This window comes from Malus sylvestris, chromosome 16 (genome assembly GCF_916048215.2).
Source record: "Malus sylvestris chromosome 16, drMalSylv7.2, whole genome shotgun sequence".
Taxonomy (NCBI): domain Eukaryota; kingdom Viridiplantae; phylum Streptophyta; class Magnoliopsida; order Rosales; family Rosaceae; genus Malus; species Malus sylvestris.
Genome location: NC_062275.1, coordinates 28032977 through 28105065, shown reverse-complemented (window position 1 = coordinate 28105065; position 72089 = coordinate 28032977). Strand labels below are relative to the sequence as shown.

The window sequence follows — 72089 nt, the reverse complement described above, 5'->3', positions numbered from 1 at the left end:
AGATGGGGCAGAAGTAGATAGTACTATGGAGATGGATGTAGGTATTTCAGGAGGAGGTTTGGTTCCGGAACCTTATATGGGGGAGAAATAATAGATTAGGGTTTAGAGTTTTTATAGGCATTTTTTAAATATTTTAAGCTTAAAGTTTGGCAACACATTGGGTTTAGCACATTTTAACTTACAAATTGGGTTTAGAAAATAATACCCAAAATAAATAATTAAATAAAAAATTAATTTAATTAATTCGGTTCGGTTCGGTTCGGTTTCTAGATCACTAAAACCGAACCAAACTAAAAGAATTCGGTTCGGTTTTTTCGTTCAGTTCGGTTTTTTCAGTTTCGGTTCGGTTTGGTTTTCGGTTTTTTTTGGTTTTCGATTTTTTGAACCCACCCCTAGGGTGAACCACGTACATCTTGTGTTTGTTTCCCTGTCCCTATCCATTTACATACTTATTTACACTAGTGACCGGAGCAATCTAGTGAAGGTCACAAACTTAACATTTTTTGTTGTACCAAAGTCCTCACTGATTTTGTGGATCAACAAATGTCATATCAAATCATAATATATTTATTAATCAAGAATTAATGATTAAATACTATATAATATGTCCATCTTGTGAGCAAATAAGAGACTCAAAAGGTCTTTATCCCACTAATCTTTTTGGGATGTGTATCTGTTTTTATCCCACTAATCGTTTAATCATTGATATGTATAAAAATAGATGGACGAGATCGACTTGAACATAGAGAGATCAAGTGCGAACTTGAAGCCAGAAAGCTCTAATTTCAAATGTGTATCTCAACTCATTTAAATTTAATCAAAATTAAAGAAACATTTCTTAAAACAATTTCAAAAGTTCAAATCTGCAATGGCCCAATAAGTTTAGCAAAATTTCCGTAGTGAACTAATAAATATAGTCGATGCTCATAAATTTTCCGATATCTCTTCCATATCGTGTGAAATTGAATTTCACAACCTTCTCTATATTGATCCTTGATTGTTTGGATATTTAGACAAAAATATTGACATTTTCGTCGATATTTTAAGCACTGCTTGTTGGTTCAGAAAAGGAAAACTAGTCACAAAAACTAATTCCAAGTTATTATTAATATATATTGGTTATATTATATATAAATTACACAAACAAACAAAAAAATCTACATGTTGGGTAATACCGTAGGGTAAAAAGAATCACCGAACCGACTTGCTATAATCACAACACGAACCAATGTTCTTCCAAGGCTGTCAAGGGAAGGCGTCCGAAAAATCCCTCACGTAATGTGTTTATCCCCAACTGATCCTCGGCAGATAAATAACTTGTAGGGATATTACTGTAGCTTCCCTTCTCTGTGTACTCTGTATCGGAAGGGAAGGGTAGATAGAGGAGGAACTATTACCAAACGTCGCGCAGATACCTTCCGTTCATTTGCAGATTTTTCACCAGGCTCTCTGCTTTGGAGCTGCCCATACATCCCTGAAATCAAATAAACAATCACTGTCTTAGCATTCAAGATCGGAATAGATTTTACCGGCAGGAATAGGCATCCAGGTATTGCGTAAAATTAGAGTCCTGTATCCGCCTGGTTGGCGGTCTTAGTTTGTGTCACATTCATATTTAGTAAGTGACAACTGCATACCTGCTCCTGCACGATTGTGTGAAGGGTCCGGTGGACATCCCTGGCCATGCCCTTAGCATCACCACAGACGTAAATATAACCACCCTGAGATATCATGTTCCAGACGTCTGAGGCCTATACACAAACCAAACGGTGTCATTAAGATCTCAAATTAACCAAAAGAAAAACGTTGAGCTGTGAAAGTATGTAGGCAAGAGAAGGTGCCAAACCTTCTGAATCATTTTGTGCTGCACATATTCCTTGGTAGGTCCCTGACGTGAGAATGCAACCACCAGCTCAGACAGTGCACCGGTTTCTAAAAAGTTGTTAAGCTCATCTTCATAAATGTAATCCTGCAATATTAGGAGTATATCAATTATCATATAGTACAATTAAATTAGGCAAGCAACCCAGCACGCACCAACGCTCACCCACCCGGAACCATAAATAGATCTTTCTAGAGCATACTTACCATTTTACTATTTCTACATCCAAAGAATAATGTGGAGGGTCCTAGTTCTGCTCCATCTTCTTTAAGAGCCAATCTTTCCTGAAATGGTGAATCCATAATAACTTATAGTTTGCTCGGATACTGTAACTTATAACGAGGGATAAGCATGGTGAGTGGAAATGTAGTTAGCAAATCAATACCTGCAGGAAACCCCTGAATGGAGCAAATCCGGTTCCAGGACCAATCATGATAATAGGTACTTTAGTATCGGCAGGAAGTTTGAAGTTGGACTGCCGAACAAAAATTGGAGCCCAGCTACAGTCATCACTCTTCTCCAAAGGAACGGAATTCTACAAAGGGTTAAAGAAAAAAATTGGCATCATTCGGAATAATAAGATACATACAAAGGGAACAAAAGTCACACAACTAAGTTAACATCAACGAACAGTGACAAACAGGAACATTGGCTATAAAATAAGCATACATAAACCCCCAGAAAGAAGACGCATGTTTCTAAATTAAAGACTACTCAAAAACAAAAACAAGTCCACCACAATTGTCAAGCTCTTCTTAATAAACGAGAATGCAAAAGGAAAACACGTAAATTACCTTCATCCAGGTTGAACACACTCCTTTGTGTATCCTCCCTGCTGGTGTTTTCTCATATACTAATGCACAAGTAACGTGAATTCTAGAAGATGCCATCCTGTTGAATATATTTGTAATAAGTACTTGATCACAAATATGTTAAATAGGATAAAAACAAAAATTCAACCCACAGAAAGTGATAAAGAAAGGTTAGCATTTCCTCCATTTCAATAGATATTTACCTTTTGTTGTAAGGAAACACCCTTGGTATCTTAAATTGAATTACAAATGCGGAAAAGAGACAATGTGAGAGGAGAGAAGCAAGAAGAAAGAAACATTTACCTTGAGGATGACGAGATTGAATAGTATCTAGGCTGCAATCTTGGTGCAACTGCTGCAAAAAAGACACCAAGTGGAGGCTTGGCCGATGGAAATTCAGCCATGACCTCAAGGAGGCTTCTCTGACTTGCAACCACCCATTGTGCATATTCATCCTGCACATGTTTACAACATAAAGTTACATACGGACAAACATCTAATAATTAGATATTGGTGAAGTAATATTAAGAAAAGATACTTAGTAGGTGGTTAGTAGCAAAGTACAAATTATACCACCTTCCCAGCTGGTGATGCAAGATGTCTTAATCGATCAGCTTCGGTTGGGTCAGATGCATGTGCTGCTAAAGCGAGCAAGGCAGACTTTTTCGGAGAAGTTAAAACATCAGCGTATCGAGTTAGTGCTGTTTTTAATGTGCATGGTGGGAAGGGAGGTGTCAAGGAGCTTCCACTTAGTGGTGTGCCATCCTCTTTATCAGTGTGTATCGAGAAGTATATTTCTGGGGACAAGCCCAACAAACTTAGTGCCTCTTCCACAATTTCAGGAAGATTCTCACAGTAAACACCAACATGATCCCCAGTTTCGTATCTGAGAAGGACAAAACACACAGGTATGCATTAGTCATCAGAGGTAAGCAATGGGCATTTCACTTTCCACATTATTTGAAGCGTAAGATAGCTTCAATTCGCAGAAACAAGAGGATAATAAGCCTCAGAAAAGCAACTTACGTAAGTCCAGTGCCAGAAATATCAAACTCAAGATGGGTGCAAGAACGATCAGATGCAGGAGTATGAAGTTCCCTTCTCACAGCCACATTAGCTCTAGAAGCAGTAAATCGCCAATCAATTAACAGATACCAGAAGGTAGTAGAACAAGTTGCGATCTTAGAACCTTTATAGGTGTGTCTTCTTTGTTACCTGCATGGATGTTGGGCATCGATGACAGCATGACCATTTGCATTATTCCAGCTCTTACTATCTACTGATGCATCTGCAGCATCTTTAATTACAACTCGATACTCCAACACAGCAGCAGTGTAAGGTGTAGAAACAGGTGACATTACATCATCCTCATCTCGAAGCAACTGATCCAACTCAGGCCACAGCAACTCTCGCCTAGAAGAGCATCAGTCAATGTAGAAATGTATGAGATTTTAATAAATAACAAATGAAACCTTACGATCAAAAGCTAATAACTCAAATGGCCATCAAACTTCTCAATACCATGCAGAGAAGTCATCCTCAATGCACTGATCATCATCTCCAAGACCCACTTTAACAAGTCGCTTCCCACCTGAAAATGGTAACATTCCTGTTAGTTAACAAGAAACTGGAGAATGAATAAGTAAACAACTATAAGCTAGAGTGCAAAAACCAAATCTGATCGAGAATAAAGTAACATCATAGAAATGTGAATCGTCTCAGAATGCAATGGTCCCACTCCAATGCGATTTCATCAGAAAGGAACAAACTAAGTACCCAAAATAACATGAAAGCAAAAAAAATGCAATGAAGGCATACCCTGTGCAGCGAGGATCTCATCCACAACCACGGCAACCTGATTAACACCAATAAAAATAAGATCAAACACAATGCAACAGAAAACAGAATAATGCACAATTAGAATTCAAGCTTTGGATAGAAGAGTGACATAAATATTGACTTCACATTTCATTGCAAACCTTATTGAAATGCTCATACTGTCTGTTTCCAAGGCCAAACACCCCGTAGTTAAGATTCTTAAGCCACTCCCCTCTTTCTTCACCCTATAACAATCGCCGCAATTTGCAAATTATAACAAAACATTCAAATTTCGATCTGAAATCGAATTTCACAACAATATACCTGAAAATTTTCATTAATTACATTTCAGAATCAAAATTACCTCTGTAAACCACTTGTAAAACCTCGCAGCATTGTCGGTTGGCTCACCATCACCATATCTGCATCCACCACCAGTAAAACATGTCATTTACGAAACCCTAAAATCAAACTAAATCATCTTTTGTTTTAATTATAAAAAATCTAGTTCAAATCGGAACTTACGTGGCCAGGAAGAAAAATGCCAAGCTCTCATTCTTCAACTTCTCCTCATATGCTTCGTCATCGGCAGCGTAATCGTCCTAACATGTACACACAACTCCATTCAATCTCATGATCTCCAGCACAACTGAACAAAAAATACACCAAAAATTCGACATATTTGCGAAGCATACCAAATCAACAACTTTGAAGGTGACCTTCTCGTATCGAGCTTTTGCTTCCTCGGCCAAAGCCTGCATTTTTTTGAACCAAAAGAAACATTGAGGCAATGAATCGAACAAGTAAAATCGAAGCAACGAAGCGAGCTAAACAGCAAATATATTTGATTGAAATTTGTAATTGAAATAGTGTTGTTGTAAAAGTTGACCTTGGCGAAACCTTCGGCGGTGCCAGTCTGAGTGCCGAAGAAGATGGTGACCTTCTTGCTGCCGTTGTCAGCCTCCACCGGCTCCGGCTCCTCCACGATCAGGGGCCTAGGCGGCTGGATGACGCCGGGGTGCTTCTGGGCACTGGATCGCCGCAAGACCAAAACGACGACGCAGCCGATGAGGACAGCAATGGAGGTGGTCAAGATCATGACGAACTCGCGGTTCTCGAGAATGACTGAGGTGACTTGGGCACCGGAGAAGTCGGCGGGGTCCATCTTGCCCTTGATAATCGCCGCCATCAGATCCAACGGCGAGATTTTCATCGAGTTAGAAGAGGACTCCATCTGCAAAGAAACTGATTGTAGCTGCTAAGGAGGTTTTGGTGCCCGGAATCCGGTGGCGGAAATGGAGGTGTGAGAAACGGAGTTGCCCGATTCCGGTGACAGCAGAGTAAGTTTATCAGGAAGTTTTGGTGGTTGGGGTAGTTGGGGAGAGGGGCGAAGGAGTTCTGAATGCGGGGAAGGAGGGAAAGGGGGGGTTTATAAACCAGAGTGGTGCGCGTGCGGGTGTGTGTTGGGTGCGAGGGTATGACTGAACCAAACGCCTGCCAAACCAGACTGGTCAAACCCACCAAACACTAACAATGGTTAAGTAAATACCTTCTCTTTCTTTTTTCTTTTCTTTTTTTCTGATGAATTTGGATCGTGTTCGGATCTTTTTTGTGAGGATTAGAAATCCTCATATCTTATCTGTTTATTGTACATCATGTAATCAAAATTTTTTTTTATTTAAATAAATATAAACAGTACTTAACAAAAGCAGACTACATAATTTATAATAAACGAATAGAATGTGAGATTGAGGATCCTTATCCTCTGCTGACGATAGGATGATAGTACAAAATATATATATATATATATATATATGAGCTTTGAGAGCCGGATGTGTATTTGGTGCCAAATACATGTAAATGATTCAAATTTGAGTGCAAAGATAACTGCTTTGATTAAATTGGCCAAGTTCAAATATGTTTTCTTTCCAACTTCTTTTAATCGAGTAATTTATTATAATACTCAAAACACATACATGGAGTGATGATTTGGCTAAACTTATATATGATTTCATTTTTTTTTCTTCGATCGAGTAATTTTTTTATAATATTAAAAACACTATCATATAATATTATTATACCATTCATCTTTATTATAACACGTAACATAATAAAATCAAGTGACGACTTGGCTAAACTCTAATTTGCTTTCCTATATTTTATTTCCAATCGGGTAACTATTTATATTACTCGAAACACTGATATTGAGTGATGACCTGACTAAGTTCATATTTGCTCTCATTTTCCATCTTTCGATCTAGTAATATTTTAAGATATTTAAATACTGTCACGTGATGTTATAATGTCGTCGACCTCTGTTGTAATACGCAACGTAAAAACATTGAGTGAGGACTTCTTACAAATGAATTTTTCTCATTTGATATTAATGAATTCGTAGACTCAACATATTAATATAATATGATAATAATAAATAGAAACGAGTGGAGAGATTTTGAACAACAATAATTATGGTATGGTGTGGTTAGATGGTGGTGGTTTTGTTTTGTACAACTGCAACATGCTCCTTCCTGTCACTTTCTAAATTTCTATGGGTGGAGGAAATAATACATAATTGTAATATGCCCCTGTGAGTTTTGTGCGTTTGATAGATTCTTTAGTCTTTTTCTCTTTCCTTTGCGCATGGTATAACTTCAATCGTACAAAATTAGCATCTCAAAGTTGATCATCGAGATCACCAAAACAAAAGGAAAAAGTTTAACTCTTTGGAATAGTGTCAACTACCAGGATGTGTTTAATATTTTGATTACGATAATGCTAGGGAAATCATTTTTTTAGATTGAATTTTGTAAATTATGACATTGTTATTGATGATTGGATTATTATTTAAATGTTGATTAACATGCTTATTTCTTATTGGTGACATATCATATGCAGTGGTGAAGCCACATGAGGGCGAGGAGTGGCGGCCGCCTCCCCTCACCAGAAAACACACCTGGAGCAAAGGTTCAGCCCCTCCCCTCACCGAAAAACTACACTAGTTCAGCCCCTCACCGTTCCAGTGCACTGGTTCTGCTGCAGCGCAGCAAAGGTGATTCCCTTTTTTTGCATCCGGCCTTTTTGCCATGTGCTATCAACAGAAACTGGACCTCAAAATTTTCAAAGAACCCAAACTTTCCCAAAACAGAAACCTTAGCTCTAAAGGCCCATTTTGTAGATATCAGGTCAACCCGACTCGATTGTGATCCGAATTTTGACAACATATCTCCCTCATCCAGCTATCTGTTTGTGTTCCTTTCAAGTGCAAATATAAGGATAGTATAATGGCACAAGTAAGGGTGTCGAACCACAAGGACTAATTAAAACTCTACAAATTACTAGCTTTATGAGAATCCTAACTAAACAATGAAACTAACAAATTGAGTTTGGATTTTGATTTGAGAAGTAAAGTAACTTAAAATGCAAGAGAATGTAAATATGAATAATAGAATGATTTAGAAACAATGGGAATGGAACTAGGGACACCGATTTCACCATTACAAGCCAATTCCAATCATCCATTTGATGTGTGGTTGTGATCAAGTACTCCTCATATGCAACCTAGTTGTGATGTTGAACTTAGATTAGCAAGTAAGAATCCATTAAGAATAAGAAAACTTCAAAGAACCAAATAAATCACATGGAAAGATGTATGCATAGCAGTTTCTTCATTCATTCACATGTCTACCAAGATTAAGCATGATGTGTACTATAATCTTGTTCAAATAATTTGTAAGAAACCCTAATGGTGATGAAACATTAAGATAAACAAACAAATTAAACTATAAAATCAGTGAATGAAACAAGAAAACAGATTGATAAATCAAATACTTTAACTTAATAACATAGAATAGTTTTGCAAGGCTACATCGAAATCCCCACCTATGAACTTAATTACACAACACGATTACAGAATATATAAATATCAAAAACAACATGAGTGAAATTAAATTCATAGAAGAAACCCCCTTGAAGCAATTCTGATGTTGAACTTCTCCAAGAATAGCGCGGCTGCGTAGTTTCTTTGGTGGCACCGAATGGCGAAGGGAAATAGGGTTTTGTTTTTGGAAGAAAGGTTAAAGAAAGAGAAGAGAGATAGCTCTAGGCGACCCCAAGGGGGGCTTGTGAAAAAGTGATCTAAAACCCTAGTATTTATATGCTAAATGGGCTGCAAGATATTCCAAATTGATCCCAGCAACTTAACCTTTATTTTACACGTTTTTGCCTTATTTGGCACCTCCAAATTAGGCTAGATATCCCAATTCCTTTTTCATTCTGTTCCTGGTCTTCTAAGAGGCCAGATTCATCTTGTATTCTTTATTTGGGCTTCAAAACAGGCCATTAAACTTCTTTCCACGTTTGAATAAGGGTCAACCCCAAAAATGGCATGTTTTCACTTCTTTTGCCTTTAAATTGATCCTAAAGTACATGTAATTGCACACTAACACAAAATAAGGTAAAATGCAACCAATTTAACTCAAAAACATCAAAAAAAGGCTAGAAATGGATGGTATAAATGTATGAAATATATGAGTTATCAAATACCCCCAAACCTGGTTTTTGCGAGTCCTCGAGCAAAACTATAAATAAAAACACACAAAAACAATAAAATCTAACTATACCACTTTCACTGGCTAAACCATTACACTGAGCATATGAAACAAGCCTTTAAACCTCTAGGTGTCCCTAGTCGGAGGAGTTGTGTCTCCTGAAGGCTTATAGTGATGACACCCACAAACATCTACAGACTCTGCAAACAAATTGGTTAAAGAATACTTGAAACAAACTAATAAGAACCAATGAAACATTAGTCATACATCCAAACCAAAAGTCTGCCCCTTCAAAGAATCATATCATGTGTAAAGTGTAAAGATATTACTCCATGATTCATGACTTCAAAGACACCATACTCAAATGCCAAAGATAGAATTCGCCTCAACTCTATTCCTCACATATATCACTCAAATTTTCATTCAATTCCTAAGGTGTAGTCTCTCCTCAAATACGTGTGAGTGAAATTATGTAAAAGGGATTCAAAAATTCTCACATATGAAATATGAAATAACAGCACAATTTTTGAACATATCTCATGAAATGAATCAAATACTATGAATATGGATAGAACATGTACTTACTAGCACCTAGGAATACATCCCCAAAGATCAGCTAGGTCTTTCACAAGGTTGTAATGTAAGGCTTAGGCTATGGGCTATGAAAGAAATGATAGGAAATAATAGAGCTTGGGACATACCAAAGTGTCTTCCTTGTGAAACCAGTGAGCTCTCCTCTTCAATTGACCTTACTTGTTTGTTCTTGATGTCCAGGACCTATGTGTGATAGTGAAAGGATTTGGAAATTGCATTTTCTTTGATCATGTTTTTTTTCTTTTCTTTTCATCTCTTTTTTTTTTTTGCAATTCCAGCACATGTTACCTCAGTACACGCCACATTCTTGATCTAAAGCTCAATCTATCTTTGTCATCATCACTTTGGTATTTCCCAAACTATAAGGTATGGCTGTAATGGGCTAAAATTGATAGAGTTTGGTATGGGTGATGAAAGAACTACGCTAAAAGTGTTTGGCTGCAACAAGGGTAAATGGAGCACACAATGAGATGGGAATTAGGCTTTTTAGTGGTTAAGTCTCAATGAGTTCATTCATAGGTGATAATAAACACATGGTATCTGCAATGTATGATTATTCTTAGCATTCAATCAAAGAGAAATAATAAGATCATTTAAAGTGAAATTGAAAGAAAAAGATAGGAGCAGAAACACTTCAAACCCTCTAAAAAAAACAAACAGGCTCAAAAGAACTCACCAGGGTAGTCTCCACTATTCTTCTTCTAGAATTTGCGCATGGTACTTTAACCATTATAATTCCAAGAGTAACAACTTTGTAAAAGAAAATAAGATATGAAACTTTTTCATGACTACACTGTAGTTTTGTTAGTAAGCAAAAGTAAACTTAACCAAAACTAAAAGAATATGAAAATTTTCAATCCCACACCCACAAACCTAAACTAAGCATTGTCCTCGATGCTTAAAAATGAATGGAATGCATGCAGTGTAAATAGGCAGAGTGTATGGAATGAAAATAAAATAAAACTAGAAGACACAAATAAAAGGAAAGAACACAAACTCAGCTAGGTTGCCTCCTAGCAAGTGCTTTATTTAATGTCTAAGCAAGACGCGGAGGGTATGATGGATGAACGCCTAGGGTGGCAGGAAGTCAAGGTACCTCCGAACCTTGGTCAGAAGAAGTGGTTTCTTTTGAGGGACTTTGAATATGGTGTGTTGAACTTCCACAAGGACTTGATTGTGGTGGGATTTTTGTCTCACCTTGTGAATAAAATGTGAGACCATATCCTCTTCCTTTGTTTGAGATGGCAACAAGGTCTCGTTATCCAACTTCAATTCTTGTTCATCTTGAATTGGCAGCAAATCATCTTCTAAAGGCTTTAAATATGGCACTTGAAAAGATGTAAAACAACATGGAGAATCCAGCAAAAATTTTGAAAAACGTTCAATTAAATTAGAGGATAGAGGAAGAGCTTCAAACACTATGTGCAACACAGTTTCTCCAAGCACATCTATGGGTGACTAATCATGTTTTTATTTGACAAATTTCCCTGGAAAAGGAATTGGTGGAATATATGGCTTGGGATGAATGAAAGGATCTTCATCTTCGTAAAGCTCAGGAACCTTATGAAAATACGCACAACAAGCTTCCTTTGGTTGTTCATTCTTCTCTTCTTGATCATCACCACCGGATTGATGTTCATTCTACGCTTAGACAATCTACCCCAATTGAATTTCCAATTTGGTAAGTGAAATGGAGTGTTCTTAAATCATGCTACTCGTTGATTGTTGAAATTGTTAAGTGCTTTAAGCAAGTAGCTTCAAAGTGTCCTCCAAAGTAGTGTCAAAGGATTCCCACTATGATGGAGGTGCAAATGCTTGATTTGGAGCTTCTATATTGTTCCAAGAGCCATGATTAGAGTTCGTCCAAGCAGGGCTATATGTGTTTGACAATGGTTGCAATGGCTCTTGATTAGAGAAACACATGCGGTGTGAGTGGTCTCGGACAAACGTAGGAAACTCATCCCTCCTTGGGCAGAACTGAAAAGGATGACCAGTCTTGGCACATAATGGACATACACCATATATCTTTTTATACCACCTGAAACCAAAACAAACTAAATTGTAAATGAAAAATCCAAACTAAGAAAATAAAAATAGATAAGGATAGTATAATGGCATAAGTAAGGGTGTCGAACCATAGGGACTGATTAGAACTCTACATATTACTAGCTTTATGAGAATCCTAACTAAACAATGAAACTAACAAATTGAGTTTGGATTTTGATTTGAGAAGTAAAGTAACTTAAAATGCAAGAGAATGTAAATATGAATAATAAAATGATTATGAAATAATGGGAATGGAACTAAGGATATCGGTTTCACCATTACAAGCCAATTCCATAAAAATTAAGTCAAAACGCATTCAACTCTCTAATCTGCAACTAGGGTTCGTTTTACTTATTTATGATCATCCATTTGATGTGTGGTTGTGATCAAGTACTCCTAATATGCAACCTAGTTGTGATGTTGAACTTAAATTAGCAAGTATGAATCCATTAAGAACCAAAGAAATCACATGGCAGGATGTATGCATAACAGTTTCTTCATTCATTCACATGTCTACCAAGATTAAGCATGATGTACAATCTTGATCAAATAATCTGTAAGAAACCCTAATGGTGATCAAACATTAAGATAAACAAACAAATTAAACTATAAAATCAGTGAATGAAACAAGAAAATAGATTGATGAATCGAATACTTTAACTTAATAACATAAAATAGTTTTGCAAGGCTACACCGAAATCCTCAGCTATGAACTTAATTACACAACATGATTACATAATATATAAATATCAAGAACAACATGAGTGAAATTAAATTCATAGAAGAAACCTCCTTGAAGCAATTATGATGTTGAACTTCTCCAAGAACAGCGCGGCTGCGCAGTTTCTTTAGTGGCATCGGATGGCGAAGGGAAATAGGGTTTTGTTTCTGGATGAAAGGTTAAAGAAAAAGTAGAGAGAGAGAGCTCTAGGCAACCCCAAGGGGGCCTTGTGAAAAAAGTGATTTGAAACCCTAATATTTATATGATAAATGGGTTGCAAGATATTCCAAAGTGATCCCAGCAACTTAGCCTTTATTTTACACGTTTTTGCCTTATTTGACACCTCCAAATCAGGCTAGATATCCCAATTCCTTTTCCATTATGTTCCTGGTCTTTTAACAGGCTAGATTCGTGTTATATTCTTTATTTGGGCTTCAAAATAGGTGATGCGAAATATATAAGAACACAAATTAAACCCTCTTTTTATCAATTGTAGCAAAGTATGTAAGTAGGGATCGTTCTAGACCGGGGATTAGGAGGGATTGCTAAATCACTTGAAAACTGACTCAAATACGTAAAAACAAGTTTAAAACACTAAACTAGACTCAAAGAATGCAAAACTAAATTTTAAAACACCAAAACAAACCAAAAGACTCAAAACAGCAAACAAACACTCAAAATTGCCTTAAAAACACTTTCTGGGCAGTTTTGACACCTAACACTAAATTGGACGAAATTGGGTTATAACTTGACTCAAGACCCTTAAAAACACAAACTAAATTAATTTCTACTTAATCTAACACTTTAAAATAAATGGGGAATTGGTTTTGACGAAAATTAAAAACAAAAACAAAACTTGTAAATTGAATAGATTCTAAAACGAATTTGAGAAAAGTGAATGGATGGAAAGCTAGCTAAGGGGTTCTTCTCCACACATGTCACACTTGCATACAAAACAATTTCCAATTGCTTTTCGATAAACCATTAATTCCCAACACCCCAGATTAACCGTGAATTGCACTAATTAACCCTCAGATTTTCCTTAAGTTATTGAATTGGATGAATTGCATACGGCAACCCAAAGCATTCCCCACAAGTTCCCTACATGAATTGCATAATAGAGATACAAGCAAGAATCATTAAGTTCTATGAAAATCATAAGCATTGGTGAAGCACTCGTTACTATGAATTGCATGAAACTCATGCCAAGAATTTACTTAACACGATTGTGATCAACAACCTTTACTACTTGTGAATATAAGTTCATAACGATTAGGTGAAACTCCCTTATATCCTAGCATCAAACTTATGCATGAAAATTAAGCGTGCACTCTCAACCAACATACACAAATCAGTTTTAATTCATGTAGATAAGTAAATTGAATTCACAACTTATGAAACGCAATTAGAAGTAATCAAATCATATAGCAAGCATAAACATGGTTTCGAATTCCTCCCTAGCCAAGGGGGGTTTAGTTCCTCATACTCACAAAGCAAAGATACATAAATTTAGACATTAAAATCCAAAGAAAGAAAACACCTAGATGATCCAACTTGGACAGCAGGTGCATCCACAAGTCTTCTTTCCTCCTTGCTGCGGCACTTGGTCTAAAGTCAGGTTCTAGGGTGGTATTTGTATGGGAGAATGGGTAAGGAATGGTATGGAAGGGTTTAGGATTGATGGGGGGTACGACTAGGGTAAAAAGAATCAGAAAAATATGGAAGAATGGTGAAGGAAGGCTGCGGCAAAGAGAGGGAATGATTTCTGGCGAAAATTCTGAATATGGAGGGGTGGTTGATGTGTTTTTGATGTAGTGTAATGTGTAGTGTTCTTCCCTTCACTCCCTATTTATAGAAGCTCCAAAGCAAAGAATCACTCAAGTGGCTTCAATAAACAATACAAATAAAGACCAAAATGATGCAAAAACAGCTAGTTTACATGCTCTTTTATCATTGTGTCTTGCCTTTAACAAAAGGCAATCATTCCTCTTTTACTAATTCAACTCCTTTGTAGCTGTCCATGTGCCTTCATTCTTCCATTTCTGATGCATTTGCCTTGTATTCCATCCCTTTTCCACATGTACTAGCTGTTAGACAACTTTCACACACATGTATTGCATCATTTCATTTTGCAAACATCAACTTTTGGCCACTTTACACCTCTACACACATGCTATGCATCATTTCAGCTTGCAATTATGTTTGTAGTTGCTGAAAATGTGAATACATCCACAAATGGCATCTTTCACTTCTTTTCCTTTCAAATTGTTCCTTAAGTGTATGTATCTGCACACTTCCACACTTCAACTTCATTATTTAGATTTTTGCATGTGTTGAAACCCTTTTTAAAACACCAAAAACGTCCATCCCACTTGCTCCATATGCATGCAATCCATTTTGGCCCAAAATTGCTCCAAATTGCACCAAAATGCACTTTCTTTCCAACTTTGTTATTAGGACCTACAAACACACGAAAATAGCTTAAAACACTCTTATAAGCAATAACTAACTAAGTAAAGGCAAGAAAACATGTTAACTAAGTCGCATAAATATGCTCCTATCAATAGGCCATTAAATTTCTTTCCATGTTTGAATAAGGGTCAACCCAAAAAATGGCATGTTTTCACTTCTTTTGCCTTCAAACTGATCCTAAAGTACATGTAACTACACACTTCCTGTACCCTCCTGTTTGTGTGGTCACAGTTAAGTCGCGTCAACATTTTATATTACTATTCATTTTTGTCTTATTATCTCTATAAAAAATAATATAAAATATTGACGTGACTTAACCATGACCACACAAAACAGGAGGGCATGGGAGGGCACGGGAAGTGGGAGGGTAGAGTATCTGCCTCCGATCTATATAGGCCCTCTCATGCTATTTAATACGGTAGTTGTCATATATATTCACCCTCATGCTATTTAAATAGTTCACATGTTATATCAAATTTGGTATATGTGATTAGTTGGTACCATATTATATTGGGTCTCGTTACTTGGGCTTCCAGACATTGAGCCCATGATCTATGTTAAAGGGGAGGAGCCATTAGTCTATAAAAAGGACTCCTCACCCTCACAATCAAGAGGCTTCACATCCCCAAACAGAGGGCTCACATCCAGCAACCCTCTCACAAACAGAGAAACACTCTCAAACTCTCTCTTTCTCTGGAGGACTCCCCCTCACACTTGTAATCCATACATTCATACAAAGAAATACAATCAACATCAGTGTGGACGTAGCCCAAATATTGAGGTGAACCACGATACATCTTGTGTTCTTTACTTTCTTGCAGATTCACGGTCGGATTTACGTTGTTCCAAGACCTCCGGTTTTATGCATCAACATTTGGCGCCGTCTGTGGGAAACGACACGAAAAGCTATGTCGATTCTCTCTCAATTTTCACCTCCACCGTGAATCTATAGAAACCAAGAACCAAATCGACAAACCCACCTCAGAAAACCAAGATATATCAACTGGTGTGTTTTATTGTTCTCAAATTTTGAAGGAAAATCAAAATTATCATCCATGGAAATGGAAGTAGCAGAACATGAAAAAGAAAGTCTTCGCCCTGAGTCAGAGAACCAAAATTAGAAAACTCCAGTAAAGGGTGTCCGAGATTTGCTATGGACACCCATAAATTGGTCCAAAATGCTGAGCAACGAGTTGCATTAAAGCTTTGTGGTGGGTGTGCTGATTGTGTATGGCATCAGTCAAGGTCTAAGCATGGCGAGTCGGAGCGAGGATCGGTTCGAAATAGCCTTCTTTGATGTGGAGACGATGGTGCCGACCCGACCCGGACAGGGCTTCACCATCTTGGAATTCGGACAGAACTACCTTCGACCTAGGGACTCTTTCGTCCTCCTCCACGTGCGACCCACCAGCGTCCTCTACATATTGTCCCGACTGGGGCTCTGTTGATCCCAACAACGCCATCTCATCCTCCTCCGAGTTACAGCAGAGATTGGAGGACAACTTTGACGCCTCCACCACTTCCAAGAACTGAAGCTCTTCACTGCACAAGTAGCGACCTGCACCTCACAGACATTCAAAAACAAAAAAATGACAATGACAGTCTTTCTATCTCTCTAGTTCCTCTTTTCAGCTAGCTTTTACTTTTTCTTCATTACCCAATAATCTGTAATGGCTCTTTTCTGCTCCTAATGTGTTGTTTCGTGCTTAACTATTATGTGCCTAGTTCTTGTTTAATCCCACTCTGCCATAATATACAGCATGAGGAACCACCACCACAACTTCCACCCTCACAGAACAAGCTATCTGCGTAGCTACTCCCGCTCGAAACTCTTGGCAGAGACACTTGTCAGTCAAAGCTCTGGTCAACACTTCGGTCTTTGAGCATAGCAGTCGTGGTGGACTCAGCCACATGGTTATCATATCATCATCATGATGATGACGACGACGAGGCAGCAGCAACTCGCGACGCTACTCCAAATCGCCAACACCACCGAGAGATCTCATCTGAGCGAGAGAGCGCGGACACAAGGAGAAGGAAGAAAAAGAAGCGGAGAGAGGGCAAGATGATGTCCGGAAATTCTCCGCCGCAATAGAATGTGCAAAGCTATAATTTTTTCAACAGGTCCGAAAAGTCCCCAACGACTTCGTCTTAGGACCGGCGGCTTCTGATTGCCTGTGCTCTACTCCGCCTCTCGCAAATCGAAGAGAACAAAGTCGCTGTTCGTCGACACTCGGTTGCCTCACTATAAAGGCCTCTCGGTGGTTGAATTCACCCTATAATTGATCCATGGTGTGGGCCTTGCCGTATGATCCACCCCATAATTGATGAACTGGCAAAGCAACATCCTGTAAACCTGCAATGCAGTAGAAAAAGAAAAAGAAAGAGAAAAGAAGAAGCAAAAGCAGAAAGCAAAAGTAGAAAAAAGGGAAGAAGATAAAAAGAAGGAAAAAGCAGAGATAATTGCAGTGGTGAAATGACGTGATTGCAGAGAAGGGAATTATGAGCGTGACCCATTGAGCAGGCCCTGCCCCACGCAATTGCCAGCTGCACATGTTATCCCACTATCCAACCATTTATCATACCCTCATTTTAGTGCCATAAAAAAAATAAAAATAAATGTCGGCAAGCCCAAAATAGTGGGCTGGAATGTTATGTGGAGGGCGAAGGCCCATATGCCCAAAAAAGCCAAGCCCTATGACTTGAAACTCCAACCTCCATCCCTCCACTTAAGGTTCACCCTCTATTATCACCAATCAGATGATCAAAAGTACGTCCAGTACTCCAAAATTATTCAACAGCCTACCGCTATTATCACCAACCAGGTGATCAAAAGTACGTCCAGTACTCCAAAATTATTCGACAACCTGCCGCTATTATCACCAACTAGGTGATCAAAAGTACGTCCAGTACTCCAAAATTATACATAAGCATCACTCATGTCAATCATACATAAAAATTCATAAGCATCACTCATGTCAATCATACATAAACATTCATGAACATCACTCATGTCAACATTCATGAGCATCATCATGTCAACATCCATGAGCATCACTCATGTCAATCAACATAAACATTCATGAGCATCACGCATGTCAATCAGCTTCAAAAGCTTCATTTATAGAGCTCCAGCTTCGAAAGCTTTATTTATAGAGCTCCAGCTTTGAAAGTTTCATTTACAGAGCTCTAGCTTCGAAAGCTTCATTTACAGAGTTCTAGCTTCGAAAGCTTCATTTACAAAGCTCCGACTTCAAAGCTTCATTTACAAAAGCTCCAGCTTCAAAGCTTCACCTACAAAGCTTCAGTGCATGGTATACAAAGACCGCATCCGAACAACTGCCACTTCGGCCCATACATGGATTGAATTTGAAGTCTCCAGCCAACAGACTCTATTGACTGAAGACTTGGAGGACTACACTATGTACCATATATTTTGGGCTTCCACAACTGGGCCTCATGAAAAATAGTTGGGGGACTTAGCCCATCATTTATGTACTGAGGAGCGAACCCTTATTCTATAAAAGGGACTCCCTCACTTTCATTAGAGAGCACCCATTATTCATGTATTGAGGAGCGAACCCTTATTTTATAAAAGGGACTCCCTCATCTTCATTAGAGAGAGACTCTTAGCCCATCACTTATGTATTGAGCAGCGAACCCTTATTCTATAAAAGGGACTCCCTCACCTTCATTAGAGATCATCGCCACCAGCTGAGCAACCACCTCGCCACGAGCATCACTCCTAGCCCATCACTTATGTATTGAGAAGCGAACCCTTATTCTATAAAAGAGACTTTCTCACCTTCATTAGAGAGCATCGCCGCCAGCTAAGCAACCGCCTCGCCGTGAGCATCACTCCTAACCCATCACTTATGTATTAAGGAGCGAGCCCTTATTCTATAAAATGGACTCTCTCACCATCATTAGAGAGCATCGCCGCCTGCTGAGCAATCGCCTCGCCGCGAGCATCAACTCTAGCCCATCATTTATGTATTGAGGAATGAGCCCTTATTCTATAAAAGGGACTCCCTCATCTTCAACGCCACAAGCCGAGCCAACCAAGGCAACATAAGCCACAAAGCCGAGCAGCCTCGCAACATGTGCTACTTCTAGTTGAGCATCATTTCACATTAAGCACCGACTCATATCGAGTATCAGTTCTAGACGACATCTAGTTACTTCGGCCCACACATGGACTGAATTTCAAGTTTCCAGCCAAAAGACTCTCTTGACTGAAGACTTGGGGGACTACTGTTGGTACCATATTATATTCGGCCTCGTTACTTGGGCTTCCAGACATTGAGCCCATGATTTATGTAAAAGGGGATGAGCCCTTAGTCTATAAAAGGGACTCCTCACACTCACAATTAGGAGGCTTCACATCTCCAAACAGAGGGCTCACATCCAGCAACCCTCTCACAAACAGATAAACACTCTCAAACTCCCTCACACTTGTAATCCATACATTCATACAGAGAAATACAATCAACATCAGTGTAGACGTAGCCCAAACATTGAGGTGAACCATGATAGATCTTGTGTTCTTTACTTTCTTGTAGATTCACGGTCGGATTTACGTTGTTCCAAGACCTCCGGTTTTGTGCATCAACATGACTCATGTTTAAAAATATATACGTCGAAGTTAATAGTTTAGGATACATAAAGCCGTTTTACAATATAAGTAGGGAATTGTTATTAGCACTCTAAACATCTCATTCTTCACTTCAAACTTTCTATATTATGAAAGAAAAATACACTTGTGAGGAGTGTAGAATGAGATTTTTGGAGCGCCAATAACACTTCCCTATGAGTAACTTGTAATTTATTGCAAGGGCAAAGCTAAAAAGCGAGTTCACCATGGGCACAATTAAGTGAAGGAAAAATTTGTGAAAACAAGTTTATTTGAGCAACATTTATGCATGGAATTAACAATTAAAGGCGGAATCATGCTTGTATGCGCTAAAAAAACAAAACTTTACCCATGAAATCAAGGCCTAGTAGTTGTGGTGAACCAAGACTCAACTCAAATCTTAAAGAAAAGAGTTGAGAAACTTTTATACCTTTGAAGCACCTGTTTGCTTAGCAAATGATATTCACCGATGTGAGGGCCTTCTTTCTTTAGTCTCCTTGCTCCTTTGCTCCATGGATGTGGATGAAGGAACTTTACTTCTTGGTTCCATGACTTCTTAGATATGGATGAAGGAATGGATTCTCCAAGTTCCCAAGAAAGGGAACCTCTAAGTTTCCACACTAAGGAGAGCATTAAGGAAGAGATAGTGACCTAGGAAGAAATGGATGCTAGTCCATTCTTCCTAGGGTGGCCGGCCTCTTAAGTGAAGAAAGAGCTTTTGTGTTTTTCTCTTTTCTCTCTAGAAAACCCTTATGAGGGAATGGATTATAATTTCCTTTCTATAGCCACTTACATTGAGTGGCATAATTGAAATTAAAACCAATTCTCCCTCACGCTCTCTATGGCCAGCCATGTGGGTTCATTGGGCTTTCATGCCCCTTGTGTTTTCAAGTTGTCATACAACTTGAGTTATTGGACTTGACATTCGAAGCCCATTGGTCCTTGAGGCCCAAAACTAACCCGAGATCTAAAACGAACTTATTCATTTGATTAATTAACATATTAATTAATCCTAGCCATAAATAATTAAACCATTTAATTATCCTCACTCATCTCCATTGTTTCTTCAATCTCTACCTTACATGGGTACGATCCATTAGGTTCCTTTTAGCGAGGCAGTGGGCAATTAGAGCTCTTCAAATCGATTGTGAATTGAAACTTACTTTTCAATTCTCCCTTTAGTGATTATACACCCTTAGGGCTTCCACAAACCATGAGTGACACCTAGCAGTATGTCATGGCTACCCAAGCTAATCAGAAAAGGTGGATAACCTATTCAGTTTGGGATTACAATCCAATACGGTCTTTCTCTAATACAATACTATTGACCACATTGTTTGATTTGATAGTTTATTCATGATTACAATGCAATACGGTCTTTCTCTTACTTATATGATTACCTTGAATGTGATTTGGAACGAATTCCTAAATCTCATTCATACTCTGGCCAGAGATTCTTAATCATATCATAGAGTATTCTCCCTCAAACGGTTTGAAGGTTAGAGATCCCTTGTTGTGCATTCACTTGCCTCCATGGTTAAGTGGCTTAACCCCAACTATGTCGCAGACACCCTTTGACGAAGTGACTTGAACATAGTCAAAGATCAAGGACCTAACCACAAGACAACTATGATGCCTCAGGACAAAGGACTACTTTGTATTATCTCAACCATGTGTTTTCATATGACATGAGCAAGTCTTTGTGTATTTCAAAAACAGCACAGGCAACTCCAATTTTTTTAAGTGGGACATTGAGCATTTGGCAAACCCATACCCATTGTGTACTTAACATCACCACCCTTTGTGCCATTTTAATTGCATCTTTAGGTCAATATTGTTATAGTGAACAAAAAAAAAAACAAATCGCTTATGTATAGAGCTAGGAGCTCCAATTTATAAGACGTGTGGCAGGAGAGAGGAGGGTTAATTGGCTATTTAAAATGACTAACTTTAAATTTTTTTCGGAAAAATGTAGACTTTTCCCTTTCTTCTCCTTGTTACTCTTCATGGGCTACCAAAATCAACTTTGCAACTAAACATTTTTGTGTTATATCCATCACCTTGTGGTTTTGGATGTAGAATGAGTGATCTGGCGTGCTGAGTTGATTATTATTCGCCATGGTTCAATTTGACGTAATATTAAACGACGTAAGGCAGCTACGACTTAGATTCCTGCTCAAGCCACATTTTTTCGTAGCTCAAAAACTTTTCTTTGGGTTAAGTGTCCTGGTCATAACATTTAGCTTTTTATTTTGCATCAATGAATAATTTTTCAATGTAATGGTGTAAACATAGAATTACTTATTCACATATATAATAAATGTACAGTTATTTAACTAACTATAAATTATAAATTTATTGTCTACCTCTTGTTATAATCTGCAAATTCATAACACGTAAGAATGTCTTAGTCTCGAATTGGTCTTTGACCTACAAGACCAAGGGCTACATTTGTGGAGCAATATCCTCCAAGACAATCAATTGTGTTAATTAAATAATAAAAGGAAAGGATACCTTTCTCAGCCTTTTGGCTGAGATCAAATAATAAAGAGAGAGGTGAGATTAACTAAAATAATAAAATGATATTCATATGCGGCCCATGTGTCATGCCGCCCTTCGACACCATTTACATGTTATGTGTGTTTGTTGTGTGACCAAATCTCTGAGAAACTTTCGAACCAACATTCCGCGATCTCGAATCATCATTTTTGTGGCAACACAACGATTGCTATTCTTCTCTACATCCTTGTCTTTCATTTTTCTTCAAACAAATCTATAAATTCAAACTGTTATAACGTAACTCAAGACTCAAAAGAAAAAAAAAAGGCTGGAATACAAACAAACTAGTAGAGCCCCAATTATCAACTAGGGTCGTCGTACTCCCGATTTGATTCGGTTTATGTCTCAAACCATAGTAAGTCTTTAATAGTCCAAACTACCAAGAATTTCGGCTTTATATTCATTAAATTGACAATTAAATAAAAATATTATTTTTTCAATTCAATACGGAATATTGAATAAAAATTGCTCAAACCACACACTAAACTTATGAGACATCTCAATCCAAATGTGTTGGGTTTAGTTTGGTTTCGTCGGTTTCTCTGCATATACTAGGGGAATTGCACAATCGATGCATGTGGTAGGAGAGAGTTACTTTCAGAAAGACCAGGTTCGTGGGCGAGAAATAGTTCATGTTAGTGATATTACTAAACTACCCATGAACTTAAAATATTCAAAATATTAAAACTAAAAGTGATATGAATGCATCTCCTCTTTAGTCGACGAAGAGAATTATCTGAGTTAGTAAATAAAATAATGGATATAGTTATATATAATGTTCCTATTCGCGAGCATACATCAAAGCGAACTTCATCTTTCTTTTTTTTTTTTTTTTTTTTTTTTTTTTTTTAAAAAACGATATCATTAGTGAATTACAGTTTGTTGTTAGTGGCAACAAAAATCAGTGGAAATTTTAAAAAATACCACAAGCATTTTGGCTCATTAAGCAGTTTTTAAACATGTTAAACTAACAACTGAATCGTAAATTAAAATTTGTATTAATGCTCAAAATTTGATAGGTTAGCAAAGACCAATGTAATTGGTCCTTGGTGGGCTCGGGGTTGGAGGAATGAGAACTGAACAACAAGATCTAATTGGTTCACGCCTGAAATTGGTTGCATCCAAGGTGGTGCTCAAAGTATATTGAATGAAGGTTACAACAATCAATTGGTGTAATCAAGTCTCTTTTTTGTTCGACCCGTTCTAAGGAGTACTTGTCCTCCTTGTATAGACCCTTGGTGACACGAAGCCTGCTAAACTCTATCGGGTCTCTAGTAATCCTAATTTCGGTATCTAAGAGCGATTCAAGACATTTGACCAAAAGTCAAACCTTGGTCAACGACATGTCAACAACTCTACATAATCAAATCTGGAAGATTCGTATATCGAATTTCCAATCTGTAAATTCCTAAGATCCTCAAATATTATGTACCACCACATATTATAATTCGTGACAATATAACGGTCAAATCTGTTGTCGTGAGTGTTTGTTTAAAAGAAAAAAGGGGATGTAAATATATTGTATATATTATAGTCCTTTATTAGGAAGGATATATGTGTATCCTTTTTTTGTTTCCTTTTAGAACAAGGATTGTCCTGTAAATATTGTCTATTATGCAATACAATGAAAATTGAGCCGTAAATTCAATTTGGCATCAGAGCCAAGCGTAACCCTAAAAAAATATTTTCCCACCGTGCCGCTACTGCAGTAAAGAAACCCTTGAGAAAACCCATGTACGCCTATGATCTCTGATGCGTCCCTGCAGCAAGTCAAGGCTGTTGTGTTGCTGTTGGAAGAGACAAGGACCACTTCGGTTCTCTGCTGCTATGTTGCTGCCGCTGCATCCCTGTAGCAAAACTTTTTTTTTCTGCTCCGTACCTCTTGTGTGGTGTGTATTGTGACTAATGGCAAGTGATAAAGGAGACTCTATGCTAAAATTGGAGGGTAGGACATCGGCCTCTACCCACGGATCAGTTGTCAACCCTGTGGTGATTCAAAGTGATCCTTCAAACGGACCAAATACTGTAAAACTCAATGGATCAAATTACCCTATTTGGTCCAAAGTATTAGAGATGCATATTGCTGGGCGTGGAAAAAAAGTGTTCGTGACAGGGAGTATTAAGGAGCCCAATGAAGACAATGCCGAGTATGATGCGTGGGAGACTGGGAATGCAATTGTGAAATGATGATTGATTAACTCCATGGATCCTACTATCATGGGTTTTTTCATTCATCTTTGTACTGCTAAAGAAGTATAGGAAGAAGTTGCCAGCACGTATTATGATGGATCTAATATTTCTCAGATTTATGAATTGAAAGTGAAGTCATTCTGACTTCGCCAAGAAATGAGGCCTATCGGTGTATACTATGCCGATCTTAAAGCTATTTAGCAAGAACTCGATCAGAAAAGACCAATCAAGATGGAGTGTGTTCTTGACTTGAAGACACTTCGGGAAGAAGTTCAACTAGACCATGTGAATGCGTTTTTAGCGGGCCTCGATGATATTTTTGACAAGGTCCGTAGTGATATTCTGAGAACTCAGCCTCTACTGTCTATGGAGGAAGTGTTTTCAGTAGTTAGGCGGGAAGCTCAACGCCATGCTACTATGATGTGAGGTAGTGTCGTTGGGAACCAAGGAGGAACCCTTCCCGTGGCTATGGTGTCACGGCCCTCTTCTGGCCGACCTTATGGCCCATCTGATTCTCGTCCGTTCACTCGAGAGAATAAGGATGATTTGAACTGTACTTTTTATGGGCAAACCCGTCATACGGAAGATGCATGTTTTCAAAAACATAGAGTACCTGAATGGTTTCGGAATTGAAAAAGAAATTGCGTGCTAAAGAGCGTGCTTCTAACGGAGCTAGTGCAAGACGTCCACCTATGGCTGTCGCAACAACTGGAAACAAAGATGCCGTGCCTCCTTAGGGGGATCCGAGTCAAGCCTTGTTGACCCGACTCAATCCAGTGAGTCTTCGTCCAATATAGGTACTGATGGGCGTGTTCTTTTAGCTTCTGGTACTGAACATCATACATGTTGGATTCTGAACTCTAGAGTAACTGATCACATGACGTTTGATAAATAGTTATTTAAGTATATGACAACGACACACCAAAAGTGTGTTGCCACAGCAAATGGCACCACTACCGTGGTGACTGGGGCTGGCATAGTGGACCTCACGCCATCTCTTTCTCTCCACCACTGTTTGCTTGTTCCATCGTTGTCCCACCATTTATTATCTATTCCTCAAGTTACTGAGCAATTGGATTGTGTTGTACTTATGTATCCATTTTTTTGTTTGCTTCAGGATATTCAGACCAAGAAGATAATTGGGTGTGGCACTAAAAAAAAGGGGTTGTACTATGTGGATGACGTCGTTCATGGCAAAGCTAATGCAGTTCGAGCATCCCGTACTAGTAATCTGCAAGAAGTTTGGTTGTTACATCGTCAGTTAGGACATGTTTCTTTTGGTTATTACGGCATATGTTGCCTAGTATGTTTCATGAAATAAAGGAATCAGACTTACATTGTGAAGTATGTATTCTTGCTAAGAGTCATCGTGTTTCGTTTCCTTCTAGTATGAATAAAAGATTGCTTCCGTTTGAGCTTCTGCATTCAGATGTTTAGGGGCCTTCACCCATTCATACAGTTTCAGGAGTTAAGTGGTTTGTTACATTTGTTGATGATTGCACTCGTATGACATGGGTGTATTTGTTGAAACATAAAAGTGATGTAAGTGCAATTATTCGATCATTCTCTCAGATGGTGGCTGTTCAATATTCCTCCATTATTAAAGTTCTCCGTACTGATAATGGGGGTGAATATGTTAACTCTGAGCTTTCTACTTTTTTCCGTGATCAAGGAATTTTTCATGAGACAACTTGTTCGTACACCCCACAACAAAATAGGGTTGCAGAGAGGAAAAACCGTCATATTTTGGAAACTGCTCATGCTTTACTTCTTGGTGGGTCTGTCCCCAAAAGTTTTTTGCCAGACGCCATCACCTATGCCGTGTATGTTATCAATCACATGCCATCCCGGGTTGTAGATTTTCGTACTCCACTCCAAGTGCTGACGGAGCATGTTTCAGTTATTTCTACCAATACACTCACTCCTCGAGTATTTGGATGCGTGGCTTATGTTCATATTCACAAGATTCATCGTACTAAATTGGATCCTTGTGCTCTTCGGTGTGTCTTTGTGGGTTTTGTATCCCACCATAAAGGTGACAAATGTTACCATCCTGCTACTCGCCACATGTATATCACCATGGATGTGACCTTCTCTGAATCTGAATATTTGTATACTCCCATATCACCACCTTTCATTCACCAGGGGGAGAGTTCTAATTGTGATCTTGATGGTGTTCTCGAATGGTTGGATGTACAAAAGGAAAAATCTTTAGGGGGAATGCATGGTGTGCCGAGTGATGCAGATGCCGAGCCTGCTGTTGTGAGTAAACAACAGGCTCTCACTGAACCTACCCCAAGTATCCCACAACGCCTTACCGAAAAAGAGACAGCTAGTCCATGTATTGGTGCTGCCGAAGGAGAATGCATTGGTGATCAACAAGGTATTACTAAAGATCCCCCCTCTCTCTCTAGCTCAACAGTGCCGTCGTCCAATGCATCTTCTTTGGATATCCCTGAGGTAAGCACTAGTGATACTCATGTAACTAATGATATTATAAGTTCATATAAATTGCCACCAAGGCAAAATCGTGGTGTACCTCCTGACAGGTTCTATCCAGAAGGAAAAGTGAAGTATCCCTTAGCCAATTATGTGTCCTATAAAAATCTTTCATCCGAACATCAAGCGTGGGTGAATAATGTGGATTCGATTCAGGTACCAACTCGGGTAGAAGACGCTTTGAAAAGTCGAGAATGGACCGAAGCAATGGATGAAGAGATGAGGGCATTGCAAAAAAAATAATACTTGGGAAGTACTTGAGATGCCAAAAGGGAAGAAACTAGTTGGGTGCCTGATGCGAAAATTAACTTAACACACAAATTTAACCCTCTTTTGACAATTGTAGTATAAGTATAAGTAGGGATCGTTCTGGACCGGGGATTAGGAGGGCTTGCTAATAACCTCTAAACTGACTAAAAAACATAAAACTAAACTTAAAAACACTTAGCATGACTCACAAGACTCAAAGCAAACTTAAAATATTCAAAACAGCTTAACACAACCAAATAAACTTAAACTAGACACTAGGAATGACTTCGAACGAAAATTGACTTTTGACGAAAATTGACTTTTACTTGAATCAAAACACTTAAAAACACAAACTAAAACAGATTTGAAACACTTTGAAACAAGAAACTAAAAGGGGGGTTTTGATTTGGATGAAGTTGAAACAAACAAACAAGTATGAAAAATTAGACATATTGTAAAATAAATTTGAGAAATAAGATGATGGATGGGATAGCTAGAGGCTTTTTCTCCACACATGACATGTATGCAAATAACTTGATTTCCAGTTACTACTTCATTGAATTATGAACGACAATGCTCCAAATTAACCGTGACATCACTAGTTAACTCTCAGATTTTCCTTGTTTTATTGGATTGGATGACATCATTCGACAACCCAAAACATTCTTCAAAAGTTCCCTACATGACATCATAATACAGATACAATCAAAGATCATTACGTTTAATGAAAATCATAAGCATTGACAAAGCACTTGCAACCATGACATCATGTCACTTATGCTAGGAATTTAACTTAACGCGATCGTTTATAAGCGACCTTCACTACATGTGAATATAAGTTTGTAACGATTATGTGAAACTTCCTTATATTCTAGCAACGGATTTATGCATGCCAATTAAGTGTCGACCCTTAATTAACAAATACAAATAAGTTATCAATCAAACAGTTAAGCCAATTGCATTCACGATTCAAGAGTTCATAACTGGAATTTATCAAATTATATTGCACACATAATCATGGCTTTGAAATCACTCCTAGCCAAGAAGGGTTTAGCCACTCATATTTACAACAAAATGAAAGGAAATTAATTTAAACAATAGAAACAAAAGAAAGAAAACACCTAAACGCTCCAACAATCCAAGTTGGACAGCAAGCACGTCCAAGCATTTTCCTTCCCTTCCTTTGCTACGGCACAAGGTGCTGGTGAGTGTTTGAAGGTTTGTTTATATGGAGGAATGGATGTAAAGATGAATGGATGTGTTTGGATGAAGGTTGTATTGAAATAGGGATGAATGATCAAGCAAAGTATGAACTAAATTTATGTTACACACACACTTCCTTATATAGAGGAAGTGCATGGCAATGGAAGGGAACATGGAGTGGTGTAGCAATTGAGTGCAATGATTCAATCTAATGATGCATGAATCTAAAATGATGGAGGGAACGAGGAATGGTGTACAACATGGGTGGAAATTGGTGTGATTTATGGCAGAAAATAGGAAAGGGATGGCTCCCTTGCACGACAAGGAAGAGAAATGGTGAAGGATGATATGGCTTGGACTTTTAAGGTAGGTTTAGTACTTGTAGAATATGTAATGAAATGTCCCAAAGTATTTAGAAACCCTTCGTGTGACTGAATCTTTGGTAATTTAGATTAGAAAAGGTAAAGACAAGATAAGGCAAGTTTGACTAGTCTTTCCTCTTTCTTGATGGTTTCCTTGTCTTCCTTGGTCCTCTATTTATTTTCTTCCTCTCCTTGGCACATTCCTAGCTTCTTTAGATCTTTAATTTCGTCCAATCACTTTGCTCCATGCATGTGTTATCCATTCCAAGCCCAAAACTGCTCCAAAATGCACCAAAATGCACCTTATTGCATACTTTGTCCTTAGAACCTGAAATTGCACGAAAATGACTTTAAACACTAAAACAACTAAGGAATAACAACATAAATGCATGAGAACAAGCTAACTCAGTCGCATAAATATGCTCCTATCAAATTCCCCCTCACTTAGCTTTTGCTAGTCCTCGAGCAAAACAAAAGAAACTAAACGAAACAAAACAAACAAAACATAACCTAGACCTTCCACATTTGCCTCAGGGATTTTTAATGAAACATGACATGTTAAAAATCATCATTCCCACATATTTTGGTCATCTTTACACTTGAGCACATACTTAATCACAGTCACCACTTACTAGTTCACAATTAACCAATTAAAATGATGTTTTGAATGTAGTAACATGCCTTAGAGAATTTGCTCAATTTCTTACAAGATACTCTCTATTTTCACACACATTTTCTGACTACACACCCTACACTAGTATATGTGAGAAGATTAATGTAAACACGAAAGACTAGGACTCACATATGTTATAACAAAGAAAGCAATTTTCTGGAGTTATTAAGCACGTTTATATATGATCTCATGAATGGAATGCTACTACTTAGATGCGAGAACCAGTGACACCATATGCTCATACCAATTTCGAACTCCACAAATTGAAACACACAACACTCAAGATTGAAGTTAAGGGTTGTAACGGGGTTTGGGGGTAATGGCTAATAAAGAAAGGATAGGAATAACAAACGTTCTTAAAGCGATAGCAAGCAAAGCAATGAAATAGACACTTGGAACTCACTTTAGAATGCAGAATCAACTTTTAAATACAAAGGGAAGATTCAAGCAACACTTAGGGCCGAATTCAATGTTTTGGACTTTTTTTTAACAAACAACACTTTAGAGCTCTTTTTCATACTCTTTTCGATTCTTTTTTCTTTTCACTCTTTTTTTTTTCTTTTCTACCCGTGTCTTATTAAGGACTTTGGCACACACACAAGAATCACTTCCCCCACACTTGCTTTCTACAATACATTGATAAAAAAGGAGTTCATTTTAAGTCATGCTTTACTATGCTTCAAGAACAAGGGTATGGATGGTCCTAAAACTAGGCTAGGTAAGGATAGTGTGGATTAACAAAGAACATAGGCTTAACAAGCCTCAACGGGGTTAAACTTAAACACATAATGAAATAGGGGCACGGCAATTTGGCTTTGGTGGTCACTGCACAACTTCATCTTGAATATGTGTTATGCAAATCAATAGCATGCTTTGAATGAAATAGGCATGAGTTCTAGCATTTGGAACTAAATGATGAAACGCCTTCTAAGTAGCAACCAAGCAAAGAATAATGAGATCATGCAACGACTTTAGAAAACAATGATGCACATATTATTAACTCTCCAAATAAACGTTTAGGCTCAAGTCTCACAAGGTTGTAGCGTTCATTTGAGTTCCTTCCTTCAAGCATGTTACAAAAACTAATTTTTCCTTTATGATTGCATGTGAATTCATAAATTATAACCACAACCAAGCATACACCAAAGAGTAAATCAAATTTTCATCCATGTTTATAACTCTCTTTAACAGTCATGTAATTAAAAACCAAATCCTCATCATTGTGTTGGAAGGTACCCTAAGACACAAATAAACACACAAAAACAACTCTTTTTGGGTTTTTCAAAACAATTTTTTCAAATTTTTATGAGATTTTCGGATTTTTATGTCAAAACACACTAAAACACTCCAAAACAACTTTAAAACACTTAAAAACAGCAAGGAACAACACTAGAAGTAATGGGTGATAAACTCCTACGAATTTCATCCAAAACAACTTGGTTACCCCCCCCACACTTAAATCAAACATTGTCCTCAATGTTTCAAGCATAAACTCACACAAAAACAAGCAAACAAACAAACAACGAATAAACATGACAAGTATGGCAAAGTAAAAACCAGACAGAGTAGAGTTTAAGAACGCAAATCTGGTTTTGGAGATAGATGATCTTGTTGACTTTCCACAGCTTTGATCTCAAACTGGTTTGGAATTCTGAGCGAGGAATATCAGAGTTCCTTGGTTTCAAATCAGACTCCTTCTGCTGGGTTGATTTGATTATGCAGTCTCCATTCTTCTCTGCTTGTTTCTTCTGCATGGCAAGCAGGCAAGAGGTAGAGGTGATGGTCTGTTTCTTTCTTCAATCTTTCCAAGTGCCGACCATTTTCTTTCTTTGTCCTTGTCCCTAGCTGAGGATGAATTAACTCCACATGCTTCGAGGTATCATTTTCACTTCCCTTATTGGTTCCCCAGGCAGATGTGGTAGACAAAGAGGAAGCATAAGATGTTGAAGATGAGTACTAGAGAGCAAGGCTAGGTAAGCAATCAGGAAGGGGTTCCAGGCAGTTGGTTCCAGATCGGAAGATTGATACCAAGTGCTGGCTGATTGCTCTCTTTCTCCTTGTCTCGCAGATGAAAACAACGACAATGAGAAAGACAGGGAGAAAGCATGATATGAGATACTTTTGCTTTCAACCTTCATGATATGAAATACTTTTGCTTTGGATGAGTTGTTTGCAGAGGTACCCCAAGGAATAAGGAACATTGAGTAACTCGAGAAGCTTTGTTGGGAAGGCATTCTCGGAGATGAAGAAAGGTTATGTATGTCTGCCTTGCAATGGAAGGTGAAGGTTGACATTTATAGGAATTAATAACCGGTACTATTCTTTCACTCTTGTCGGCAACCGTTGGATGATTTAACAGTAAACTTCACGTGCCTTCTACTTCACAAGAAATCTTCAACAGATTGCCCGTAATTTCTGCAAGGCTGAGTGTGCATGTGACAGGTGCTGACACGTTTGGAAAAGCAAGTGCCTCTTCGATATCTGGAATCGGCGCTTTGACAAACTGCCCGTGATTTCCGCAAAGTTGAGTGTACATGTGACAGATGCTGACACGTCTGGAAAAGTAGATGCCTCTTCGATTTATAAGCTTGCCTTTTCGAGTTCTGAGCTCCATCGAGTGCAGAGGTTGCATGTGACAAGTGCAGATAAATCTGAAAAAGAAGATTAGCCCATGGTTTCGGAGCAAGCCCAGCTTTTGAGAAAGCTAGCGCCTCTTCGATTTTTGAATTGGCCTCTTCGATTTATGAGCTCGCCTCTTCGATCTCTGAAATCCCGTCGTGTGCTGATTTTTATAGAGGCACGCAATACGTTTCAAAGCACACTTAAATTTCTGCCTGTAGAAACTCCCTTCTTGCACTTCTAATATCTTGACTTGTCCGACCTCTTCTTTCTTCAACACCTTTGAAAATGTCTGGCCCCTCCGATCGTCGTTTTGACTTGAACCTTGGTGAGGAGGCAGCCATGCCTTCTCCAGACAACATATGGCGCCCATCCTTCATATCCCCTACTGGTTCTCTTACCGTTGGTGATTTAGTGATGAAGAATGATATGACCGCTGCTGTGGTGGCCCGGAACCTTGTCACTCCCAAAGATAACAAACTACTTTCCAAACGGTCTGATGAGTTGGCTGTTAAGGATTTTCTGGCTCTCAGTGTGCAGTGTGCAGGTTCTGTGTCTAATACGGCCCAGTGCCTATTTGCTCGAACCCATCAAGTTGAATCGTTGGCGGCTGAAGTGATGAGTCTCAAACAGGAGATTAGAGGGCTCAAGCATGAGAATAAATAGTTGCACAAGCTCGCACATAACTATGCTACAAACATGAAGAGGAAGATTGACCAGATGCAAGAATCTGATGGTCAGATTTTACTTGATCATCAGAGGTTTGTGGGTTTGTTCCAGTAGCATTTGCCTTCGTCTTCTGGTGCTGTACAGTGTAATGAAGCTCCAAATGATCAACCTTCGATGCCTCCTCCTTCTGGGGGCTCCATCGACTGCTGAGGCTCCGCCGACTACTGAGACTTCTCCTAAGCAACCTTTGTGAAGGCTTCCTCTTGTATTTTCTTCTTAATGTTCCTTTTTTTTCATGAAAATGAATGTGAAAATACCTTGCATATCTGTCAATGTTTCAAAAATAAACCCACACAAAAAACAATTAAACAAGCAACAAATAAAAATGACAATCATGGCAAAATAAATCTGCAGAAAATTGAAGGTTTTTAGAAACGTAAAACTGATTATGGAGCGATTCAAAGATCTTCCTTTTTTTTAATACATGGGTTACCTCCCAAGAAGCGCTTGCTTTAACGTCTTCCAGCCCGACGAAACTTCCTTCTAAGCTTGGATAGGGCCCATAGCATGAAATTGATCCTTGAATGGAAGGTGATATTTGACGTGATCCGACAATGGTTTAAATTCTAGTGTAGGTGCCCGAATAATCAAAATCAGCAAGTACATAAAATAAAATCGAAGTTGGAGAAGATGGCTTACTTGCTTGCTCCGACACAAACTCAATTACGAACACCACGTCTTTGAAGGTTGCAGGGATATGGGACTTGGCAAGATTTGGTGTTTTGAGAGTTATGACTTGTCCCGTGTCATAAAATCCAACTTCTTTGGGATTTTTCGTCTCAAGTATATCTTCTTTGATGAATTCTAGACATTCCCCATCCACTTCTTACTCTTGATTCTTTGGAAAGGTTTTGAAGATGCCTTTCTCACCATATTCTTCCTTGGATTGCGTGATCCTACAAGGAATAAGGACATTTGGTGAAACGGGGTCAAGGCGAATTGAATTTAAGCTTACCTTGGTTGTAGTGGATGGCATAGAGGGCATATGGAGCGGCAGCAAGGGTGGTTCTTCCCTTGCCGTGGCTTTGTTATTATCCTCTTCTTCGAGCATCAGCTGTTCATCCATGTTTTGGCTTGGTTTGGATGTCTTGGGTTCACCTCCAACCTCCATAGCACTTCCTAAAGTGATAGCATCATGGATTTCAAAATCTTCCTTCAAATTTTCAATAGTTGAGTTTGAGAGTTCACTTTGCTCTTGAATTTGTGCCGTGAACTCCATAATCTCTCCAAGTTAATTTTTCAATTTGCTCATCTCCTTAGCTTGATTGAGCATTGTTTCATTTTGATTTTGCTACCCCTGCACCAAAGAGGTTAGTAATTGAAAATTTTGATCACTATCCGTGGACATACTTGAATTTGATTGGAAATGTGTGTAAGGGAAGCTGTGGTGGCTACATATGTGTTAAATAAAACTCCTCAGATTGCTGCCAATATCCATCTTGTTAAGCCTCATTGGTTTGATTTTGTGAGCCCTGCACCAAGGAATTTATTCCATCAAAAATTCGATCATAATCTATTGACGAACCTGAGTTTGATTGAGCATATTATATATGAGGTTGTGATGGCTGCATAGGTCTTGAATGGAACTCCTCTTCTTGCTGCCAATATCCATCTTGTTAGAATTGTTGAGGTTCTATGTAATCTGAATAATCTCTCCAATCCGAATTGTAAGCGTTGGAAAACATGTTGTCCCATGATTGGCTATGACCTTGATAACCCCAAGCATCTTCATTCGCAGCGAATTGAGAATATTGCTGAGTTGGATATCTTTGCCCCTAGGACACACCACATGTAGGGACACTTTGCATTATGGTCCTTTCGGCATATTGTGACAATTAAGAAGTAAGTTCCGCCAATTGAGCTTGAATGGTAGCAAAATCCATGTCTTGCTTCTCTAATACCTGAAATCAACTATCAAAAGTAAAAATAAAAGACACAAATAGAAACAAAGTCAGTAACTAAAACAAAAGACACGAAAAAGAAATAACGAGGGTTTAGCAAAGTTGCTAATCCTCGGCAACGGCGCCAAAAACTTGATGCGAAATTAACTTAACACACAAATTTAACCCTCTTTTGACAATTGTAGTATAAGTATAAGTAGGGATCATTCTGGACCGGGGATTAGGAGGGCTTGCTAATAACCTCTAAACTGACTCAAAAACATAAAACTAAACTTAAAAACACTTAACAAGACTCACAAGACTCAAAGCAAACTTAAAATATTCAAAATAGCTTAACACAACCAAATAAACTTAAACTAGACACTAGGAATGACTTTAGACGAAAATTGACTTTTATTTGAATCAAAACACTTAAAAACACAAACTAAAACAGATTTGAAACACTTTGAAACAAGAAACTAAAAGGGGGGTTTTGATTTGGATGAAGTTGAAACAAACAAACAAGTATGAAAAATTAGACATATTGTAAAATAAATTGGACAAATAAGATGATGAATGAGATAGCTAGAGGCTTTTTCTCCACACATGACATGTATGCAAATAACTTGATTTCCAGTTACTACTTCATTGAATTATGAACGATAATGCTCCAAATTAACCGTGACATCACTAGTCAACTCTCAAATTTTCCTTGTTTTATTGGATTGGATGACATCATTCGACAACCCAAAACATCCTTCAAAAGTTCCCTACATGACATCATAATACAGATACAATCAAAGATCATTACGTTTAATGAAAATCATAAGCATTGACAAAGCACTTGCAACCATGACATCATGTCACTTATGCTAGGAATTGAACTTAACGCGATCGTTTATAAGCGACCTTCACTACATGTGAATATAAGTTTGTAACGATTATGTGAAACTTCCTTATATTCTAGCAACGGATTTATGCATGCCAATTAAGTGTCAACCCTTAATTAATAAATACAAATAAGTTATCAATCAAATAGTTAAGCTAATTGCATTCACGATTCAAGAGTTCATAACTGGAATTTATCAAATTATATTGCACACATAATCATGGCTTTGAAATCACCCCTAGCCAAGAGGGGTTTAGCCAAGCATATTTACAACAAAACAAAAGGAAATTAATTTAAACATTAGAAACAAAAGAAAGAAAACACCTAAACGCTCCAACGATCCAAGTTGGACAACAAACACGTCCAAGCACTTTCCTTCGCTTCATTTGCTACGGCACAAGGTGTTGGTGAGTGTTTGAAGGATTGTTTATATGGAGGAATGGATGTAAAGATGAATGAATGTGTTTAGATGAAGGTTGTATTGAAATGGGGATGAATGATCAAGTAAAGTATGAACTAAATTTATGTTACACACACACTTCCTTTTATAGAGGAAGTGCATGGCAATGGAGGGGAACATGGAGTGGTGTAACAATTGAGTGCAATGATTCAATGTAATGATGTATGAATCTGAAATGATGGAGGGAACAAGGAATGGTGTACGGCATGGGTGGAAATTGGTGTGATTTATGGCAGAAAATAAGAAAGGGATAACTCCCTTGCATGGCAAGGAAGAGAAATGGTGAAGGATGATATGGCTTGGACTTTTAAGGCAGGTTTAGGACTTGTAGAATATGTAATGAAATGTCCTAAAGTATTTAGAAACTCTTCGTGTGACTAAATCTTTGGTAATTTAGATTCGAAAAGGTAAAGACAAGATAAGGCAAGTTTGACTAGTCTTTCCTCTTTCTTGATGGTTTCCTTGTCTTCCTTGGTCCTCTATTTATTTTCTTCCTCTCCTTGGCACATTCCTAGCTTCTTTAGATCTTTAATTTCGTCCAACCACTTTGCTCCATGCATGTGTTATCCATTCCAAGCCCAAAACTGCTCTAAAATGCACCAAAATGCACCTTATTGCATACTTTGTCCTTAGAACCTGAAATTGCACGAAAATGACTTTAAACACTAAAACAACTAAGGAATAACAACCTAAATGCATGAGAACAAGCTAACTCAGTCACATAAATATACTCTTATCAGTGCCGATGGTTTTTACCGTGAAGTACAAGGCTGATGGAACGCTTGACAGGTACAAAGCAAGGTTGGTGGCGAAAGGGTATACTCAAACGTACGGAGTTGATTACCAGGAAACTTTCTTTCCAGTTGCTAAGATGAATATGGTACGAGTCCTTATCTCATTAGCTGCAAATTTGAATTGGCCACTGAAACAGTTTGATGTAAAAAATGCATTTCTTCATGGACATCTAGAGGAAGAAGTGTATATGGACTTCCCACCAGGGTATAGTAACGGAGAAAAAATAGGAGTGTGTCGATTACAAAAGTCTCTTTATGGGCTTAAGCAGTCACTACGTGCTTGGTTTGGGAGGTTCACTCAGGCTATGAGAAAGAATGGGTATTATCAGAGTCATTATGATCATACTTTATTTGTGAAGCGGAGAAACGGTAAAGTAACAACCTTGATTATTTATGTAGATGATATGATAATAACAGGTAGTGATTCAGATGAAATTGTCAAACTGGAAAAGAACCTTTCTTCCGACTTTGAGATGAAGAGTTTAGGTGACTTGAAGTATTTTCTTGGTATGGAAGTTGCTTGTTTGTCCAGAGGTATTTTCTTCTCTCAACGAAAATATGTTTTGGACTTATTGAAGGAAACAGGTATGCTTGGGTGTAAACTCGTGGATACTCCCATTGTGGAGAAACATTACTTAGGAATTTATTCGGATCAAGAACCAGTGGATAAATGCAGATATCAGAGACTGGTAGGAAGACTAATTTACTTAGCTCATACCCGTCCAGATATAACCTATGCAGTGAGTGTGGTGAGTCAGTTTATGCACTCGCCAAGTGTGGATCATATGACAACTGTCATGCGGATTTTAGCTTATTTGAAGTCGGCTCCAGGAAAAGGAATTTTGTATAAAAATTCTGGTCATTTGAGAATTGAAGGATATACTGATGCTGATTGGGCAGGTGATGTAACTGATAAATGCTCTACTTCTGGTTACTTTACATTTGTTGGCGAAAATCTAGTTACTTGGAGGAGCAAAAAGCAAATCGTGGTGTCAAGGTCGTCAGCTAAGGCCGAATTCAGAGGTATGGCACATGGAATATGTGAAGTCCTGTGGTTACGTAAATTACTTGGTGGTCTAGGTTTCAAAGCAAAGGAGGCTACATGTTTGTATTGTGATAATAAATCCGCACGGGAGATTGCAGAGAACCCGGTACAACATGACTGAACAAAGCATGTGGAGGTTGATCGTCATTTTATTAAAGAGAAGCTGGAGAAGAAAATTGTTTCAATACCGTTTATGAACTTGGAAAAGCAGCTTGCGGATATCCTCACGCATGCCGTCTGTAGTAGGTCTTTTGGTGACTCACTTGTCAAGTTGGGCATGTGTGATATCTATGCTCCAACTTGAGGGGGAGTGTTGCCGTGAGTGTTTGTTTAAAAGAAAAAAAGGGATGTAAATATATTGTATATATTAAAGTCCCTTATTAGGAAGGATATATGTGTATCCTTTTTTTGTTTCCTTTTAGAACAAGGATTGTCTTGTATATATTGTCTATTATGCAATACAATGAAAATTGAGCCGTAAATTTAATTAAATCTTCATCTACTACAAAGGTCAAATGACGGCCATTTATGAAACTAGACTCAAACAATGAAATCTTGTCAAACAAATATCAACATCTATTTAGAACACCGAAATTAGTCTAGACAGACAAGGTTGCGTTATTGGCCATGCGTCGCTGCCACACATCGCTAGCAGTCCCAACTTGCTAGACTTTTTGGCAATCACCAAATTGGTTCAAATTTTACTAGCATGAAGATCATGATGAGTAGACCAGAACATGTTTCTGGCCAGAGGATGGCCAAATATGCCAAGAAATGCCGAGGGTGGTCGAAAAAGTCGCGGCGCCATTGTGTCGCCATCGCTGCACTAACGCGCCATCTAAGGCCGAAGTTTTGCTCCAAACGTCGAGGGCTTCCCAGGAGGGGGTGGTCGCTGGTATGATCAACGGAAATGGGAGATCACTGCCGAGGAAACTCAGAAATGCATGGGTTCGATCCGCCACGAACAACAACCAAACGAAGAGAATCTTGGGTGGAAAATAATCGTAGTGAGGAAATGAGTCGTTTCCAGGTGGTAGCCAAGATCAATTCGTCAAAAAAACACCGAAAATGGTGTAGAAAATATGCCCAGAAACGGGTTATGCCACCGGGTCAGGGAGGGTAGCCAGGTCAACCCGCGATCGTCCACTTTCCCAAAATAGAAGGGCCACTCCAACTTTGTTGGAGCGACTTATATAGAAGTGCCAAATTACCAATATGCTCCTACATTTGTTCGCTATTTCTCCTTCGTTACAACTTTGTTTCGCTAACGGTTTTCATCTGCGTGTTCGTATGATCGAGCTCTATCAAAAAATACTTAGTGTCACCTAAAATGGTCTACGAATTTTTAATGGCTAACCACAAAATTGAAATTTTAACTAACTAACCATAAATTAATAAAATATAACTATAAATTTCCAAAAATACAAATTACAAAATTCGAAAAGTGAAACTTGGGAACAGGATTTCACAAGAATTATCGGGGAACCTTTATATATATATATATATATATATGTTAACTGGCTTCCTACACATGATTATAGATGTTATTGGTGCGATGGTATGACTACTTGATAACATGATTCACATGCTTATGAACTCGGCTTTGGTTGAAATTTCCTGAAGAATATTATCCGTTTGAATAATGTTCCATAATTATCATGAACGATAACTATGTTGTACATTGTAGAATCATTGGGAAAGTATCAATGTGAATGAACAACTATGATAATTGCATGATCAGTTGTTGAGTCCCAAATTGAAAAAGTACGAGATTTATGGTAATATGGAACTAAAACTAGTTTAGTCCACTCTCAAGGCACCTTGATATATGCTTAGCCCAAAGTGCACGAAATAAAAGAGTGAAGCCCTTCTGGTTAGAGTTTGATAAAATGATCTATTGGGGACTAAGAGTTTGACAAGATGACTGATGAAAAGAAAATTGGGGTTGCCTATTAATTCGGCTAACATAATAGGATGAAGAGGAAACATTGCATTCATGCATCATTGCTTTCTTGTATTAAATGCATTGTGGTTTTTGCCTACGGAGTTAGAAGCTCACCCCTTATGAATATTTAACAAGTGTTGAACTAAAGACCCGAAAACGTAGTAGATCTTAACTGTAGGTATAGAGAAAACATTTGTAATGTAAGTTAGAGTGTGATTGTGTTGTTGTGAAACATTATGATGTAGATTAAGAGATGTTTATTTTCTTTTTGTACTTTTTATTCGGGTGCGCATAGTTATTATTTTTCTACTGACTCTGGGTCGAGGGGCGTGACAGCCATTAGCTTAACAATGCACGTGGGTTGAAGTAACTCCAATGATTATTGCAGCCATGAACTCAACATCCTGCATAATAGACCCGACTATGGACAAGTTGGAAGAATTCTAATTCAGGGTGGACACAATCTAGAACAAGTACCGGACCAGAGCCTAGAACACTATGTGAGGAAAATTAGCACTCAACGGAGATAGTAAGAATGAAGCCGGATCGAAAAGCTTGGATGGCTCCATTCTCCCTTCCAACTTTCAAAAACATCTAGCACACTCAATAATATGCTAGTAGGCTCACACTCGTCACACAGTCACTACAATCTACCTTCCTTGGAGACCCACATTCCCATTAACACGTTTCCGTTTGGGTCTGATACCAATTTGTGATAACACCAATTCACATTGGAAAATAATGTTAGCTTTGAGTTGGGATTTCCATTCCAAAACGCTAGTCTTCAATTGAAGTCAAACTGTCTTGAGACTTGGTATCAAAAGTTGCCACTCCTAAAACAAGCATTTGCCAAAATGGTCATCCATCTTTGATGGTCTTGGTTGTTTTTGGTTTCAATGAATAATCTTACAATTTATTCTTGCTCGTTTTGGTGAGAGTCATTCTCTCTCTTTGAGAGTTTTTTTTCTCATCTCTTTGTGTGAGTGTTCTCTATCTCTGTAAATTCTCAGCAAGTGCTGGCCCTAACTGTTGCTAGGGTTGGTGGCAGTCTTCCCCTCATTCTTCTTCTTTTCCCCCTTTTTGCCATCCCTATCGGCCTTACTCTTCAACCTCAAATCCATCTCCAATCTGTATGTCTTTTACTAAAGTCTCAACTTCAATTTTTTCTTCTTCAAATCTTTGTTGTCCATCCACTTCTACGGCTCTCATTGTTCCCTTTCAATCTAAATCTCCCATTTCCTTCACTCCATTTCTTGGTTGGCTCTATCCTTCATCGTTTCTACCTCATTTCCATACTGCAATCACCCTTTTTCACTTTCTTTCGGAAGATGTGTAGAGCTTTGACTCAAGTATGCATCCCACCACCTTCCATTTGTTTGCCTTTATCGACACTATCACTGATGAGTTCTCCACTGGCTTCTTTCGATTTGTGGTTGCGTTTGATGTGGTGTTTGTTGCAAGATGCTGGAGTCACCATCTTCACATTTTATGAGGTGTGAATCCTTGGTGGCGATGTTTGCAGAAGGCTAGATTTTTTTGTTTGTGGTGTTTCTACTTTTGGTCTACTTTTTTTTTTGTTGTGTATCACTTGTATTTGGACTCTTTGTCTTTAGGGTAAATTACACAAAATTATCTTAATTATGGGTTGAATCACAATCTCATGCCTCATGTTTTAAGAATTACAATGTCATACCTCATCTTACGAATTTGTTGCAATGTTTGACCTTCGTCAATTTGTTTGTTAAATGCTGAAGTGGCTCCGGGTGGACCCCACTCCCTGGCCTAACTGGATAAAAATATTAATTAAAATATTAATAAATTATTTAAATATTTTTATAAAAAGCATGTGGGATCCACCCCTACCATTTTCTCCCTTTCTCCTGATTTGTTCCAATGGCGTCATTTTGCTCATCTATCTCTACCTCTCTCCCATGGAGCTCCTCTTCTTCATCCTCCTCACCAAATCCCTACCGCTGAACCCACCCTCTACAAACCCATCACCCGCATTCATCTTCCACAGTCCAAACCTCAAATCCCTCCCCGACATCAAGATCCCAACTTTACTCTCCGAACACTCACTTTCTGTCACCACACTACCCTCTGGTGCCCCAATTTTGCTTAACAACATCAAGATAACTCATGGGTCGCTCATTTACGACGACGGGTTCCTCATCATTTTCAAAATTGAGAATGACCTCAAGCTTTATCTCCTCATCGCCATCATCCTCGTTGCCCTAGCCAGCGACATCTTCTACCTCTACTTCGACCCCCGCATCTTGGCCTTCTACCTCCTCTCCTTCCAGATCCTCAAATTTGACCTCGTCCCCATGCCTGACGAGACCCACTTGCATAAGAAAATCTGGGTTTTTTACCTTCAAAATTTATCTTGCTCTGGGGAGAGAGAAGGAAAGTGGTGAAATTTGGAAGATAAAGGTGAATTTTTTCTGGAGAAAGGGAAGAGTGGTGAATTTTTGTTTTTTTTTTTTCTCTTAGCCGATTTGAATTTATGGAAAAAAGATGTAATGGGTTGTGAAATTTGGAGGATGAAGGTGAAGAATGGAAGAAGAAAGGAAGAATCCCTAAAAAACCGAATGTGAGAGGAGAGAGGAGAAAGAGAAGGGGTGGGTCCCACATGTCTTTTTTATAAAAATATTTAAATATTTTCTTTATTTAATTAATATTTAATTAATTTTTTTTATCCAATTGGACCTGGTAGTAAGCTCTGCCTCAAGTCATATTAGTATTTAATAGATAAATTAATAGACAAATTGATAGAGGTCTGACATTGCAACAAATTCGTAAGATAAAGTATGACATTGTGATTTTTAAAACATAAGGTATGAGATTGTAATTCAACCCATAATTAAAGTAGTTTAGCGTAATTTACCTTGTTTGTTGGGAATAAAATTTTACCTTTTGCCAAAACAAAAACAGAATAATCTTACGATATAAACCAACACACGTTATAGGAGGGTCCTAAATTCAACATTCAACCATGATCACTTCGCTCACGCCTTTTGTGCCGTCTGGAGACTGGCGCCATTTACTTCAGATCCCCTGCACTGAAACAAAGCCATCACATCAAAACCCGGCAATTAAAATACAACACGTCACTCTATAAACTGATCCACCCCAAGTTCCCCCAATTCTATTGGTGGATACACGAAACTTGAGTACACCGTTCCACAGGCGAATATCAAGAAACTAACCCCCTGAATCCAAAACAAGTCCGAAAAAAATTTGAAACACTGCTCAGATCTACTGAGGGACTCTCACTCTGGCTTCTCTATGTGCGAGCTTCCCTGCTTTCGACAATGGCAGCGACGGATGCAGACTTCCATCTTAGAGTACTATTCCTCCAAACCCTAACAAATGCACTTCCATTTTATCCTCCATTTTCTCACAATATCTTTCTGTTTTGGTGCAGCCGTCGCCTCAGTCTGCCATCCCAAACGGGTCAGTTCCCCACCTCCATTTCTAGGGTTTTTAACCTATGTATTATGGGCATTGTGTGTGTATATATGTATGGGTTTTTGAATTTTTGTGCTTCAGTGAGTTCGCATTTGCCGATGTGGGGAATTTGGAGCATTGCATTAAGTATTTGAATCAGACGCTTGTTACCTTCGGATTCCCGGCGTCGCTCGATCTCTTCGCAAAGGATCCGGTCAGTTTTGCTTTGGTTTTATAATTTGCTCCAGAAAAATCCCATCTTTTTTCTTTTTCTTTGGGGTTTTATTTTTTTATTTTATTTTATTTGATTTTTTTTTAAATTTGTATCTGCTGTAATTTGGTAGGTTTCTGTTGCTCGGACTTGCAATTGTATGTATGCCTTGGTTCAGCAGCGACAAAGGGATGTTGAATTTCGAGAGTCCGCTAACGAACAGAGACAGCGGTATGATTCTTTCTAAGACTTATGCTTATTTGTTTGGACTTAGATCTCTGAATCAACAATTTGAGTGGAAAACGTGTACAAAGTTCCGCCTTTTTGTTCTCGTTGGGGTTTTATACAAAATTTGGGTTAATTTACTGTTATTATGTATTTGATCGAGCGCATTGTGTTGCTTATCCTTTTGCCGAGCCGCTTGTGAGATTGATCCCTTCGACAAGTAATTCTGTTAAAAACGTGTTAAAAGATGTTTGTCCAATATGTATGGACCTTTAATTTAGTGAAAGTTTTCAAATTTCATTGTACCGAGTGATACCATTGCTTTGCTTTCTATATTGTTATAGGCTATTGTCAGACATATCAAGATTAGAAGCTAAAGTTGAGAGGCTTGAGGGGCAGTTACAAGTCAAAGACAGGGAGATAGCAACCATTACACGAACGGTTAGAAACTTGCATTTCTTTTAAAAGAAGTACTTTGTATTGGTCTTGTTTTTTTATTGATTCGTTGGGAATTCTCTTTGATTAGGAAGCTAAAGCTACAGCAGCTTTTAAATCCCAAATTGAGAAGCTACAGCAGGAGCGAGATGAGTTTCAGAGGATGGTCATTGGCAATCAGGTTGGGACATTTGAATTTAATGAACTTTCTTTTCAGAATTTTGGTAGCTACTATGTCAAAATGGACAAAAATTCTGACAAGTATCATTGCTATGTTGATGCTGCCAAAGCAAGTTAGGACTCAACAAATGCATGAGATGAAGAAAAAAGAAAAGGAGTACATAAAGTTGCAGGTATAATATTTCCTACATCTACATGTATACGTATCCTGTGAGGAGAACATATTGGCTTCCTTAGGCTTAGAGAAATTGGATTTTATATGTGACGACCGATGATTACATGAGTGGACAAGATATTAGATTTGGAAAGTAAGAGTGATGCCGTTCTAATTTCAGGAGAGGCTAAACCAAGTGTTGATGGAGAAAAAGAAGGAATCTAGATCAGGCATGGAGATAATGAATTTGCTTCAGGTACTCAAATGGTGCCTTAATTACCTTTTACAACATCAAGTTCATCCTCCTAATTTTGCTTCTCTCCCTTAATGTTACGTGCAAACAGAAAGAAGGGAGGCAGCGTGGAACATGGAATGGAAAGAGGGCTGATAATGATTTTCATAAAAAGATTGTATGTAGCTTAATTGACTTATTTAGCTTTTTGCAACCACTTTCTTGTCAAATTTTGACTTTACATTATTCCAGGTGGATGCTTATGAGGCAAAAAATCAAGAATTAATGGCAGAGAATTCCGATTTAAAGGCATTATTACGATCCATGCAGGTAATCTTAATCATTATAGTCAGTTTTGTGGGTCATGACTCCCAATTTTCACCAGGTGTACATATTTTTATATGCAGCATCTTTAAATATTTTCACCGACTGCCATGGGCATTTTTTGGAAAAACTAATAAAAAGGGCTTCAAAACTTTGAATTTTAACTAAAACTCATCTAATAACTTTACTAATGATAAGGACAAGAGAAAGAAAAGAAAGAAAAAAAAAAAAAACAAAAAACATCTTACCAAAAGCTAGTGCAACAAGAAAATGCTGGTGGGTTTGGTGCTGGTCATGTTTCTAGGAATTGCCGTCTATTTGCTGCTTTGTACCATCGACTATTCCATTTCTTCCGACGAAGGCGACCTTCTCAAGCGGCAGTTCGACCTTACGAGTAGGGAAATAATGGATGAATCTGCTGAGGGAAGGCTAAAATACGATGAAGAAGCTGAAAAGGCTACCAAGTGTATGAATAAACTCAAACAGAAAAAGGGATCGTTTGGGGAGGGTGATGGAAATGCTGCTACCATCAACCAGAAATTGTTGAATCTACAAAAGGAAAATATGGCTTTTAGTTGAACGGATGGAAGCCTTGAAACAAGAGTTTGAGGCTAAGAAGCTGAACTGCAGCATTTAATAGGTTAATATATCATCAAGGGTCAAAAGATTTAGCATAACCAAATTCACCACATTTTTCATTTTGTCCAATCCATATGCTCTCAACCACGAAACACACCCCATAAGCACTCCAGTTTGAAAGGTTTTATCTTCAGTGGTTACTTAAACCATCAAAGACATTTTTGGACGAGATCCATGTGCCCCCTTACAGCTCTTAATTCATCCTTATAGCCCTTACTTATCTTCATGATCAGGAGCCAATATAAATTGTTCAACCTTGAATGTACCATTTTCTATTCCTTGTAAAGTTCCTTCTTGAAGTGTTCAACCTTGAATGTACCATTTTCTATTCCTTGTAAAATTCCTTCTTGTAATAGATCTCCAAGATTTCTCAAAAAAAAAAAAAAAAAAAAAAAAAAGAAAAAAGAAAAAAAAGCGCATGCAACTGCACTTGCTTTTGACTTTGCAGCTTACCTGCTACCTCTGTTATTTGATCAAACGTGTTCGGTTTCAGAAATAGTTAGTTTAAGAAATAGTGTAGTATCCGTATTCAGTTGAAATAGTCAGTTTTCTGTTTAAGAGATAGTACTAGTACTCAGTTTAAGAAATAGTGACAGTACCCGTGTCAGTTTTCAGAAATAGTACCTGTGTTCAGTTTTCAGAAAGTCTGTGTTCAGTTTAAGAAATAGTGGAATACTCGTGTTCAGTTTAAGAAATGGTGAGGGAGATGAGGGAGAGTGTGTCATGCAAGCGCAGGGTCCTGTGCGTTGGTTTTTTATTACTTTTTTTTTTGGTTTTATTTTTATTATATTAAAATTGTGTCCTTTTCATTAAAGTTTATGTCATTTCATTAAGGTTTAAGCCCTTTTCATTAAATAAAGTTATAGGATGGTTTTTGGTTAAAATAAATTTTGCCCAAGCCCTTTTTGTTAAAGCTCCCTTTATTTTTTTCATCCTGTTTTTGGTCTTTTTGTGTTTTGCTGTTTCATGATAAAGAATTATTGAAGATGCAAGTTCATCGTTTCCAGTCCTACCAACAATTTAAATAGGTCAATTTTGTGTAATATTCCTGTTCCTGTAGGTGAGGGGAAAATACCAAAAATAGTGCTAGAAACATGGATTGTTATGTTGAAGCATAACTCTTTGAGCTATGTACATCAGATTAAAAATCAAGAGCGTAATTTCCTGTGCTTGAGTTTGGCAGCAGAAGCCATACATAGGGTTATGGGGGATAGGGCCTGTTAATGTGCTTTTGGTTTGTTGGAACTATTGTCCTAGTTTACTTTGGGGTGATGTTAAGTCGGTTTTTAGGACACCCCGTATATAATGAAAGTTCTGCTTTTTCTGCCTGAATATTTAGGATCAGTAAGTCAATGCTATTGTGGCAGCCTTTAGTTTTCTCCTTCTGCATCATGTTTCTTCATAGCATTTTAATTCCTATCCCTCTGTTTTTTCTTTAATTTGTAATCTTTTCTTTGGTCCCCGTTTACTTGTCTGTTTCTATCCTTTTTTTTTTTTTATGGGCATTTATCCTTGTGCCATGTAGCAAACTGATCTGTATCTGCATAGATATATCATAATTTGTGGATTCTTTTGTGATAGGAGTTCAACGTCTTAATTTTATCAAGTTTCTGAGTATGTTGAATATGGGCTTGGTAAGTGGGGACTCTAATCAGCACATAGGAAGCACCTTCCCCTTATCCAACATCTTTACTACACCATACTAATTTCATGTTTGTCATACTTTTCGTCATATATTTTTTTGAGGGAAGTCTCCAGTTTCTTTTTCTTCATATGTCAATGGGTCGTGACTTATACTGGATTGGTTGCCTTATAGGTTGATATGCGTGATTTCATAAATGCTCCAAATGGGCTGTCCAAGCAGTCCCGTGATGTAAATGAACGAGTTGAAACTGACCACACCCAGTCTCCATTGGGTGGGAGGACGGTATTACATTTTCTAAATGGTGCATGGATGAAATGTTTCATTGGTTCAAGACTATTTATATCACTGAGTTTACTTCTTGCAGGATGTCTTTGACTTGCCTTTTCACATGGCTAGAGATCAAATAGAAGAAAATCTTCGAAATAAGATGGCTTCCATAAAGGTAGATTGTTTTCCATTAATAAGTGTTTGTCATGAATCTTGCAAAAAGATGAAATACTGATGGCTTTTGTTTCTTATGTTATAAATTTGAAGGAGCGTATGGTTCAATTGCAAGATGCACAAAAAGAAGCAGAGGTTACATCTGAAGTAACCGAGAGGGAGCTTGAGCTTGAAGCTCAACTTGTCGAGGCAAGGAGCATAATTCAAGAGCAGGTCTCATCCTTTTACTCATATGTATATATATAGAACAATGATCCCCGCCCGGATATTTGGCATGTTAGTTGCCAGGCTGTGGATCATGACCTCATATTCAATGATTCTACCTAATCAACAGTTTTTATCCGCAGTCGGACAACATGACATGCTATATTGTCTGACATCTTATGACTTGGTTACCTTTTGATGCTTTTTCGTAGAATATGCTTAGATGGACTTCTTCTCCATCTATTCATCTTTATTTATTTAAGTTTCCTTTTTATTTTTATAGTGTCACTAGAAAAGTGCACAAAGTTGCAATGTTCCAAGGAGCTGAATCTCCAACTTTCTAGTTCTGTTTCAAATGCTCGAATTTCTTTGAGAATTTATATTCCCATTCAAGAATGTTATTCTTGCCATTCAGTTTGTGCAAGTAGAGTAGACTAGACATTTGCGGCAGTGTAATTCAACTGTTTATTATGTTTTTAGTTCAGGAATAAACATAGAGAGTTGGTTTTATTGCAGGCATCCATAATGTCTAAGCAATTGGCCAAGTCCGAGAGGCCAAGGTATTGCCCTTCTCCTTTTACTCATTCTGTGAAGTAGATATTTATATGGTTATGCATAATTATGTAGGAATCTGAATGGCGGCCATTTGAATTCTGGCAGGGATTCTAATATTTCATCACCTGCTGAGGTAAAAATAAGATTTTTATACAAACTTCTTCTAATCCTTAGGTTTTATTAAGATTGAGCTTCCATCGGGGATAAATTTATCTAAAATTTGTTGTGTTAAACAAAGGATAGATAGTCTTATTTTAAATAATGGCATAGCAAGTGCATCCAATATTACGTCTTGCATGGAGATCCTCGGAGTGTGGTTTTGGTTTGAAAATTGTGGATTAGGGTTTTTCTGATTCACATATGTTCGTCCAGAGTTTCCCCATAATTTTCTATGCTCTTTAAAGTCCTAATCATCTTATGTATGAATTGAAAAACTGCGTAAGTTCGGGATCATGTTTACTTGTTACCAATAGATCGTTCATGACCATGCTTTTTGAGATGTCAGCCTCAATTTCACCCTCTCAGACAGACATTTTTATACTGTGCTAATGGTCGCTTCTTGGCAAAGTAACTAACGAATGTAAGAAGTGCGATGTTAGCTACACATTCTTCTGATTTTGTTCTTGATTGATGTTCAGGGGGTAAGAAATTAACAAGCCTGGAGATGAATGTCAACAAGCATGTAAACTATTCTGTACTTTTTTCTGACCGAAGTATTCACAACACTCATTCGGTATGTGACTGTAACCTAGAAGGCTATTAATCTGTATTGCCGTGTGATTATTATATAGCTTTCCGGTTAATCGAGTTTTAGCTTGTCATTGTATTTTCATCTCTACTTTGTGCTTGTTCTTGCAAACTCCTCTCACTGTACTAGATCTCTCATTTGTTCTTTGCTATCGTTCTTATTGATTTTTGTTACCTTCACAACGGATGCCTTTTATAGAATAACAGCTTATATAGAACGAGTTCACTGTCACAAAAAGCTTTCCGATCCGGTAATTCAATGTCATGTCTTGATAAACTTACACGTCATTATTTTATTAGAACGAGATGCAACGGTGATAGTAGACCTGTCTGTTATATGTAAGTTCTCTCTTTGTAGAAACCCGAAACCATAATGTAAATTAATGTCAAATATTTTGTTATTTTGACGGTTGCTTAATAAGGGTTCTCTGCCTCCCTTAATAAGACTGATCACAACAGTTAAGTTGTCACATCACCGTCGTTAGTGGAGATATTAATGGGATGACAGAGGAATTTTTAATTTTTTTTTTTTGGTCAAAGAGATTTTTTATTATTTTTTTTGTTAAACGATAAATTTTGTTAAATTAGATGTTAGTTTAGTTAGTGATGGGATTTGAACCCACGTCGTTATGCAAGAGCTCAACATCTTTCCATCACTGTGGTAAATGGTCATTTGCGGTTAAAGAGGATTGGATTACAACCATTCGGAATGTTTAATATAGTTTGGTTAACTACTTCCTATCTAATCTCAATAATTAAGTAATGTAATCGTTAAGGCTTCAAATCTTCTGTACCCAAGATTTCTGCGGCAGAAGTATCAGCCGCTAATATTATGACATGTGGACACTTACTCAACAGCCACTTAACACCAAACCTTAACAATTTTTTTTTTTTGAAATATAAAAATAAGAATGAAGTACATCAAATTTTAAACCTTTTAGTATCATTCTAAATTGGTATCAATCTTTTAAAATATTCTAAATAAGTATTCAACCTATTTAAAATCTCACATATGTTAAGTCCTATTTAGTTTTTTTTTCGTTAAATGCACACATGACAACAATGTGTCCCACTTTTTAGTTTACATGGACACTATTAATAATAAAAATAACTTAAAAAACGACGTGAAGGTCGGGATATATCAAGCTCCCGCCAACTCCAAGCTCAACCTAGTAACCTACGACCACCAAAACCACATCCCAACCTTTATATTAAAAACCCACCAATTGAGTATATCATGGTTAACATTATATTAGTTGCCTCAAAATCTAAAATTCGAACATAAATTATATATTATGGAACCCAATGATATAACATATATTGAATTGAATTGAAAATGCACCCAAACTGAAATTACATCAGGAAGGCAATCTCCTAAAAAAGAAAAGGGCTAATAATTTAGATAGGGTTTTAAGGAGCTTGTTTTTGCTCATGTGATATCCTCATTCGGCGATTTTCGGCTAGTAAAGTTTCCAGTTCTTCTTTATAGGCGGAGAAGATAGTGATGGTCGCATCATGGGAGTCCATACTATTTCAGCAACATCCATAATCTTCTTCTTGATGTTGCCTCTTGAATTGTAGGGTGAAGTTGGTGGTTATGCATTGGGTTTGGATGTTATAACTTGATAGGGATGGTGGTGATCGTTAATGGAGGCCATGCTTCCACGACCTTCTATTAATTTTGGAGACAAGTAAACCTGAGTTAATTTAACAGAATTTTAATTGGGGCTTAACGGATGTACCTTTTCAATAGGTTATGTACTTGTTTGAAATATTTAAAAAGGTTAAAACCAATTTGAAATGACACTAAAAGGTTGCGGTTTTAGGTACTTAATCTTAAAATCTCTTCTACATTGCTCACAAGTGTAATTTTCTTACTAATTATGGAAAGTTTGGAGTGTCAAAAAAGATTTTTGAAGTGCTACACTTACCATCTATTTATACTATCACTTATACTATCTCTTCAATAAAGGTAAGACCAACTAACGCATGTGGATCCTATTTTTATTGAAGAGATACAAATAGATGTTTAAAATTGTTGTGGTCTATTTTATCTGACAGAGGGACTAGGGCCGGCGGCAGAGAGAGAGAGGAGAGAGATGTGTGTTTGTAGAATTGTAGGGGAATGTGTGTGTTGTTATCCCTCCTACATTGTGCATTTATTTATAGTAGTAAAGGGAGAAAAGATATTCCTTCTTCTCCAAGTAATACAAGTTGTAATAGGAAAGGATAACTAGAATCAAATCTTATCTAGGATTTACACAATCATACTTAAACTAGGAATGTTTACAACACTCCCCCTTGAGTGTGTAAATACTCAAGGTAGATTCAGCATCATGCAGAAGTTGAGGAAGTCGACTCGTTGGCACTGATTCCAAGGAACAACGCTTATTCTCAATAAGGTAGGAACTTGCATAAGTAGTAAGTCTCACTAAAAAACCCTAAGGCTATGGCAAAAACCCAAGTAGGGACAAAATCCATAGTCTAAGGAAAAATGCGTGAGAAATGCAAAGTCAAAAGAAACGTCTACAGGACGTCATCAGGGATATGACCAGCCCAAGGTGGGTGCCTCGTTAAAACCTAGTTAGGTAGCAAAAACCCAGTGGAAAAAATGCTCCTAATCGTAGGGAAAAAGAGTACATTAAGATCAAGCAAGTATCTAGAAGATACTCCCCCTGAGTTTGACATAATTCCAAAGAGAAATAGCAAAGTTACAACTCAGAAAGTTTACGCATACCAATTCCATGAACAAGCTTCTGAAACGTCGCCTTCGGTAGTGATTTGGTGAAGAGGTCGGCCAGATTGTCTTGTGATCGGATTTGCATGACTTCAATCTTCTGATGCTCTTGTTGTTGATGTGTAAAGAAGAACTTCGGCGCAATATGCTTGGTGTTGTCTCCTTTGATGTAACCCTTCTTGAGCTGTTCGAAGCAAGCTGCGTTGTCTTCGAAAATCGTCGTCGGGGCATTAACGGCGGGATGAAGATCACAGGAGCTTCGAATATGGCCCACTACTGCTCTCAACCAAAAGCATTCCCGAGTTGCTTCATGTAAGGCGAGAATTTTAGCATGGTTAGACGAAGTGGCAACTAAGGTCTGTTTAGTTGACCTCCAAGATATTGCGGTGCCTCCAACGGTAAAGACATAACCCGTTTGAGAACGCGCCTTGTGCGGATCAGATAAGTATCTAGCGTCGGCATAACCAACAAGGCGAGAATCAACCCGATGAGCATAGGGTGCGGCATCACTCGAGGATTCGTAGGGATAGAATAAGCCCAAATCCGTAGTACCCTTAAGGTAACGGAAGATGTCTTTCACGCCAGTCCAATGTCTGCGTGTTGGTGCATTGCTGTATCTTGCCAAAAGATTAACAGCGAAGGAGATGTCGGGTCTAGTGCATTGAGCTAAGTACAATAAAGCGCCTATCGCACTTAGATAAGGAACTTCAGGCTCCAAAATCTCTTCATCATCCTCATTCGGACGGAAGGGATCTCGTTTTGCATCTAGCGTACGAACGACCATAGTAGTACTCGAAGACTTCGTTTTATCCTCATTAAAACGGCGCAACACCTTCTGGGTGTAGTTCGATTGATGTACTAAGATTCCATCCGAACAATGCTCTATCTCGAGACCGAGACAGTATCGAGTCTTACCTAGATCTTTCATCTCAAATTCCGACTTCAGGTGCGAAGCAGTTCTCGCGAGCTCTTCAGGAGTTCCGATGAGATTCATGTCATCGACATATACTGCAACAATCGCAAATCCGGAATGTGACTTCTTAATGAACACACAAGGGCATAGTTCGTTATTCACATATCCCTGACTAGTCAAATACTCACTTAAACTGTTATACCACATTCTTCCGGATTGTTTCAAACCGTATAGTGAACGCCTCAGCCGAATTGAGAGCGTGTTCCGGGGTTTGGAAATATTTGAACCAGTCAATGTAAGTCCTTCGGGAACTTTCATATAAATTTCCGTATCAAGATCCCCATAGAGATACGCGGTTACTACATCCATCAGCTGCATATCCAGTTTTTCGGAAACTACCAAACTGATAAGGTATCGAAAAGTAATCATATCCATAACGGGTGAGTAAGTTTCGTCATAGTCAATCCCGGGGCGTTGTGAGAAACCTTGTGCTACAAGACGAGCTTTGTAACGCACAATTTCGTTCTTCTCATTACGCTTCCGAACGAAAACCCACTTGTAGCCAACGGGCTTCACATGTGGAGGAGTAGGAACTACAGGTCCAAACACCTTACGTTTCGCAAGTGAATCAAGTTCGACTTGGATTGCTTGTTTCCAGTTTGACCAATCAGCTCTACGTCGACATTCATCAACGGAACGCGGTTCAATGTCATCGCTCAACATGATCTCAGTAGCTACTGCAAATGCTAATGCATCGTCGACAATCATCTCATTTCTACGCCACACATCATCTAAGCTAGCATAATAGACCGAAATCTCACGATTCTCGGGAGGAGGATTCGTCTCTTCAAGGACGCTTCCATAATCTAGAATTTCCTCATGAGTTGGGTAAAATGAGTAAGCGATAGTCGGATTCACGGTAGGCTCTTCAGGACCTTGTGCCGTGGTTTTCCTCTTCCGGGGGTGTGAATCCTTTGAACCAAGGGGTCTGCCACGCTTTTGTGTAGGGGCAGATGATTGGCTAGCCGCTAATGTACGTGGATCACCAGAATTGGTGTCCCGGGCTTCCAGGAGGGTAGTCCGTCGTACATTTGGTACATCCATCTTTGCAGGCGTATTCGCAGCTGGAATATGTGATCTTGTCACGCGCGCTAGATCGGTGAAAGCATCTGGCATGCTCTGAGCTATGCTCTGGAGATCTAATATGCGCTGCACTTCAGCTTCAGACTGAGCGGTGCGGGGATCTAAATGAGACAAAGTGGGAGTCGTCCACGATAATTCGCGTCGTTCATTTGGAACGTTGACGTTCTTATCTCCCCCTAACGACGGGAAGACTGTCTCATAGAAGTGACAATCCGCAAAACGAGCGGTAAACAGATCGCCTGTCAAAGGTTCTAAGTAACGAATAATCGAAGGAGAATCATATCCGACATAGATTCCCATCCTTCGCTGAGGCCCCATTTTTGTACGTAAGGGCGGCGAGATCGGCACATAGACCGCACAACCAAAAACGCGCAGATGCGATATGTCGGGTTCGCATCCGGTGACCAACTGAAGGGCACTAAATGGTTGTGTCGCAACAGGCCTCATGCGGACCAACTTTGCTGCGTGCAATATTGCATGGCCCCAAGCAGCGATCGGGAGCTTGGTACGTATGACCAACGATCGAGCAATCATTTGTAAACGCTTAATGAAAGCCTCTGCCAGGCCGTTCTGGGTGTGAACATGGGGTACAGGATGTTCAACTTCAACCCCAACCGACATGCAATAGTCATCAAAAGTTTTAGATGTGAATTCTCCAGCATTATCCAATCGAATAGATTTGATCGGATAATCAGGGTGGTGAGCCCTGAGCTTGATAACCTGAGCCAACAGTTTGGAGAATGCAGCGTTCCCTTTGGACAACAAGCACACGTGTGACCAACGTGTAGAAGCGTCAACCAAAACCATAAAATATCTAAATGGTCCGCAGGGAGGTTGAATCGGTCCACAAATGTCCCCCTGAATCCGTTGTAGAAAAATGGGAGGATTCGAACGAATCTTGTCATAAGAAGGCTTAGTAATAAGCTTTCCCATAGAACATGTTTGACATGCAATTTCATGGATCGAACCTAAGCTTCGGGTTAGTGGATGCCCGTGTGAAGTTTTGAGGATACGGCGCATCGCTATTCGTCCAGGATGTCCCAAACGATCATGCCAAAGTGTAATTTCGTGCGCGGTCCCTGTGGTAGGGCCGGCCACATAGTGGCATTATGGGGCGTATGGTCGTAGTATACAGACCACTCGGGTTACGCTCCATCTTCTCTAGAATACGCTTCTGGCCATATTCGTAGGAAGTTACACACAGAAATTCAACTCCGTTTTCTACGTGGGTTTCAGCGTGGTAATTGTTATCTCTAATGTCCTTGAGACTTAGTAACGTTCTTCCGGAACGTGGAGAATAGAGTGCCTCAGCAATGGTCAAGATTGTACCATTGGACAACATTATACGTGCCTTACCGTATCCTTCGATCAGGTTGGATGGGCCTGAGAGGGTTGTCAGAGGTGCATTCTTAGGTACGAAGTTAGTGAAATAGATGCGTTCACGCAAAACAGTATGCGTGGTTGCACTATCTGCCAGACAACTAACTTTCCCACTAGTCATACCTAGAATGAAAAATTAATTTGAATCGGTCACATGCATAAAAGTTTATAAAAACAAGTATCAATTCAAAATAATTTCATTTATTCAAGGAAAAAACTTAATATCCAAAATAAATCGCCAACTAATAATCCAAAACATAAAGGAAAATTGTTCAAAATCAACCAAAAAACAAGGTGGGGTTCGGCCACTAGGTGGAATTCGGCCCCAATTGTCTTATTTTAACTGAAAAATAAGTCTATGTCTAAGAGTCTAATCTTCCATAGGAGTGGTATCCTCCTGAAAATCAGAAACCTCCATCTTTGTAGTCTCCGGTTCGTCCACTTGCAGGAAGTTTGATTCAAACTTCGTACGACGAGAATGATATGCATCCACAACCTTCTTGGGAGCACGGCAAATACGGGACCAATGGTCCTTGGAACCACAACGATAGCACATATCGTCATTCATTGTGGCAGGTGCTTTGCCCTTATTCTTGAAGTTCGGGGCCTTGGGAGCGAGGTTTGGGCGCTTCTGGGCTTTGTTTCCTCCCTTGGATGGGCCTTGGCTCTGTTGACCTTGGTGGGATGGCTTCTGGCCGCCCTTACCACGCCTCTTTTGGCGTTTTGGGTGCTGATTAGTGCTATAATGTGCTTCAGGCACAGCAGTAGCCCCAGTAGGTCGAGCTTGATGATTCTTCATCAACAGCTGGTTCTGCTTTTCAGCAAGAAGTAAAACAGAGATCAAATCCGAGAACTTAGTGAACTTCTGAGCTCTATATTGTTGCTGCAGGACAATATTAGAAGCAGAGAAGGTCGAGTAGGTCTTCTCCAGGAGATCCTCTTCAGTCAAAGTTTCATTGCAAAACTTGAGAAGTGATCGGATTCGACAAACTTCAGAATTATATTCATTCACAGACTTAAAGTCTTGGAAGCGCAAGTGCTGCCAGTCGTGTCTTGCTTCAGGCAAGAATATGTCCTTTTGGTGATCGAAACGATCAGCCAAAGCGACACATAATGCACGTGGATCCTCCTCAGCAAGGTACTCAGTTTGTAGAGCGTCATGGATATGTCTTCGAATGAAGATCATAGCAGTGGCTTTTTCAGCCTCGCCAACAGGTTTATCTGTTGCTTCTTCAATAGCAGGACGCAAGTTCTTTGCAGTGAGGTGGAGCTTCACATCTTGAACCCACTTGAGGTAGTTCCTTCCAGAAACCTCCAAAGCGGTGAAGTCGAGTTTGTTCAAATTCGACATGTTCCTATCACAAAATGAATGAACAAGATGTGGTTAGTGTAATGGAGAAAAATCAATCCATTCACATAGGAGTAGAACATACAGGTTCTAATAGACATGTATTGGTTTAATTTTGCATGAAAAACTTCGGGTTTTCATGGGTGATATATTTAAGTGAAAACTTCGGGTTTTCAAACAAGGCATGTGTATAAGAAACTTCGGGTTTCAAAGTAATTATGAACTTCAGGTTCATATATTCCTGCAGGCAAACACAAATATATATGCAAACAAATATGCAAAGAATATATGCAGAAATATTGTATAATGATAAGTGAATTAATTTATTTTTGGTCTTCGGGGCCAAATTAAAGTGTGGGTGAAAACATAAAAACCCATATTATTTTTAAAAAAAATTAAATAATAAAATCTCGGGGCCTAAAAATATAGGCCGAGAACCCTTGGTTGGGATTATAGGCCCACGGGGTGAGAAGAGGGGAATGGGCTGCTGTGTGCAGCCCTAAATTTTTTTTTTTTTTTTTTTTTTTAATTAGATGCATATATAATTCAATGAATCACATATTTACTTTGATGCATATGCAAATAATAGTTTCAATGCATGTACATATGTAAGATTCAATTCATGGCAAATATCAAATTCACATAATTGTAGCAATTTTGATGATGAAGCATACACAATTTATGTAGAATCTAAAATACGTAAAACGTAAAGTTGGGTCATGCATCATGGTGAATGTTCATGCTATCAGGGCTTGCAAAATATCGAGTTAAAAGCCGTTGTTTGGAAAGAACCTGATTGCGTGATGATATGGATGAACTGGTTTGATGCAGAAAAAATTTCCAACGTCAGATTCCTAAGCGCAGCGGTAGGAGCGTGCTGATAACGTGTTGTGGTCTATTTTATCTGACAGAGGGACTAGGGCCGGCGGCAGAGAGAGAGAGGAGAGAGATGTGTGTTTGTAGAATTGTAGGGGAATGTGTGTGTTGTTATCCCTCCTACATTGTGCATTTATTTATAGTAGTAAAGGGAGAGAAGATATTCTTTCTTCTCCAAGTAATACAAGTTGTAATAGGAAAGGATAACTAGAATCAAATCTTATCTAGGATTTACACAATCATACTTAAACTAGGAATGTTTACAACAAAAATAATATTATTGGAATTAAAAATGCAAGAAACACAAAACATGAAAAGTCAACTTTATAGGTGATTTTACGGTTCATTGAATCAATGATGCTTTTACAAACACAACAGATTATCTATTCTTGTCACTGTAAACCAAAAAAAGGGCATTTTTAACTTTCTAGACTTCTAGATAATATGTTGATTAGGGACACATCGTGATTTTGTGTAAAAATTCTCTCTTGCGCATATGGTCGTGTGCATGAGCTCCATTTGACTTGGAAACGACAACATTACAACTGAATATCAATGTCATGTTAACGAGATTTATTTTTTTGTAAATTGTTCTTGTCACTGATAAAAAATAATGGATGATTCTGATTTTTTCGATTTTTGAATAACACATAATTTTGTAACACTACAGTGATATGACTGTGAACTCAAATTTTTTGTCCAATAATTGTCGATTTATTTCCTTTTTAGGTAATTAGAGGTCGCATATGCACAATATAATAAGGGTAAACTGTCGTTTTACCTTCTGAGCTATCACATGAGTGTCAATGTCCTCTTTAAACTATTTTTTTTTCCAGCTAATTGATCCCTTGAACTATGTTAAAGTGGCCAATTTGCCCCCTACCGTTGAGTTTTTCAAGTTCCATCCAAATTGCCTTCAAAATTAAGGGCAAATGTGTCGTTAAGGGCAAGTTCCATCCAAATTGCCTTCAAAACTAAGGGCAAGTGGTAAATAAGAAGCAAAGGTGACTTGTCTTAAGCGTTTGGTAATAGCACATGCAAGACAGGCCGCCCAACACCAATAGCGCTTTTGATTGGATGCGTGTTTAACGTAAGCTTAAGAATAAAGGTAATATTCCTATCTCTCCTTGCCTTCCTTACCTATATCACTTGCAATATTCAAATAAATCACAAGTACATTGCATATAAATTAACATAAATTAACTTAAATTAACTTTTTAGATTGCCAATCAATCTTCAATCATCAAAACAAGAGGATCATGCACCCTAAGACACTATCACATGCCTTCAAAACTGGATTCAAATCTCTCTATATTTATACACTACCATTCTATAAACTCAATACTTCCCTCAAACTTCTCATCACTGCCTCGAAAACCCAGGAAACAAAACTGCGAAACACATCGATTCAAGTCCTCAATTTCATTCGAAATAATGGGTTATGAGCCTCGAAGGAAAATGGAAACGAAAGGAGTTTCGGTACTTGGAGGGGATCAAGAATTTTTGTTCAACAGAAACCTCTTAAGAAACTCCTCATCCCCATTGGGTTGCTCTTCTAGGGTTTATTACTGCAGGAGCACTGAAGGGGTTCCATTTGACTGGGAAATGCAGCCAGGAACACCACGGAATCCGCCAAAAGAAGAAGCAATTCCACCAATAAGCCCTCCCCCGGCTGTGCTCAGCTTAGGGCTACCCAAGCCCTGCATTGATCAGCAGCTTCATACTAATAAGCCTCCAACAAGCCCTCTGCATAGGGTCAAGTTTTGGAGTAAAAAAAGTAAGACAAAAAAACAACGTAAGAACAATTTGCAACACAATGGTGGCTTAGATAAGTTTGATAAGGTCGAGTTTTGCAGCTCTGATTCTGAGTTCATGGCATCGTCAAGTTCGCCTCGGAACTCAAGCTCTTCATCTTTATCTTCATTTTCTTTTTCGAAAGGGCAGTGCTCGAGTTTAAGAAGTACTCCGGCAAGGGATTCTTTCACTAGTTCTGGTCATTTCAGCTGCAGTCCTTGGAAATTAAGCTCTTTTCTCACTAGCGCTGCAAGGCGAGCTTGATACAGCGTGTTGTTAAGTTTTGCATTATGCTTTGTCATATACTACATACAATTATTCGTTTCTAGTAAGATTTTTTTGGCCAAATTGGTTTCTGAGATTGGCATAACTCTTCATTTTGGTCTATGAGATTTAAAATCAATAGAACTGGTCCTTGAGTTTGTCTACTATCAATCATTTTGATTATTCTGTTAAAAATCTCAATTAAATAAGAATAAAATGACAAAAGTACCCTTAATTTTTGTCAAATCATTTGGGTTATTGTTTATTAAATTGAAGATATTTTTGTTATTTTGATCCTTATTTAGCGGATATTTTTCACAGAATGATCATAATGATTGACGGTGGACAAACTCAGAGACCAATTATATTGATTTCAAATCTCAGGGATCAAGGTGAGGAGTTATACTAATCTTAGGGATCATTTTAGCTAAAATGCATTTTTCAAATTCTGACTTAGTTCATAATTATTATATCATAGATATTATTACGATTAATAAAATACATGATTTGTATATGGGGGTTAGCATCAAGGGACAACTATTTTGACAAATCCTTTTGTTCCTTTTTAGCCATTAAATTTTATAACATCTAATAGTCTTGTGGTCAGGGGGAGGTTGAAATACCTTTGTGAGTCTTTCCAGCCCCCAAAAGGGATGGATAACCGTAGTTTGCCACCAATTGTTCCCCTTTAAAAAAAAAGAATCTTGAATAAGTGTAATATAGACGCTTTTAAACATCAAATGAAATGGATTATAGCTGATAAAAAATAAATAAAGATCAAAACTTGAAGACATAAAACTGCGCGGAATTAAAAAAGAAAATAAAAAACTGTAAACCCATGCTTTGGAGGGAGGGAGAGGAGGGCCTCCATTGCAATGCAGAATTGCTCATGAACAAAAAACGTCAGTGAGACTTGATTGGATTTTACAAGCTTTATGCAATCATAGAGAAAAATGTAAATTTGAGGATTTATCACCCAAACCTGTATACCCTACGTACAAACACTGATCTTGCCTCACGCAAGTAAAGATGACAACTGAGATTGATACGTGACCTCACACTGCTCTTGCCTTTGAGGCAATAAGGGAAGAAATTGTTTCACAATCTAATTTATCACGCAAAGATACCAAGAATAAAGAATTAGGGTTTTCGATCGATGAATAGCTTGATATGCTTAGTGCGCTTCTTAATTTTATCAATTGAATGAAAGCAATATATAGTGAAGGTTTTGGAATTTTCTCTTCACCTTCTTATCATGTTCGTGGCGAGTCACTCCTTCTGAATTTCAACGTTAGATTGATTTGTTTTTTTTTTCCTTTTCGGTTGTTATGGAAAACAAATCTTACCTAAAAGCCCAGATCATGTCGCAAAGCACAATCATTGTAAACCGTCACAAGTCCAGCATTAATTCATGCAAAAGTGCGAAAACGAGGGGTATGTGAATCTACAATCACGCCACGCCAATAAAATAATAATTTATAAATTGGACGTTTGTGTAATCATGCCAAACCCATCCACATCCATGCATATTTAACACGCTGAGCCATGTTATGACGTTAGCGTTGTAAATAATGAAAGGAAATTTTGTGAAAAACATGTTCATTTGAGCAACATTTATAGCATACAATTAACAAATTAAAGGCGGAATCATGCTTGCATGCACTTAAAACAAAACATTACCCATTAAATTCAAAGCCTAGTAGATTGGTGAACCTTGACTCAACTTAAAACAACATTTGTTAGTTGAGAAATTATACCTTTGTAGATTCCTCTTTGCATAAGCAAAGGCTAATCACCCAAAGAGAGGGCCTTCATTCCTTGCATCTTAGATCTATGGATTTGGATGGATGAAAATGGTTCTCCAAGTTCCCAAAATTGAGAACCTCTAAGTCTCTTCACCAAGGTTAGATTGGAGAAGAAATGAGTGACCTTGAAGTAGTAGGATTGCTAGCTAAACCCTCCAAGGAGGCCGACCACTTTAGAGAGAAAGGAGAGCTTATGTTCTCATGCTTTCCCCAAAAGAAAACACTAAATGAATTTTGGCTATAAAGTAATATTTATACCTTAATTCGTTGGAGTGGCAAACTTGTAAATAAGTCCAAAACTCACTCCATCTCTAAATGGCCGGCCTTAGGGTATTATTGGGCTAATTGGGCCTTTGTGAATCATTACTCATTAAGTTGTCATACAACTTAAGTCAATGGGCTTAACGTTCGAAGCCCATTGGGCCTTAAGGTCCAAAACTATCCCGAGGTCTTTAACGAACTTATTCGTTTGATTAATTAACATATTAATTAATCCTTGCCATAAATAATTAAACCATTTAATTATTCTTACTCATCTCCATTGTTTCTTCAATCTCCACCTTACACGGTGTACGATCCATTAGGTTTCTTTTAGCGAGGCAGTGGGCGATTAAAACCATTTCAAATCGATTGTAAATTGAAATTAAAACCATTTCAAATCGATTGTGAATTGAAACTTACTTTCAATTCTCCCTTTAGTGATTATACACGTTTAGGGCTTCCACAAACCATGAGTGACACCTAGCAGCATATCATGGTTACCCAAGCTAATCAGAAGAGGTGGAGAACCTATTCAGTTTAGGATTACAAATGCAATACGGTATTTCTCTAATACAATACTCTTGACCACATTGTTTGGTTTGATAGTTTATTCATGTCTACTATCCAATGTGATTTGTGTGCTTATATGATTACCTTGAATGTGATTTGGAACGACTTCCTAAATCTCATTCATACTCTGGCCAGAGATTCTTAATCATATCATAGAGTATTCTCCCCCAAACGGTTTGAAGGTTAGAGATCCCTTGTTGCGCATTCACTTGCCTCCATGGCTAAGTGGCTTAACCCCGACGATGCGGTGGACACCCGCGGATGGGGTGACTTTGACATAATCAAGGATCAAGTACCTAACCACAAGACAACTATGATGCCTCAGATCAAAGGACTACTTTTCATTATCCCAACCATGAGTTCTCATGTGACATGAATATGAGAACTCTTTGTTGATCGTGTTCAGTGAACTTATTCTCTATTGAGCACCTACGTACTTGTCTTGATGTCACACACACCAATGACTCGAGACTAGTCACTCTCACTAAGAGAAGACATAGCATGTACTGATCTTAACGGACTGTCAATGCCCAATTGGCAATCCTATGATCAGGAACGTTTAGGATATGTATACGAAAAAGAATGGTCTCAGTAATCTAACTTGTTTAAATCATATTCTCCTAATTACATATTCCTTGGACTTATCGTTTAAGCATATAACATTTATATGAGACGGCTTAAACAATAATCTTTGCCCTTGATATTAAACTAGATTAGTTTAACATGTGAAATGTCCGCAAAGTATCATCATATGATTGGTTTTAGGGCACATTTCCAACAAATAAATCACGCCAACTACGCTAAATGCTAAAGTGGGCCCAATCCACATATCAGGGCTTGTCGAGTAGATCGTCGTGTGGATGGTCATGGAAGTTTACCAGGCCTATGTGGAACTAAGGTTGCAAAATACTTTGGGCTGCTTGAGAGCACATAAAGTCCAAGCCATATTCTGTGGCTTCATCTGGGAAGTCTGAGAGAGAAAATACCAAGTTTCCCTTACAAACCAAATAGGAAACTTAGGAAACAACCAAAACCCAAAGCTAAGTTGCCCGAATCCTAAGAAGAGCCATTCCAAGCTTACACAGGAAAGCAAGAAGACAAGAAGCCGTGCCCCTTATTACTCTTGATCACATTGTAAGATCCCACATCGCCCAGGGGTGAGGATCCTATAAGCCTTATATGTATATTCTTATTTCTACCTAGCACGAGGCCTTTTGGGAGCTCACTGGCTTCGGGTTCCATCGAAACTCCGAAGTTAAGTGAGTTCGCGCGAGAGCAATCCCATGATGGGTGACCCGTTGGGAAGTTCTCATGTGAGTTCCTAGAAACAAAAACCGTGAGGGTGTGGTCGGGGCCCAAATCGGTCAATATCGTGCTACGGTGGAGTCGAGCTTAGGATGTTGTGGGGGCCCAGGCCGGGATGTGACAATTTGGTATCAGAGCCAATCCTTGACCGGAAGTGTGCTGACGAGGACATCAGGCCCCTAAGAGGGGTGGGTTGTAAGATCCCACATCGCCTAAGGGTGAGGATCCGGTAAGCCTTATATGTATATTCTCATCTCTATCTAGCACGAGGCCTTTTGGGAGCTCACTAGCTTCGGGTTCCATCGGAACTCTGAAGTTAAACGAGTTTGCACAAGAGCAATCCTATGATGGGTGACCCATTGGGAAGTTCTCATGTGAGTTCCCAGAAACAAAAACCGTGAGGGTGTGATCGGGGCCCAAAGCGGACAATATCGTTCTATGGCAGAGTTGAGTCCAGGATGTGACAACGTTTTTTGGTTGATAGTTTATTCATGTCTACTATCCAATGTAATTATCTTACCTATATGATAAACTTGAATGATTTGGAACATACTTCCTAAATCTCATCCATACTCTAGCTAGTGATTCTTAATCATATCATAAAGTATTCTTCCTCAACGGTTTGAAGGTTAGAGATCCCTTGTTATACATTCATATGACCACATGATTAAGTAGTTTAACCTCAACTATGCCGTGGACACTCTTTAATAGAATGCGTTTGACATAGTCAAATATTAAGGACCTAGCCACAAGATAACTATAACACCTTAGGTCAAAGAACTACGTTGTATTATCCTAACTAATCAATTCTTATATTACATGAATATGAGAACTCGTGGTTGATCGTTGTTGGAACCAAATTTGCACACCGTCGTAGGAGGTGGAGATGCACAAATTTGAGTAACCTGTAAAAGAATAAACAATCATGAGTTACCTAAGGACCGGGGGGGGGGATGGGTGGGGGAGGGTTGTAGTGTGACGGTCAAAGGATATCCGAGGCTCAAGTTAGTAAGCAATATAAGATTCATGCAGTGAACAAGAGAATAAGTATGTGATAGTTACGTTACCAGAGATGAACTCAAGAAGTGTGCGTTTATACCAGTCAAGGATGAAACCTTTTAGGATAATAGAATCCTTATTAAACCAGGAGAATCCTAGAGGATATATAAGAAGTAAATATTGAATCATCTTAGGAGTGTGATTTCTTGTGGCACACGCCGATCCTTAGATTGTAAGGACTTCAAGATTACAGGGAACTTGCTGATTTCTTGTTGGATTAGGTTTCTGTATCTTGTGGAAAAAGCATGGTCAATCTCAGTCGTCGGGCTTCGCTCCTGATTACGGAACAGGATGATGATGGCATCGCTGCTCCTTTTATTCAGCTCCGCAGGGTGGCTGTTGATTCCATGACAAGACTTCCAAGTTATGCATATTATGATCTGCTTTACTCCATCCTTGGAAAATCATGGTCCCACATTCCCCTAACTATATATCTGAAAAGAATTGTTCCCCTCGAGGATGTATAATTATCCAAAGACTATACCTTTCAGAGTAAGTCGGAATATGTATTTTTTAGTTATTCTGACGTGTGGTATCTTGGCTTCGAACCTTGAGAGTCGTAGCGCGTAGTTAGCATTGATGAGGGATTTCATGTTGCTTGTGCATATTTAACAAGGGGTAGCCCTTTGCTTCATCGAGTGACTTTGGCTTTTAGACACATGAATCTCTAAGCAAGACTTTGCAAATTCCATGATGAGATTTCTTGGCAACTCCTTTTTAAATAGCCTAGCCTTAGCTTTATTTCGCAAACCCTTTCTCTCGAGTTCTCAACTTCGCCATGGATCCTATTTACTTCTTTCATACTTTTAGCTTCCAAACCCAATTTCCACTTTGAGCCTTCGATGATTAAGATTTGTAACAAATGATTAAGATTTGTAACAAAGAAATTTGCCACATCCATATTCACTCTTATCAAGAAAAGTCTGGATAAGCCATAACGTTTCAATAGCTAATCTTGCTTCCCTCGACAAATTCTATAGCCTTTATTCTTTGCATTACATCCATTGGCAACATCCTTCTCGCAGTCTTTGCATACGGGTTCAACTTGAGGAAAGTGTCAAGATTCTTTAATGGGTTCTTCTTCGTTGGAGCTTTCCCAATCCTCATTTAAAGTAGCATTCTCCTTGATCAGCCTGATGAAAAATTGAACCTTATTAAAGTTGATGACTCTGGCTAAGTTAACCTTCTTAGCATCCTTAGGAATAATTTTGTACTAGGGGTAACGACATATCTCCGCCAAAGAATTGTACTGCTTTTATGCTATTTATGGGACTTTTAATACGCATGTGCTTCACGTTTAAGAGAATTGTAACTTTATTCAAGTCGTTAATCATGTTAGAATAAAGTATCTCGAACTTTTCAGCCTATGCTTCCTAATTGCAGAATAAGATTTTAATTCGACAAATATTTCCAAAGTAATCTAATTTTGGAGTAATGAGTGATGAAGTGAAACACGAACAAGCTTGTAGGCCTGGGACAGAGCTCTAAGCCCTTTTAGGTAACATTGATTCAAAAAAATATTACCTCCCAAGCTATGTGTTTATAAAGATTTTCACTGCAATAACTAGAGTACCACCTTACTTCGACACCAGGTCTAAATCTATGAGAAATCTTTTACTCTACACTTGCCATGTTACATTGATCTGATTAAGGATGAGAACGTGAGAGATTTTGGACTAAAATGTCCTCATATGCATCAACTTTGGTGTGTTCTCTTTAAGAAATATGTTGCTTGTTTATTTGTTCACCTTGCCCAATTTCGGGTCTGAGGATTTTGATGATTGCAACGTGTAACCGAGAAGGGGCTGCCTTCCTAGTCTAATTTGCACGTTCGTTCCTAGTGAATCTTAGTTGAAAGTTCGTTAGAGACTTAGTCGCTTGCATGTAGGGCATAAACACCTATGGAATCTGAGACCCCTATCGTCGGACCTAAGCGTTTCAGATCAAACTACACTTATTGACTTGGCTAAAGACTTTTTGTGTATCGAAACTCATTTGGAATGAAATTCCACTTAAGGATTTCCTAGTATGGTTGCCTCATTCGGGTCTACTTAAACACATGGTGTTGTAGAACATACTTGACTTAGTAAGCTTGCCTGGGGTAGAAGTAATCATACTCAAGGTTGGAACTCAGAGCCACCTGTCATATAATTTTTGAATCACCCTTTGGATTATTCCTTGGAATGGTGTAGAGCTCAAGTTTGAATGTTATAACCCATAATCCTTAGGTTGTATAAGCGTTTTGGAGGCCGAATGATGCATTGGACTTCTGGGTCAAAGCTCATATCCTGTGCCCATAGGCAGCCTATCGTAACCGCGCTTAATACGACTCGAGCCTCCCAAGCTGCTAACCAGACACTACTGAGAAGGCTAAAAGAGACTCATCTGACGTTATCACTTTGAATTTTTAGACTTGCAATTATGCAAAGTTTCAAGGTTGTGTGTTATTCAAGATTTTGAGGTATCCCGTGCATCGCTCTGATCTGGTTTGGGTTGGCTCTATTCTGCCCATGATGACCAAATAACCTAGGAATTGGCCTAATGCTACTCCAAAGGTACTTTTTTTTTTCTTTTAACGAGCATGTCGTCTATATAGACTTCCGTCATCTCTCTGATCATTTCCTTGAAGATTTGATTGACAAGTCTCTTATAGGTTGCCCCTACATTTTTAAGATCAAAGGCAATAACCTTATAGCAGTACGTAACTTGACCAATGACCAATGATGTTTTCTCGATGTCTAGCTCGTATATCTTGGTTTGGTTGTAGCCGGAGTAAGTGTCTATGAAACTTCACAGCTCGTGCCTTGTTATAGAGTCTACCAATAACTTGATCCATGGACCTCAAATGAAGTTTGCATTTTTGAGCTTATCGATCTTCACCATAATAACTTTCTTTGCTGCATAACCTACTTTGTGGTTAGATCCAAGCAGAGGAGGTGATAGTAGATTATAGAGGGTTCATCCCATTCATATCTTCTGCGGACCAAGCGAACACGTCATTTTTTGCCCGCAGAAAGGTAGTGAACAACAACTTTTCGCGATTGGTCAACTTCGAAATGATCCTCGTTTGGCATTCCAGCTTGTCAGTGCCCAAGCTGATGTAGACAACACTCTAGTTCGTTTTAGATTTCAGAGTGCTATCGTCTTAGGGGTCAAGGTCTAGGTTAAATTCCTTATAGTTTATCCATTGGCCCTCAACTTGTGATTGCTATGCTGATCCATCCATGGGAATGCTAGAACTTCGCTCTCTCTGCAGATCATGTTCATAGTTTCGATAATGTATCATTGTGCTGTTACTTGATCATATTTGATTTCTTTAACTCCGTTGGGTGTTAGGTAATAATTGAAGGTAAGGTGAGGGGACTGCCATTATTTTATGAAGCTAGAACTGATCGAGTATAAGATTGTGGCAGGGCTGGGCAATCCATAACATAGCAATCCACTAGATAGTTGTACGACTCGGTATGAACCACCAACTTCACTATTATGAGAGATCGAACATGAATCTCGTTGAAGGTGTGGATGGTGGTTTTACTTTTGTTGATGTTGTCTAAGATCCTCATCCTCTCAGTTGCATCCTTGAAGAGAATGTTAACTCTAGATCCATTATCCACCTGGACGCGACTTACCATTGCATTGGAGATTTGAACCTTAATGACTGAGGCATCATCATGGTGGGAGTGGACATGTTTTAAATCCCAATAAGAGAACATCAAGATGTTGAAGTTAATAGGAAGGGGTTTGTTGATGGTAGCCACCATCCTAGGCTTTTTGCACATTGCTTTTCTTTCCTTTCTAGTTTTATCTAAATATATTTGCTCTTTTAGTTACAGTTGGCATTGAGCACAGGGCTTTCCATCGGGCCCTGACTCTCAAAAGGTCCTCGAGTCATCTTGGACTTCTCGTGTACCGTTTTGGGAGTGGGGCGGTAGTGCTTCGCACATGATTTCAGATCAACAATAGAACTGCTTTTTTACGTCGCACAAAAGGTGATGTAAATGGTTATTCATGGCGTGAGCACCCAAGAAGTAAAACTCTCTGTCATAAATTTTTTATTGTCAAATATGATGTACTTTGGTAATCGTGAACAATTTAAGCAAAACACGTCGCCAATGCTCTTTAAGGCATGCTTGCATGCCTTCATTGGTATTAGATAAGGCGTTAATGGAGTGTCGTAATACTGCAAAAACAATTACGGCATACTTGTGTGCTGTAATTTATATTATTTGATACGACATTTGTTAAGTGTCGTAGTGCTCTAAAGAAAATTATGGTAGTACGTTGTACATTGTAAAAAAAGACTACCATCAATAGTTGTTGATTTTGCATGCCGTAATTTATATTAATTTAATTTTTATTTTTCACAATTCGTTTTAGACAGACCTCACTTCATAACATCTAAATTAATATTGTATGGAATACAATATAGAGATAACAATAATCATCATAAATACATTAAACTCCAAATACTTAGATTAATTAGTAGAAATGGTCAATTACAATACAATTGGAACTTTTGACACAAACAAAAAAAAATTGAATTGTTTTGTTCATTTTACATTTGATGCACATTCTAATGTTTGTTGTAGTCTGCTACAAAATATGTAGTATCAATAATATGCAATCTAGAAGAAAGTAGCCCTTTGAATAAGTTCAATCACTACAACCCTAGCTGCATCATCACTTTTCATTTTGTAGTGTATCCAGGCTGTCAGCCCTATAACTAAAAGTTTTGTAAAGTCCCTCAGCCAAAGCTCATTGCATAGTGGCTACACGGACTCATCTGCTTCTTTAAAAGCAACGTGCCTGATCGTCGGTCCTATAACTAAAAGTTTCACAATACAAAGTGAAATTACGAAGATGGAGTAAAGAAAAGAAATTAGTTCATCAAATTTCTAGCAAGTTGATAAACTTTCATGAAGGCCACCAAAATCCAACACAAGCTAAACAAAGCACACTACTTATTAGTAGTTTGGATGACCATTAGCTTTCCAGCAGCCACCCTTGCCTCCAATGGCCATTCTGCATTCAACAACCATTTTGCACTCAAGAGTTTGCTCATCGAATACTTCATCTTCAGCAGCTCTGATCTTGGCAACTTATCTTCAATTGCTCAATCTACAACAATTGAGAAATCAAAATCAAGTAGTTTCCTCCTTCTTGGCAGGCAACATATGAAGGAAATTTTGTGAAAAACATGTTCATTTGAGCAATATCTATGGCATGCAATTAACAATTAAAGGCAGAATCATACTTGTATGCACTAAAAAACAAAACATTACCCATGAAATTCAAAGCCTAGTAGAAGGGTGAACCAAGACTCAACTAAAAACAAAGTGAGTTGAGAAACTTTATACCTTTGAAGCACCTCTTTGCTTAGCAAAGGTTAATCACCCATGTGAGGGCCTTTTTTCCTTTGTCACCTTACTCCTTGGCTCCATGGATGTGGATGGAGGAACTTTGCTTCTTGGCTCCATGCCTTCTTGGATATGGATGGAAGAATTGGTTTCTCCAAAAGTCCCTAAAGTTGGAGACCTCTAAGTTCCGACACCAAGGATGGTTGAGGAAGAAGATGAGTGGCCATGGAAGAGTTAGATGCTAGTAAACTCTCCCATGGTGGCCGGCTATTCTAGAGAGAAAAGAGAGAGAGTTTTTCTCACTTTTCATCCTTAGAAAACCCTAATGAGGATAGAGCAAAGATACCCCTTCTATGCTTTTAACTTTTGTATGCATTTTGGACCAAAAGGCCCTTCCTCTCTCTATGGCCGGTTTTCCCAAGCCTTTGGGCTGTTTTGGGCTTCTTGAATTTTGTTTGTTAAGTTGTCATACAACTTAAGCTAATGGGCTTGAAGATTCGAAGCCCAATTTGGGCTTTAAGGCCCAAAACTAACTCAAGGTTTAAAACGAACTTATTCGTTTGATTAATTAACATATTAATTAATTCTTGCCATAAACAATTAAACCATTTAATTGTCCTTACTCATCTCTGTCAAATCCTTCAAGCATTATCTTACACGGTGTACGATCCATTAGGTTCCTTTTAGCGAGGCAGTGGGCGATTAGAACTCTTTCAAATCGATTGTGAATTGAAACTTACTTTCAATTCTCCCTTTAGTGATTAGACATGTTTAGGGCTTCCACAAACCATGAGTGACACCTAGCAGTATGTCATGGTTACCCAAGCTAATCAGAAGAGGTGGAGAACCTATTCAGTTTAGGATTACAATGCAATACGGTATTTCTCTAATACAATACTCTTGACCACATTGTTTGGTTTGATAGTTTATTCATGTCTACTATCCAATGTGATTCATTTACTTATATGATTACCTTGAATGTGATTTGGAACGACTTCCTAAATCTCATTCATACTCTGGCCAGAGATTCTTAATCATATCATAGAGTATTCTCCCTCAAACAGTTTGAAGGTTAGAGATCCCTTGTTGCGCATTCACTTGCCTCCATAGCTAAGTGGCTTAACCCCAACTATGTCGTGGACACCCTCGAATGGAGTGACTTTGACATAGTCAAAGATCAAGGACTTAACAACAAGACAACTATGATGCCTCAGGTCAAAGGACTACTTTGCATTATCCCAACCATGAGTTCTCATGTGACATGATTATGAGAACTCCTTGTTGATCGTGTTCAGTGAACTTATTCTCTATTGAGCACCTACGTACTTGTCTTGGTGTCAATCACACCAATGACTCGAGACCAGTCACTCTCCCTAAGAGAAGACATAACACGTACTGATCTTAACGGACTGTCAATGCCCAATTGGCAATCCTATGATCAAGAACGTTTAGGATATGTATACGAAAGAGAATGGTCTCATGAATCTAACTTCTTTAGATCGCATTCTCCCAATTACATATTCCTTGGACTTATCGTTTAAGCGTATAACATTTATATGAGACGGTTTCAAACAATAATCTTTGCCCTTTAAATTAAACTATATTAGTTTAACATGTGAAATGTCCGTAAAGTATCATCATATGATTTGGTTTTAGGGCACATTTCCAACAACATAGATGTTGCAACAACAAAAGAAGCAAGTTTTGATGTCTCTTTGGTAGGCGAATCCACTTTCTCGGGTGAAGAATTCTCTTACCCATTTCTCATAATGGTGAGCCTTTATAAATGGACTCTTCACTTTATCTCTGAACCCAGATTCTTGAGGCAGGTAGAATTCTTGCCATGAGTGATCTTCTTAACCAAGATTTCAAGCTCCTTCTAGAAGCAGCATAACTCCAATGAGCAGAGGAATAGTCTTGGAATTCTTCTCAACTGAAGATATAGCAAGCATGACAATCAACCAACAAGGTTGACAAATCAAATTTGAGCAGTTTCCTTCTTCTTAGTAAGCAACACAGACGTGGTACCAGTAGAAGAACCATCATTTGATGTCTCTTTGTCGAATCCATTTTTTCGATTGACAAACTATCCTCCCTATCTCTCACAGTGGTGATTCTTTCAGAAGTCGATCCAGACTTAGCCATAAATGGTTGCTTCACTTTATCTCAAAACTTAGACGTTGGGGGTAGGTTAAATCTTATGTTGAGTCATCT

General features: G+C 38.4%; 3 protein-coding genes across 6 annotated transcripts; 2 read left to right on the top strand and 1 right to left on the bottom strand.

Moving 5' to 3' along the window:
* Nucleotides 1-1076: 1076 nt before the first annotated feature.
* Nucleotides 1077-5930, bottom strand: LOC126608433 (NADPH--cytochrome P450 reductase-like). 2 transcript variants are annotated; one of them, XM_050276305.1, is made up of 17 exons: nucleotides 5402-5930; nucleotides 5208-5267; nucleotides 5038-5114; nucleotides 4877-4934; nucleotides 4674-4757; nucleotides 4513-4549; nucleotides 4216-4285; nucleotides 3910-4107; nucleotides 3721-3813; nucleotides 3268-3580; nucleotides 2998-3149; nucleotides 2677-2773; nucleotides 2268-2417; nucleotides 2089-2166; nucleotides 1847-1969; nucleotides 1638-1751; nucleotides 1077-1474 (listed from the first exon to the last, which is right to left on the bottom strand). In XM_050276305.1, exons 1-17 carry the CDS (start codon nucleotides 5744-5746, stop codon nucleotides 1394-1396), a joined length of 2130 nt encoding a protein of 709 aa, XP_050132262.1. In that variant the 5' UTR covers nucleotides 5747-5930; the 3' UTR covers nucleotides 1077-1393. The 2 variants fall into 2 exon arrangements, with proteins under 2 accessions (XP_050132262.1, XP_050132263.1); XM_050276306.1 differs by having other exon boundaries at nucleotides 3271-3580; nucleotides 5402-5929.
* A 36882-nt stretch (nucleotides 5931-42812) lies between these two features.
* On the top strand, nucleotides 42813-49246 carry LOC126608432 (uncharacterized). Of its 3 annotated transcripts, none has more exons than XM_050276303.1 (16): nucleotides 42813-42968; nucleotides 43049-43077; nucleotides 43174-43285; nucleotides 43416-43513; nucleotides 43852-43948; nucleotides 44034-44123; nucleotides 44233-44295; nucleotides 44458-44532; nucleotides 44621-44686; nucleotides 44761-44838; nucleotides 47288-47398; nucleotides 47481-47558; nucleotides 47651-47770; nucleotides 48278-48321; nucleotides 48422-48449; nucleotides 48955-49246. In XM_050276303.1, the coding sequence occupies exons 1-16, from the start codon at nucleotides 42936-42938 to the stop codon at nucleotides 48967-48969; spliced, it is 1137 nt and encodes a 378-aa protein (XP_050132260.1). In that variant the 5' UTR covers nucleotides 42813-42935; the 3' UTR covers nucleotides 48970-49246. The 3 variants fall into 3 exon arrangements, with proteins under 3 accessions (XP_050132260.1, XP_050132259.1, XP_050132261.1); XM_050276302.1 differs by having other exon boundaries at nucleotides 48389-48449; XM_050276304.1 differs by lacking the exon at nucleotides 48422-48449.
* A 9533-nt stretch (nucleotides 49247-58779) lies between these two features.
* LOC126608431 (uncharacterized) lies at nucleotides 58780-59788 on the top strand. Its single transcript, XM_050276301.1, has one exon. The coding sequence runs from the start codon at nucleotides 58895-58897 to the stop codon at nucleotides 59516-59518; it is 624 nt and encodes a 207-aa protein (XP_050132258.1). The 5' UTR covers nucleotides 58780-58894; the 3' UTR covers nucleotides 59519-59788.
* The last annotated feature ends 12301 nt before the right edge of the window (nucleotides 59789-72089 follow it).

What these genes read in the sequence shown, in the direction of transcription:
- LOC126608433 (XM_050276305.1), bottom strand. Translation starts at nt 5,746, where the DNA reads ATGGAGTCCTCTTCTAACTCGATGAAAATCTCGCCGTTGGATCTGATG. An exon ending in TGAGATCCTCGCTGCACAGG is followed by an intron (nt 4,286 to 4,512) that starts GTATGCCTTCAT and finishes TACCATTTTCAG; the next exon opens with GTGGGAAGCGACTTGTTAAA. An exon ending in TGTGTTCAACCTGGATGAAG is followed by an intron (nt 2,418 to 2,676) that starts GTAATTTACGTG and finishes AACCCTTTGTAG; the next exon opens with AATTCCGTTCCTTTGGAGAA.
- LOC126608432 (XM_050276302.1), top strand. Translation starts at nt 42,936, where the DNA reads ATGGCAGCGACGGATGCAGACTTCCATCTTAGA. An exon ending in CAGTCTGCCATCCCAAACGG is followed by an intron (nt 43,078 to 43,173) that starts GTCAGTTCCCCA and finishes TTTGTGCTTCAG; the next exon opens with TGAGTTCGCATTTGCCGATG. An exon ending in ATCTCTTCGCAAAGGATCCG is followed by an intron (nt 43,286 to 43,415) that starts GTCAGTTTTGCT and finishes GTAATTTGGTAG; the next exon opens with GTTTCTGTTGCTCGGACTTG.
- LOC126608431 (XM_050276301.1), top strand. Translation starts at nt 58,895, where the DNA reads ATGGGTTATGAGCCTCGAAGGAAAATGGAAACGAAAGGAGTTTCGGTA.